This window comes from Anas platyrhynchos, chromosome 3 (genome assembly GCF_047663525.1).
Source record: "Anas platyrhynchos isolate ZD024472 breed Pekin duck chromosome 3, IASCAAS_PekinDuck_T2T, whole genome shotgun sequence".
NCBI classification, from domain to species: domain Eukaryota; kingdom Metazoa; phylum Chordata; class Aves; order Anseriformes; family Anatidae; genus Anas; species Anas platyrhynchos.
Genome location: NC_092589.1, coordinates 105,528,984 through 105,589,931, shown reverse-complemented (window position 1 = coordinate 105,589,931; position 60,948 = coordinate 105,528,984). Strand labels below are relative to the sequence as shown.

The 60,948-nt window shown below is 38.1% G+C and overlaps 1 protein-coding gene across 1 annotated transcript; it reads left to right on the top strand.

Annotated features, from left to right (window-relative positions):
• Positions 1-430: 430 nt before the first annotated feature.
• Positions 431-49,042, top strand: NOL10 (nucleolar protein 10). Its single transcript, XM_005014113.6, has 21 exons — positions 431-598; positions 1,057-1,102; positions 2,419-2,517; positions 3,373-3,450; positions 5,192-5,229; positions 6,956-7,092; positions 7,748-7,813; positions 9,273-9,333; positions 9,847-9,932; positions 10,284-10,362; positions 11,365-11,514; positions 13,821-13,887; positions 18,766-18,818; positions 35,082-35,208; positions 36,713-36,792; positions 36,921-37,019; positions 37,427-37,516; positions 39,718-39,891; positions 40,270-40,517; positions 45,631-45,733; positions 48,260-49,042. Exons 1-21 carry the CDS (start codon positions 533-535, stop codon positions 48,377-48,379), a joined length of 2,067 nt encoding a protein of 688 aa, XP_005014170.3. The 5' UTR covers positions 431-532; the 3' UTR covers positions 48,380-49,042.
• The last annotated feature ends 11,906 nt before the right edge of the window (positions 49,043-60,948 follow it).

Sequence of the window (60,948 nt, the reverse complement as noted above, 5' to 3'; positions counted from 1 at the left end):
ATAGGAATGGTGTTACTTTTGCATGCCCAGTCTTGTTTTAGATGGTGATGGTACAAAGCACTAACAACCTTTTTTTTTTTTTTATGTTTGCTGGCAAGATGCTGCTCAACCAAATTCTGATTGATAATGATTGATTTTCATCGATAGTGGGCAGGGTTCGCTGTAGGGCAAGAAAATCAATCTCCTCAGCCGCGTCTGCACAGGCAGCTCCTACCTCTGCCATTTGGCTGTGAGGAATGGCAACACTTCGGGCAGACAGCAGCCGCTAAGCGTTAAGGTTATAAAATGAGATTTTGCCTAACACCTCCCTCACCCAGTGACAACTTATCTACTCCTCGGGGCGGGCTGTGAACGTCCCCAATCCCCCCCTACGAGCTGCGGCGCAGCACAGCCGCCACGCCACACCACCCCCGTCCCCTCAGTACCGCCCGCCTCACGGCGCACTGCTGCCGGGTTAAAGCGGCAGCCCGGAAAGCCAGCCGCTTTCCGCTTCCCCTCCAGCCGGGAGGAAGAGGCGTGCGAGGCCGTCGCCATGCAGGTCTCCAGCCTCAACGAGGTGAAGATCTACAGCCTGAGCGCCGGCAGGAGCCTCCCGGAGGTGAGCGAGGGGCCGCTCCCCAGGGGCCGCCGCCCGCCGTGAGGGGGCCGAGGCCCGCTGTGACCCCTCGAGCTTCTGGCCCCCGTGCTGCGAGAATATTTGGGGTGATGTTTCGTCCTAAAGCAGCTAGCAAGCCTGGCCTGACCCTCTTGTGTGGAACGGGGAGGATGTTTATCTGAAAAACGGTTTTAAATGTTTCATGTGTTAAAGTACAGTTTGAACACGTGTGGCTCTTGCTTTAGGTGTGCTATTCCACAGACTCCTACACACTAGGTTTTCGGTGTCTTTAATAATGATTAAACTTACTGCTAGAATTTTTAATATAATTAAAAAAAACAAAGCCTAATGTTCCAGACAGATCCTAAACTTCCTACTTTTTCCAATGTGATAGGCTTTAACAGTTCTCTGTGCCCATTACATGTGATAAACTTAACAGTGATTTACGTGTTCCTGTACAGTGGCTCTCGGACAGGAAGAAAAGAGCGTTACAGAAGAAAGATGTGGGTGAGTTTCTCCATCACTTGGTCCTCAGCAGTACGAGGTGGCACATAAATGCCATGCAAGGCCAGAAGCAGGCAGTTAACAAATACAGGATGTTCACGCATAGCTCGTTTTAATCAGTGCAAATATAAAGCTATAGGTAATGTTAGAAGGCCATACTTCAGTATCCTACGTAGTGCTGTGTGAATAGAGCATTACTACTCTCATTTTAAATTTCTGGCATTAAATATTGAGAGACTGTAGATCATACTGGAATGTGATGGATGCATTCCATGTATAGTTCATGATAACCTCCGACTATATGCTCCTTTATGCATTTTATTAGAGTGCAGGAACTTCGTCGTTTTAGGCTAAACTTGTTACATGGAATATTGTTATGTCATTATCTGGAATACTGTGTCCAGTTCTGGGCCCCTCAACTCAAGAAGGAGAGGGAACTGCTTGAGAGAGTCCAGCCCAGAGGCATGAGGATGATTAAGGGAGTGGAGCATCTCCCTTACGAGGAAAGGCTGAGGGAGCTGGGTCTCTTTAGCTTGGAGAAGACAGAGGGGTGACATTATTTATGTTTATAAATACGTAAAGAGTAAGCATCAGGGGGATGGAGCCAGGCTCTTCTCACTGACATCTGATGATAAGATGAGGGGCAGTGGGTGCAAGCTGGTACACAGGAGGTTTCGCTTAAATGTGAGACAAAACTTTTTTATGGTGAGGGTGACAACACTGGAACAGGCTGCCCAGGGGGATTGTCTCCTTCTATGGAGACATTCAAAACTTGCCTGGACCTGTTCCAGTGTGACCTGATATAGGTATTCCTGCTCTGGCAAGGGGATTGGACTAGGTGGCCTTTCAAGGTCCCTTCCAAGCCCTAACATTCTGTGATATGAAGTAAAATATGGCTATTTACATACTGTAAGAAGCATGGTATAGAACAACTAAAAAACCGCATAGGTTTAACATGATGATGGAATATATTATACAATATCTTTGTTTTGTAAAATAAAACGTGTAAAACGCATTCACTAATACTTTATATAATTTGTAACCTAATTACCATCTCAGAATAGACATCTCAGGATGTCTAATAGACACTATGTTTTGCATGGTGATAGCCTGCTTCTGAGTGTTAGCAAACTTTATTTTTCTCCTTATAGCGGGTGGTAAAGGTGAATATTTAAGTATCATTTAAAAGATCTTGAAAGATATTCCCTGTGTTCAATGAACTCAATGTGCTTCTAAAAAATCATTGCAGTTTTTGGGACTGATACAATAGTACTAGCTTTTGAAATAATTTTATGTTTTGGTATTTCTTTTCTTTGTAGATATCCGTAGAAGAATTGAACTTATTCAAGACTTTGAAATGCCCACAGTTTGCACAAAGATTAAGGTATCAAGAGATGGACAGTATATTATGGCAGTTGGTGAGTTAACTAAGGGTCCCTCTGTAGCAGAGGCCAAAAGTACTAGAAACTTTTTAATGCAGAATGATTTTAATATTTCAGGTAAAATTGATGGAATTCACTGCTTTAAATGGAGCTGTGAACGGATTTTGGAAGCCTATTTTTAAGATGTAATATAATGAATGTCTTAATAGTGATGTTGTGAAAGGCTTATTTTTAGAATACAGATGCCCTTCTGTTTATAATACAGTTGAACACTAAGTTCCTTATTATTTAGGGTATATCCTAACTTACATATCCAAACTAACATATCCTAACTCACTGATATGGTTCAGTGGAGGACTTGTTAGTGTTAGGTCAGAGGTTGGACTATGTGATCTTCGTGGTCTCTTCCAACCTAGATGATTCTGTGATTTTTATTGTGTGTTAATAAACTTGCTTAAATAACTTCTAAACGTTGTTGTTTGAGTATTTTTTTTAAAGGATGGAAGGTTATGCTAAATTTTCTAACTGTCAGATCAGGATCCTAACATGAGTAATTTAGTTGGATTTAATAGCAGAAGGAGAGTTGATCTTGCAGATTTACTGGAAGATACTAAGTACTGTGTGACGTATTCAGTAGAAGAACGTACATAGAGGGTACTTCCAGACACCAAAGCCAAAACCAAAAACAAACAGGCTTTTTGGTAATATAACCTTAGGGATTGTTTTTCCAGTTGCCGAGGCCTTGTTAAGATGTGAATATTCATAGTTGAGGTGCATTAAAGACTGTATGCATAAGTGTTTTGTTTATTTGGTGTTTTTTTGTTTTTGATATATACTTTAATGTTATCTTTTTGTTTAAGTGTTTTACTAAAGATCAATTTGTTCTTTCAGGAACTTACAAGCCAAGGATCCGCTGTTATGATACCTATCAGTTATCCCAGAAATTTGAAAGGTGTTTAGATGCTGAAGGTTAGTATAAGCTATGGCTGTTAGTGCATGATGTATTTCATATATAATTCAAGTTGGACTTCGATATAAATTTCTCTCCCTGTGCTGAGGGGACAGATTATATTTTGGAGAAACACAAGAGTTTAGAGTAAAATCCCATCTAGTCTTTATCTCTGTATTTTTCCTTCTTTTTCTATAAAGTTCTTTCCTCTCTTGGAGCTGTATGAAAGGAGTAAGATCTACCCTGAGCCAGTAAGTGTAAGGGCTCGGAGACTGAATGTGGCTGAAGGCTGCTCTGTTTGGGGAGTGCTGTGTGCTTATGATGGTTGGGTAGTGTCCAGTTCTACATCTTTTTTCTTCCCTCTGTGAAGCAGTACGGTAGCAGAATGCACTGTGGTTGCACCACTGTTACTGAAATGAATTCTCATGTTTTTCTGCTGGAGGGTAGTTTTTTTTGGTTGTTTTTTGGTTGATTGGTTGGTCTTTTTTTTTTTTTTTTTTTTTTTTTTTTTTTTTGGAAACAAGGCTTAAATGGTAGCATGTGGAAGGCCCTAACTTCACCTTGTTTGGGAGTATTTTGGAGGGAGAACAACTGTGGTGGTGAAAGCGAGGAGTCATCTAGAGGATGACAAGGGAGAATCTGCTGAAACTTAGGCTAGGAGAGGAGGTAGAGCTGTTGCAGCTTTGCAGCTTGAAGTTTTAGGGTGTATAGTGTTAGAGAAGGATTTTGTTTGTTGTTAAACCAATGGCAGAAGACTAATACAGAGGAAGACCTGAATCTACACTGAGAAATGGAATTGCTCTGACTTTGATATGTGATGTAAAAAAAATAAAGTAAAAATGAAAACTGCCTTAATTAGGTCAGGAAAAGAGGAGTAGGGCATGATAGTGTTTCCTTAAATGGTGCCTCAGTACTGTAAGGAGTCTAGTACAGTAAAGAGAAGGTGCTACAGTGTAGTATGAGGGGAGACAGGAGGAGAAGCTGGGGAGAGGAAGGTGAGGTAAGAGAGACCCACTTTGAAAGAGAAGTCACTGTAGTAGTAAAGTAAATTGTTGCAGTTAATTAGAGCTTGAAGTTAATTTTTATGAACTGGCTTCTACACTGTCAAGTATGTTTAGCTTGAATTGTAGCATAGAGTCACTTCAGGTAATCTTAAATGAGTTACCTCATTTAAATGGAAACAGTTTAGATGAAGCAGCTACTCCCTAATGTTCCTGACCCACCTTATTTAAAACTAGGCAAAGTTCAATATGTTGCGGTCTTCAGCATAGACAGTAGCTATTAAATTTTGGACCCTTTAAGCTTTTTCTGTGGAAGCTGACTCCTTAGAAACGTCAGGTCTGCAGATCTGCATGTTGTACATCTGACCCCACGTTATTTTTTTTTATCATTTTTGACAGTTTACCAAAGATCCGTGGACCACATGCTCACTCAAAACCATTTCATTAAACATTCCCCGAGCCAATAAATACATGGCTGAGCATTGTGTTGAGGAACATGTCAAATGTACATGAATGACTAAAAAGATTACAAGATGCTTCATAGGTTTCTAAAGTTTTCTAAAACTACTTATTATTTTGCAAATAAAGTTATATAATTAAAGATTTTATCACAATGTCTGTATTATGCATTGACACCTGTGGGGAATACTTATATGACTAAAGGTTAGAATAAGTGTAAATATTTTCAGGATATATGCCAATGTTTGCAAATAAATTTGCTTACTTAGTTAACTTGAAATTCTCTTGCTCTCTCCTCTAGTGGTTACATTTGAGATTTTATCAGATGATTACTCAAAGGTATGTTTAATGTTTTCAATGTATAAATGAGAAAATTGTGTAATATGTACATTAAAATGTATTTTCATATATAGTAAAGGCAGTCAATCAAGAACTTTTGGAACAGATCTAAAAAAAAAAAAAAAAACAAACACAAATCAAACAGGATAAACATTTTTTGTACCTTTTAAAATGTTTTTTGTTTTCTTTACCTCTTTGTATTATAATTTGCCTTACCACTTTTCAAGTCTTTTGTCTGCAGTAGAGAAAAGCTTCGAATAATGATCTGTCCTATAACTAAACTAATGTTAAAAACATAATTAGTTTCTCTTGTCAGGATAACATTCAGTTATAATCACTTGTGACCGTAGCCCACATACTGTTTGTTTTTTTTGAAATGTGGAATAGCTACCAGTGGGTTAGATTGATTTGCTATAGAAATTATAATTATAAGCATAGGAATGAGGCAAAAACTGGAAGAAAGTAATGTCTTCTTTTATGAACTCCTGTACCAGGAAGAAACAGATGAGTTCTTAGAACTGTTAGCCTTTTTCAGGTTCGTAGTTATCAATTCAAATTTTGTTCAGGATCCAAAAATTGTGAAACATTGTACCAGATTGCCTTCTCCTCTAAACTTTGCTTTGTTGATTCGTCAAAGTGTTATGTGCCAAATGAAATACACAATTTAAGCACGTAATTTTGCTGTTTCCATTAGGACGAGACATTTTTAATTTGTACTTGTATTTTTTTTTTCTTAGAAGAGACCTTAGCATTATTGGTACAGGCTTGTCATAATGAAAATTTTCATTTAATCAGAGGCATTATCATCTAACCTTCTAACTCAGGTCTTCTCAAAGTTTTCCCCTGTGAGTTTTCCAAGAATGTGTGTGAACTCAAGTGGATGAAGAAGGTGACTGCTACAGTAGGGTAGCCTCCTGCCTGTCTGTGGGATAAAGTTTCTGGTTGTAAAGATCAAACAGTTATTTGAGAGGCTGAGAAATGTATTCTCAACGTGTTCAGCAATCTTTTTGACTTATTACTAACAGTAAGGCTTCTGTGTTTTTTGAAACTGAAATTGGTACTGTGTTGCAGACTGAAGCCTTGACAACCTTAGCTTCAATTTCATTTTCCTGAAATTTACTAAATAGCTAGAAATAAAATTAATTTCAAGTAGCTGTCTAAATTTTTTAAGCATGGTAAAAAGAGGGAATGGTACTTCATAAAAAATATAAAAAATATTTATTGGTAGGGGACATCTAGAGTTCATTTAATGCTTGAAGCAGGACTTGTGCCAGTAATCTCAAAAACTGCAAGCACTGAGGTTCCACAAATTCACTGAATAAATTGTTGTAATGAGCACTGTGTGGAGAAATGAAAACACATCCTTCCCCGTGTGCTCCCACTAACCTCCTAAGGTATCATTTTGAGGGTTGTTGGCATTTTCACAGTGAGAGCACACTTGGCTCTCATTCATGTTGATAGCCATAAGACCAGTTAACGTCTCAGTGCTTTCCTAAAATTTAGACTTGGACTAAGTCTTAGACTTAGGAGAGAGTAATATCTCTGGTAATGAAGCTTTTGCTGTGGTTGGTGAGAATGGAGAAGCACTAGTTAATTCTGTTATTTTAATGGAAATTATTTAACTGGGTTATGGCTAGCCTGTGTGAGCTTGGAAAAATCTGAGGTTGTGTTATGAGCTGCTGTCATCTGCTTTTGTATGTTTCAGTTCTTTCTATTTTATTTTCAGATTGTCTTCCTGCAGTGTGACAGATTTGTGGAGTTTCATTCACAACAAGGCCATTACTACAGGACAAGAATACCAAAATTTGGTAGAGATTTCTCTTATCATTATCCATCATGTGACCTGTATTTTGTAGGAGCAAGGTATTGATTACATAGATTGTTTTGTTTCACTTGTTAGGAATGTTTTCCATCAACATGATGAATATTAAAATACTAGAAAAGTTAAAAATGTTATTGAAAAAGCAGTATTTCTTTCCAAATAGAGACTGTATGTAAAAAAAAAAAAAAAAAAAGTGTAAGTCTAAGATTAATTTAGTTTTTAATTGTTTTAAGACTTTCATTCCTTTAATGATTTGTTAGCTGTTTTGTTAACAAAATTGCAATTCAGTTTACTGTTTTAAAAGTGTCTGACATCTAAGTAAGGAAAATGAGATATAAAACAACCAAGATAGCTTTATCTTACTGTTAGGAGTAAAACAGTGTTTCACTGTTTCAATGTTTCACGTTTCAATCACATGAAGTAATTGACAGAATTTGTGAGAAGACAGTAAAAATAAAATTTGTTTCAAACTTTGAAGATCTCATTTTGAGAAGAGCTTTTAGTAATCCAAGCTGTAATGTAAACTGTAGGAAATTTAAGGATGTTAAAAAAGGGATTAATGCATCTTTTCATGGCAAAAGAGTAATTGATAGGGTTACTGCGGAGTAGTAAATGGCACTGGTGAACGTGCATGTTATCCTTTTTTCAGTATTTGTAAGAGAAAGGAGTAATTGTGATTTCTTTTTTTCTTCGTAGTTCTGAAGTATTCAGGCTAAATCTGGAACAAGGAAGGTTTCTCAACTCCCTGCAAACTGATGCTTCGTAAGTGTCTGTAATGCACCATGTCCGTCTGTCTTCTTTCCACCAGGTGGAACCAAACTCCTAATATGCTCGCCATCTCTACTGTATCTGAATATTCCCAACTATGTTGTAGAGTTGAAAAGAAACATATGCTGAGCCTCAGCTTGACTTTATTTTATGTTCTGTAATTCTTTGTTCAAGTTTTTACATTTTAAAACATTCACAGAAGAAAACTCAATTAAAATTGCTTAATGTAGACATGTAATAGGTATTATATAACTTGATCTTAAGAGCATTTCATTAAAACTTTGCCATTACTGCTCAATTTAGTTGTCATATAGAGATCTGCCCACAGGGTATGTACTTTCCCAGACATGTCTTTGTCCTTCTGCTCTTGGAGTAGCCCAAAGATTTTATTTATATATACATAATATATATATATATATAATATCACCAACATGTGTCTGATACTTTTGAAAACCAGACAGTAGCAGCAGCTGGGTTTCTTTTGTGTGGGGAGAAGTAGATGAGAAGTAGAGACCTGAGAAGATGAAAGTGGCTAGTTGGTGAGCAGCAGCTGGTGTTCAGTGGGTAGGAGAGCTTACAGGAAGAAGAGGTATTTGGGCAGGCTCTACTGTATAAACTGAGTAGCAGCAAAAAGAAAAAGGGGTGTGTGGGATAATCCTGGAGCAGGTGAGCTAGGTCATCAAGCGTGAAATCTGAATCAGGGAGAAGAAACTTGAAGATGTGAAAAGGTTGTTAGGCAGGGGAATTGGATGAGTTATAGGTGGAGGTCTTGGAATAGGAAGGCTTGGATTTTTTTGGGGATGAGAAGTATAATCAGAAATATTTGTATTTTGAAAGAATTGTTGGAGCAATAGAGGGCTCCATGTTGAGCAATTGAGGGAGAAGAGGACGGGCTGTTCATCAGAATATGTTGGAGATGTATGCTTCTAACTTATGTCATCAGGAAGACCTTCTGATGTAATTGAGTCATTTAAGACTACAGTGAGCAGAGCAATATATAAAGGTGTGATGGTGGGTGGTGGGCATGGGCAGAGGATTGTAGAATCATTCGGGTTTGAAAGAACCTGAGTCTTAAGTCAAGACTTGGTCAACACTGAATTGAAATGAGTTTGCCCACAAGGTCTTGAAAGCTCTGAGTAGAGAAATTCCAGAGCTTCTTTTGGCAGCTTGTTCCAATAGTTATCCTCAAGGCATAAAAGATATTATCTTCACATCCAGTTGGAACCTCACCCATCTCAAGTTATCAGCACTGTCTCTGATTTTCGCTGATAGCTCAGAATTCTTGGTAAACTCCTCTTAAGTATGAGAATCTGTTATTAGGTTGCCATCCGCACATGTACTCCCTCCTCCCCCCACCGCTTTTGCTTCTCCGGGCTAAACAATATGTGATTACAGAAATCTTTCTAGTTACATTATTCTGAGGTCATTAAACTTACTTATTTTTCTGTTTTAGAGAGAATAATGTCTGTGACATAAATCCTGTACACTTCTTGTTTGCTACAGGGACAGCTGAGGTAAATGTTTGCATTCCTTTTATTAAAAGGGCAGCAGTGTTTGTATCTCTTTAATATTAGTTTGCATGAGGATAAGAAGAAATCACAACAGGAACCTACGTAATTAATTTGATCTCATTTGCTGCGTTAAGTATAGATCTGTTAAACAAGATGACTTTTTAGAGTGTGGTGAAGGTACAATTTCGGAACTGTCTTCAGAACTGAGATGCATGAGATTTTGCAGATGAGGAAAAAATAGCTTTGTCTTGCTTAAGAATATAGCTATCTGTAGAAATTGGCTAGCCTCTGTACCCAGTTAATATGGGGAAATTTAGCATTAATCATTTTCATTCAGATCACATTTGTTTAAATGCATATAAGCTCCATATATTTAATCTGTGTTTATTAGTACAACTCATGTCAAACTAGGAAATTTGATTAATTATTCATAGATGAAATAATTCATAATTTTATTTAAACACAATATCAGGTATATGTTGCATAAGCTCGAAATATATTTTCTGATCTGTTCAGGGTAAAGTGGAATGCTGGGATCCAAGAACTAGAAATCGAGTTGGGCTGCTGGATTGTGCTTTAAGCAGTGTGACAGCAGATACAGAGTGAGTAAAGGCTACCTTTCAAAGTGCGTTCTTCTAATTTTTTTTTTGTGTGTGCTTGTTGGTTGGTTTTTTAAGTTTTGCTTTTAGAAACCGTTTCCATTTTGCATCAAAATCTGTCATAGTGTGAATAGAGGGTTTTTTTAGTCACAAAGAAACTGAGCTATTGCTGCTCAGATCAATAACTAATTTTCTGTGCAAGTTGTGAATGGAAACAATTTCACTTATTGAAGTAGTATTTGAGTGGTTAGTGTAAATTAATTTACAGATACTACTTTATCTATTTTTAACATTTAAAAAAGTATTTGCATCCTTACGGATAGAATGTCTAACTGTAAGCATTGTGCTTTGCAGGATAGATTGTTTACCATCTATTTCGGCGCTGAAATTTAATGGAGCTTTGAAAATGGCTGTTGGAACGTCTACTGGGCAGGTAGACTTAACTTTTTCTGCAACAGTTCTTATAAGATCCTTTTCTTGCAGTTGCCAGTCCAGGTCTCTTGTACGTTGAGTGCACTTAATGCAATATAGATATACAATAAGATAAGTATTTCTAAGACCTTAAATTACACGTGTAGAGCAGCAATAGTCATTGGCAAAATTAATTTGCAGTTTAACAGATTATCTTGTTCTTTAGAATTACCGTAGGGTTGGCTTAAAATCATCACAACCTCCAACCTAGGTAACTTTGAATTCTGCAGTTTTCTTACAACAGTCAATTATGTGAGGAAGTTACAGATTTATTTTTTTTTTAGACTCTGCCAGTGCCATCTCAATGCAAAATATATGCTGTATCTTGATGTTGGCTGAAGAAGCAGAATTAATTGTCTTTCAACTACTCTTTTTCCCCAAAATTATTAGTATTCATACTTGGCATATGAAAGATTCGAGGTCTTTCTCAAGTTGCAGAGGAAATTTTTGAGATAAAAACACAGGTTTCTGAAAGATGGCCTGTACTCTCCATTTCTCTCAAAAGAATAATTGCATTCTGTGGTGTTTTCCTGAGTGAAAGTGATACTCACAAAATCTAGAAGGGCAGCTGAAAATTTTAATCTTGTGAGTAAGAATAACACAATAATCTAAAAGTGAAATATAAGTAATTAAAAAATACTAAGAGTCTTGAAAAGGGTCATTTTTTTTCAATTATAATTTCAATAGAAATTAAAAAGACTTTAGAAAGATGGCAAATTCTTGAGTTTGTATTTAATTTTTCTAGACTGAAGTATTTCGTAGTTAAAATATATTGTCAGAATAAGCAGGGCTCGCTTAATAAGTCATTTTAACTTGAAATGATTTCTTTTATGGAGATCCTGTCCATGTTTTTAAACAAACAAGCAAACAAATCTCAAGTTAAAACATTAGTTAAGGCCTAGTGTGTGTGATTTCCTCTTGATCTTATAATATTGTAAGTTTAATCTGTCTCTTATTCTTCAAGGTTTTATTATATGACCTCCGGTCTAATAATCCATTAATAGTCAAAGATCACCAATATGGCCTGCCTATAAAGTCAATTGAGTTTCAGCATCAGTTGGATTTAATTATCTCTGCAGATTCTCGAATCATAAAAATGTGGAACAAAGATACAGTAAGTATTTCTCTGCTGTTGCTTTCAGATTTTTTCACTTTTTTTTTTTCTTCTTCTGCAACTTGAATAATGAGGCTGAAATTGAGGGTGGGAAGCTGCGTTTTTAATATGTCCTAATTTACATAGCATTTGGCCTTGTCTGGCTAAAAAAGCTGGTATCTGGGAAGGTATTCAAGAGCCTGTCAGGTGTGAAGATACACAAACAGCTAAAAAACAAACAAACAAACAAAAAACTATATATCTGCTTAAGATGCTTCTTTCAATAGAGGGATTTAAACACAAAGTATCTTAGCCATTGCTCTAGTTTGTATGTTTCTCAGTGTGCTTAGAAACATCTGAATCTGACTTTTCATCAGAGAAAAATTGGTCATTCCAGTTCTCTGATCAAAAAGGGCAGCTTCAAAGGTAGATCAGTTTATGAACTGTTAAAACCTGGTCCTGCTTGTTTTCAGATAAATTTATTTAAATCTTGTATCTAGGCATAAAACCTGCTTCAGATAACAATGTTTATTAAGCTATATTAATGGATTATGTTGCAATAGACAGTATCTTTATCCCTGTCCTTTGCACCTATAAGTGAAGTTGCGAACTGATTAAGACTTTCTTTTCTTACCTTATGCTATTCTTGTCCCCCATCAATGCAGCTTGCACAAGATATGTTACCCTATAGATTCGTAGTAATACCACTGTAATTTGGTCTGGTCTAAGGGGCTATCATTAATCATTCTAGTCCTAAAAACTTGCTCCATTCTCTATCTGTGATTTTCTAGCTGTGTAAAGTAACAGTAACATATCAGGAGCAGTTATAGTAGTTTAGAGGCACTTATTTTCTAACTATTTCAGGCAGTCATTTCTCTATTGTTGTATTTCTTCATGAACTTTCAACAGCCTCTTTTTCTGAGATCGCAAGCAGTTTTTTTGTAAGCTTTTCTTCAGTTACTTTTTATTGTTTTAAAGGGCAAATAAATTATTGGTTATTATTTAAAACATCTGCAGTGGCCTCTCTTCATTTTCCTAGGTATAGATATTTTCCTCTCTGAGAATGAAACACTAAGGTTTGTCAGGTGGCCTCTGCAGTGGGAAAAGGGAGGGTTTCTTACTGCTGGAAGGCAAAGATAGCTTTGGACTCCTTCCTAGAGTATGTTCCAGCTGGCTCCACCTCTCCCAGATGTTGGTTCTTGACTATCTCTGGCTGGAAACCAACTGCAGAGGCAGACTGTGGGGTGGAGAGCATATGGCTTTGATACCAGAATAGCCCCATGCTGAGACGTGCCTTGGGGTGGGGAGTATGAGGCTTTTGTCTGCTAAGACTGGCGTGGGGGAGGACTCTTATTAATCATCGGGGAGAGACCAGAGGTGGGTGGGGTAACAGCATATAACTGGGAGGGAAAGGAAGGGCCCAGAAAGGTAGGTGGGATTGCTGCAGGGAAAGAGAAAAGAGGAATAGGATGAAAATTTGCTCTGTTCCTGTCCCTCATTTAGAACCGTGTAGGCATGTACTCTCATGCTTCGGATTCTGTGGCCCAGTTGTTAGACACACTTCTTTAACTGGCTGTCTTGCATCTTGGCTTATGAGAGCACCTGTATTTTGTCTGGGTTTTTCAGACTATGTTCCAATTCTTAATTTTTTTTAAATGTTTCTTGCTTATACCGTGTTCTTAAATAACCGCTAAAACTTCATTTCTGATCTAAGCTACATCCCAGTGGATGCTTACATTATTTCTATATAATTTTGTGTTAGACCTCTTTAATACTGAGTTTGTAATTTCCAAATAAAGTGCTGAGCCATATTTCATTTTAGGGCAGAGTGGAAGAACCAAGCTCCAGAATGAAACTCCACTCCCCATCCATCATTTTAGCTAATGTACTTAACAAAATGAAATTACTTAAAAGTACCGCATTCAGACTTGAACAAAACGAGGGTTACACTGGCAATGTACCACGAACTTACGGACCTCATCCTCCTTTTACATAAAATAAAATAAAATGAAGCTGAACTGACGTGAATTTTCAACACAGAAGTGTAAGCCAAGAAATCAGAGGTGCCACAGTACGTTGCTGTGTCCTTGATAAGCAGTAGACAACACTCCCTTGTAAGAGATCTGATAGGAGACAGAACACAGTACAAGGTTTCTATGTTATGATCAGATGCTTTAATAACATTTTATTGTTCTGCAAAATCTCTGCCATCTTGATACCATCATATTTCTTAGCTTCTATAATGGCTATTCATAATGTTTATATTTACTAAATTTAATTACATTGTTTGGAATTCTTTATAATCTATTATCTTCCTTCAATTACAGGGGAAGATTTTTACTTCAATGGAGCCAGAATATGACATCAATGATGTCTGTCTTTATCCAAATTCAGGTACATTAGATATATTAATGTCTTATTAAGTTCAAAAGGGAAAGCGTGTGTTAACCCAAACTGTGGCTTTTTTATTTAGGCAATGCAAATTAAGTCTACTTTTCTACTTATGACAGAGCTAAGAAAAACGGTTACATGCTATTTAGTGTCATTGGTTCCTCTTCATCTTTATTAAATCGAAGACCTTTGCAGTTGGAAGCTGTTGTGCTGTCACTTGAGTGATTGACCTCTTCTGCCCTTTCAAATATCTGAAGTCTTTCATAAGAGAAGGAATTTTGGCCTTTTGTCTAGGCTAAGCTCCAGATCAGTTAGAGCTTGCTTTCTAGAGCTAGGAAAAAACCTCTTTACAATGAGTTTACAAATTTTTACAAGTGTTTATGGCCATTTGATCTTTCCTGTTTTTTAGTTATAGTACTTACTGTGCCCTGGTTAAGCTGCAATACTTTTATTTGTAAGTGTAGAATTCTAAATGCACAGATCTGCGTGCTTTTTTTTTTGACTTCTCAAATTTGGTGTGTATTGTAATACCATGTATTGAGGTCAAAAAAGAGGTCCACTTTTAACTAGTTTCCAGATCCTACTTACTGAGGAAAAAATACTTTACACAGTGGTGGTTGTATTGTGTAAAATATTTTTGCGTGTACCGCACTAAACTTTTAGCTTTTAGTTGCTTAGTTCTTAAGGAGTATACAACACCCATTTCCTGTTTATAAAGCAGCACCAAATAAGATGAAAGAAAAATTAGGGCCTTTAAGATGTCAGAGGACAAAATTCTTGATCAGAGAATGCCTGTGTTGCACTCTGCTATTATCTTAATTTCAGAGAGGTAGCAGTGAAGACAGAGCGACTTAGACTTTGATTCATACCAGCAGCTCAATTTCAAGATTGTAGATAAGTGAGATTTCTAACGAGTTAAAACTTATCTTGTCTTTTCTGCCAACTTCAGTTAAGAATGTCTTTTTTTTTTTTTTCTTTGGTAAGATGAGAACTTAGTATTTAAGTTCTGCTGAGAAGGTAAGCCTTTTTGACTTTATGCAGCAGCAGCAACATAAGGGTCTGCAGGATCTTGGTGAAATTACCAGCCCCTTTCCATGCTGCTCAGATTTACCCCTTTGAAAAAGAATAGTCTTACATACAGTACTTAGCAATTGGACTGTTTGTTTTTGTTTTTTTTTTCCTGAGCCTTCAATAGTGTATCAATAGCAATCTAATTTGTGTTCCATATATTTGTTTTTTCCCAGATTAATGTGCCAGAAATACTTTAGGCAAAAAATTGAAGCCTGCCAAAGAGGGAGCTTATGGCATGGCGCTGAGGGTGCATCTTGTGTGCTCTGATTGTACACGAGTTCTGGGGGTGTTGGAGAGCAGCTGTAGTAACAGTGTGGGCTGTGCAACACGGGTACCCAAACCTGGTCCTCCGTCTTCCATAGAGGCCCCAGGAAGAGCACTACAGAAAAAGGTCATTGAAGTGAATTACATTTAGCATCTCATCCAGGTTTCACCTTTGAGCTTAGCAATTTGATCCAATGAGTCCTGGAGTGAATGAACATTCATGAGGCGTTAATAACGAAGGGATCATGGCATGGAGGGAAAGACAAATAAGTTATCTAGAATCTTAGCATAACTTAGAAGGGACTTCTGGGGCTTGTACGTTCTCTGCTCAATGCAAGGCCAATTTTGAAGTTAGATCCTACTTCAAAGTCTGGTCAGGTTGCTCAGGTCATAACCAGCCAAGTTTAAATATCTATAAGGATGGATGTTACACAGCTGTGGATGTTCTACAGTCTCTGTGGTATGTAGATTTTCCTCAAGTGCTGATTTGGGCTTAAATGATTTTTGTGTGACTGCAGGAAGAATCTCATAACATAAAGAATTAAATGCACCTGTCTATTTAAAGTTGCTTATGGGACATTGGTTTTCTGTGTGTCTGATCCCAGTCATGTGGACTGTGCATTCCAGTTCTGTATTCCTTTATAAGTCAGTTTTGATTTTTGTTCTTTCTTCTTTGACTATGTCTAAAAGGAGAGCAGTTTTGAGGGCTTCTGTTAAGAGCTGCTGTGGGATGAAAATTAGGTTGTATTCTATAACCCTGTGAAGGCAGAGGGGGAAAAACTTGAGGGTGTTTCAGTGAAAACAAAGAGATTTAACATGAGAGGTGGTGCACTTCATGTTTATGATAAATACTGTTTCTACAAAATTTAAGATGCCTCATCCACATTTAGAATGTAAAGAATAATTACATCTGAACATCAGAAAATACTTCCAGTAATACCAATGTTGCAGCTGAGGAAAGCAGGAAAGGCAATAACGTTTAATTGATAGCATGGGTGTAGGTCAGTGTTGTCACTGGGATCTCAGCACTCAGGGCACCCTGGGATGTTCAGAAGCTGGCGTGGCACAGCAAATCCCAAGACCTTTGCCCAGTCTATGCTCAGACTTCATGTGCAACTACTGCTCAGAAAGCCTGTACCCTAATCTTTCCCTTATGCTCTTTCATTCAGTTAAAACAGTTCTGCTGTTCATCACTGCATGGAACAAAACACTTCTTCCAACTTTATTTCACTGATGTGGGTCAAAATTCAGAAGTTGATTCACGAAAATCACCCAGGTCTTGTTTCAGACTTAAGGAGAATAATGTCAGAAATGTCACGAAGCAGAAGTCATTAAGCCTACACTTAAAAAACAGTTTTCCCCTAAGGAAAAGCTATCTAGTACATGCAGATATTTTACTTTTACATCTTGTATTTATAATTTTATTCAAATAGTTGTAATATTCCAGTTTTGTTTTAAAAACCAAAGTAGCTGCTACTTCGTATTAGTTGCAGCCCTTTTTTACGTAAAAATGTCGGCTGAATGAAACAGTTTTAATTCTGTGTTGTCTCAATTATGAAAGCAATAAAAAAATGGAGAAGTGAAACCATTTTGTAACAACATTCTGAAATATGGTAAGATGTGGATCAGTATAATGTGAATTAATCTTTTTCAGTCGCTATGTTTCTGGTTTTTTTATTGCTTTATTTTTGTTTTTAGTTAAATTATTTTAGCAGCCATTTTCAGTGCTATTGCCTTCTATGGGAAGCAAACTCTTTTGCAACTTAACATTTTCAGTGTATAGAAATTTGTACATCATTTGTTTCAATTATTATAAATTACTTTTTTTTTTTTTTACAAGTAAAAGCTTTGCATTTTCTAAAACATCCTCTCCCATTTACTACCACTTCATCCCCATTTTTTTCATTTTTTCAAATGAATGATATTGTATTACTGAGCACTTTCTAGATACGGTCGTAGTAAAATGGCTTCTGTAATAGAATAGTTCTCGTTTATTTCCCTTTTAAGTGAAATTGCACTAGACTGCTGTGTAGTTTATTAGGGTGTGGTCTCTCTTCCTGTAAAAATTGGTTAGAACTAATGAGCTGAAACAATGAAGAGTGCACAGTAGACTTCTCCTTTCACAGACTTGTTCCTTTTTTTTTGGTTTCTGTATTTCCCCTTAGTATACGCCCACCCATGTACTGAAATTCTGAAGACAACTTTCCTGCCTTCAGCTATTGGTGGAAGACTCCCAAAGAGGAGGTTTTCCCTTTGCTGTCATCTTTGAAGCACCTGCAGAATTAATTTCTATCATTTTATCTCTAGTGATTCATATTCAGTCAGTGGAGAAATGCTTTGTCTCCTGTAGTAGTACCAAAAGTGCTGATAAGTTAAGGGAGCACAAAACTTATCAAAATATACTATGAATTCGTGCTTTTTCCTTAAACTGCCTGTAACCATTTCCAGGTTTGGTTTTAAGCCTCAGTTTGCTGACTAAGCTTTCACAAATTTCTTGCTTTGCCAGGAAAGCAAGCCCCCTTTTTTCTGACATTAAAAGTCCAGCTGCATTGTGTATTTTTAATAAAAAGGATTAGGTAGGAAGGATTACTCCACCCATGTTAATTGCGTTCCTCTAGTTGGGTGTAAATTATATTTCTGCCCTCTGGGTATGTGGTAACTGCCCCAATTATTCATAGTCTCAATGGCATATGTTACTTCTGGATCAGAATGTTATCTAACTTGATTGCTCTTCTCTTCTTCGTGCTTCATCTTCTTGTATTACATGGTGATCACCTATGCTGGAAAGTCAAAGCTGAAATAAAATTATAAGCCAAATGTCCTTACAAAGCTCTCATGCAGAATGAAACCGAGAGTTTCTGATTTTGTATGTATACCAAGTCTTGTGACAGTTCCAGATATTCCATGGACTTTAATATTTCTGCAATAGTTCTTTTATATCCAGAGTATTCACAGCATTCGCTAGGTATATTCACAGATATTTCATATTTTATTTGTTCCACCTGGCTAATAATCACTTGCATTTGATGCCACAACATCCTGCCTCACGTTTTGTGTTGACAATCTACTGTTGATTTCCAAGATGAAATATGAAGCAAGCAGCAAACCATATTATGATTTATGACATTGTTTAGACCATAGATGTGTGTTTAAAAACAAAGCAAAACAAATCCCCAAAACCCCCTTGTGTTAATAACACCGGTTTATGCCCAAGGTAGGTTTTAAGTAGTACTACCTGGATTTGTTCTAAACAGTTTTATGGGATGAACTATTTAAATTTGTTATGAAAATTGGCAGTCTGCAGGTGTTAGAACTTTGTTGTTTAAGTTGTGCTGAGCATTTTTTAAGATAGAGAACAAAAGGCACAAATATATAAGAAATTAAGCTTTATTAATTGCAGCGCTATCAGGCTTTTCTTTCCTAGTCCTGTGTACAAACCTACTACATGTGAATTAAATACTTTGTGTGTTTGTGTGTATACATATTTATATTAAGTAATATTATCTTCTCATGACCGACATTTTTTAATGTGGAAATCTCTTCTAGGAATGCTAATGACTGCAAATGAAGCCCCTAAAATGAATATCTATTACATGCCAGTAAGTAATACAAATTGTTGCTGATACTGCTCTTTTAAAACTGTCAGTAAGTTGGTGCCAGTCAGGTTTTCATGTTGGAAAATGATTTCTGCAAATTCCTGTCTACATTCTCTGACTTTTTATGATAAAGTTAAGCTAGCCATAACTTATTTATATTATATACTAAATTACTATTAAAAAAGAAAATGCTTTCAATTTGTCTTTTCCTACCAGTTCCAAAACTGGTTAGTGGCAGTAGGAAGTTCAGGTAGAGTTTTGATGGGGAAAAATTGCTTTAGATAGCTAATGGGAAAAGAATTCCTAAAAGGAGACTGTATAGCTTGCTTTTGAGGTAATAGTTTTGCTTTGTTGAAAAATATTTCATTAGTGTCTTTAATGCCACTGTATACCATGGACTAAATATTTTTCTCTGTCCTGATGAAGAAATATGGTGTGGTTTTGTGTGTGGTTCTTAGGAGTAGCTTCTGCTCAGTGCCCTACTTGAATTGGAGCTTTTCACTTGAGAAGCTTTTCACTCAAAAGGCTTAACAGTTAAGTGTGTGTTTTCTTCCTGTGGGTTGGTTTTAGGGAGACTTAACAGCATGCCTTCTGGTGTTAGGGAGCTGCACAGAAAACTACACCTGTATTTCACTCTAGCTATGTTTTTGGTTCTACACTACACTCACTAGAGTTTGTTATGGCCTGAAAGGAGATGAATACTAGGGAATATAAGCAAATATTCCAGGCAGAAGAGCAGACTGAACTTAAAAATTATGTGCAACTCTCCATAAGTCACTTTATTCACGTTCTGGAAAAACTGCAAAATTCGTTAAATTTGAAAAATATTTTAAACTATACAAGTAGCTGACGCAGAGATCAGTTTTTGCATTCCAAGAAATGTACATTTTTATACACCAAGTTTTTGTGTTTCATTTATATCCAGTTGTTTTTCAGATGGAAACTGTCAATTTCTTGAACCTGTTTCTAACCACTTTGTTTACTGAAGCTGTTCCATGCTTGAGATAACGGGAATAGGGACAACAAATATTTCTGTATTTAAGACCATGTATTAGCTGTAGTTAGAAGCTGAACACACAGTGTTTCTATTTATCTTGTTCATTGTAAAGTTTAAGGAGAGCTCTCCGAGCCTTTATCTATCTCCCTTTTAATTAGGGGATTGGAGAAGACAAACTCCCTTATTTTCAAAGTCTGTTCATTTTTTAAAAACTTGAATAGACTAGTTACTGAATTTAAGTAATTCAGATGGAAGAAAAAAAAAAACAAAACACCTGCATTCCTCCTGTCACTAAGCCTATAGTTCAGCTTCTCTCTGGAAATTGAGCATTGAGATTTTTTTGTGCAAGTATGCATGATATATGAACCTGACTGGTATAGCACATCAGAGGTACACATCCAGCATTGCCACTGAGCCAAAAAAATATTTCAGACTTGATTTGTCACCAGCAGTGGGTGTTGTCAGAACTTGTTCTAGCAAGTATTATTTTGAATATTCTTGCACATACTATAAATCAAAATGGAAAATACTTCTTTTTTGCTCTCTTCAAGCCTCACTTTTGTAGAAGGCTCTGTGAGTATTGAATGTTTTTTAGCTAAGAAGTATAAATATTATTTTAGATCTCAAATTGCACTTAACAGACATTAACTACAAGCTGAAATATTGCCTGACATTGTCTATTATTTTTGTGGAGTACAGGCTATTCCCATGAAAATCAACATTATGTTATATTCCTTTGTTAGTGTTCTTTGATGACCTGAGTCCACCTGAACTTCTCTCAATCATACCTTTTTATGGGTTTTAGGGTCACAGTGACACATGAGCATAAAAATGGACCCATGATTGATTCCCAAATGATGAATGCTAAAGCATAAACATATGCAACAGTTCTCTCCTTTTTTTTTTTTTTTTTTTTTTTTAATGCTGTTGTGTATAAAGAGAACTTAAAAGTTGATTTTTAAATGTACTACCCAGGCAAAACTGGCATTTGAATAAGCTGAACTTCTGCAGTTCCTGTCAGTGGCTTTACATCTGAAGGCTGCTGAAGCCATGTTAAGTATCAGCATGATTTTTTTAATTAAATATTTTTGAATTGAATATTTTCAGATAGTGTAAAGACATGGAATATTAATTTTAGAGAATAGAAAAGCTAAAGGTAGAAGACATTTTTGAAACAGAAATTTCACACTCTGCTAACTTGTTGGTTTACCCTGTTTGCCTTTTTCATTCTGCCCTGCAAGAATGAAAGGTCTGGCACAAATACTATCACATAATTGAAGGGTTACTTACTGCATTTCCTAAAAATCAAGTATGTAGCTCTCTAAATCTGTTTTTGTTGGCTTTTTTTAATCTCCTTTTTAAATGAAGAAAATGTAAAATGGAGAAGTCGTGTCAGCCTTAAGCTGCTCCGGGGCATTTGTTATTAAGAAAAACTCAATGTTATTAATGTGTTCCTTTTAACGCTTCTATTCCTTGATCTTTTGGGCTAGTTATTTGAGCTCAGATGCACACCTGTCCTTTGGTTTGTATGTCAGTAGATTATTAAGACACATTTTCTTCCTGTACTTGGAACTCTGAGTAATTTCCTTTGTACAGACAAAGATGAGTTTAGTTGTGTGCAGTTTTGGAGCAAAACTAAAGAGCTAATGATTTGCTGCTTTGCCTGATCTCTTTTCACAGAAAAGTTTTCTGGCTTCTCATAAGAACTAGGATTTACCATTTTTCCAAAGAACTGCCTAATTTTCTATTTGTTTGTTTACTTTGAAATAGACATGAATAACGCTTAAGAGGTGTCCTTGCTTTTTGAGATGTTGACAGGAACTAAATTACAGTTCTTCTATTCCACAACAGAATAAATGCCTGAGGGAAAAGCTTCAGCTATGGAGGACAGTTGTGTTTCAGAGCTGTTGGAAGTGCTTTTGGGTAAACAGAATTCATCTGATGGCCCCAGCACTTACTGCCCTGTAGTGCTAATAATGGTTGCTTCTTTTTTTTTTTTTTTTTTTTAAGTCTTCTTTTTAAAGCAGTATCATGGTGATGGTTGAGGTAGATGCTTAAATTCAAGAATGTATGATGCTGGACTCTAGCCCTCCTAGTTTGAAATGCTTTTTTTTTTTTTCCATATGTTGTAGAAGAGGTGCACAGAAGTCTTACAGCACAGGAGTGCATCCCCATGGATGGGTGCAGACAGACCCAGAATCCTCTGTCCTCGATTCAAGTTGGCCAGACAGCGTAGGACTGTGCCCAGCCTAATATACCCGGCCTCTCAGCAGGTTTTATTAGTGTGGGCACAGTGCTGTGCTAACACAGCTCTATGACTTCTGAACTGGAGCTGGCTTGTGTCTGGCTAGCTTGGAGTATGCTCTGACTGAGCTCATGTCTGAATGAATTATCTGTCTACATGTGCCCGTTCTCTCCATTGTTCATGCCAAAGCTAAATTTCCATTGCAAGCCTAAAAAATGACTGTCTCTTGAACTTCAAGATTATGAAGGAGTTGACAACAGCTATCATAATATTGTCTGTAAATGGCATGCTTCAGCTTTCACGGCAGGATTTTCAGCAAGATAGGTATGACATTCGAGACTAGGAATGTCTGAGAGAACTATGCTTTTCTTAAAAAAAAAAAAAAAAAAATCACAGCAGTTGTTCCTTTTGCGTGCAAACTGTTAGAGGGAAAAGAAGGTGGTTTTTGGTTTGCTAGAAATGACAAGCAGATTTGGTTTTAAATAGCAAAAAAAATTGCCATGTGCAGGTACACAACGCAAAGGGTGAGTAAAAGGCCAATTTATTGTTAAAATGACTGCTAAAATGAAATGTTTGTTTTACACAGGTAACATCTTGAGTGGCTTAGCTTAGAGACTTTGTTTTTGTTTTATTTTGTTGGGCTTTAATGAGGGCAAGTGCCTCTGCCTAGAATTGGGCTCTTTGCCAATAGTTTAATAGTTAACTTGCAGTTTATGCAAACATTTGGAGCCTGCCTCTTGCCAGCTGGCTTCCTGGTACCTCACTTTGAAGTGTGTCTCGGGAAGGTTGAAATGAAAGTTGTGTGTGCCTTGGGATACTTCTCAGACTACTGACTCAGAAACGTCAGTTGAGTCAATAGTGCACCCAGCTTCTGCCTGAAGAAATGAGGAGAGGAAGAAGCTCCACTGACACAAGGTGGTTCAGTGGACTGGGATCTAAAATGAGCCAGATTCTCCTAAATTTAAGCTAAGCTGTCAGCTTCCATGACTTGTAAGGTTCACTTTGAAGGCTGTACAGAGAAAAGCCTACATCTTACCTCCTGGATCCTTTGGGAAGAAAGCAAGGGGCATATGCGTTATTTATTCGGAGTGTTTACTACTGGTTACGGGAACATGTCTGATCTTAGCACAGACGTTTCAAACCAGTCTTGTCTCCTTTATTGGACTTGAAACTTTGGGCTACATATACATACTGAAACTGAAACTTGCTCTATTCATTAGGCTGTTAAAAGAAGAGAGCAATTAAGACTGTAATTAATTGAGTGTAATATTCTGTGTTCTGGATGGTTTTTTTATTTTCCTGCAGTCTTGGCAGAAAACTCCCTGTTGAGGCTAGAAGCAATGTACTTTTGGTGTAGGGAAGATATTAAGCTCTTTAAGAAAAAATAAATCCTGGAGCGTCTCTGGCTTCTTTTCAGGTGGTTTTGGAAAATCATTTGATACCCTGGTGCTCTCCTAGTTCAGGGCTATTGGAGTTATAACGTGGAAATGTTTCAAGGGCAAGTACTTCTTGCCTGCTCAATGATTCAGTTTCTCCAAGAATATCTTTATAGTTAGGGTCTGGTTTCTAATCCAATACCCTCTTTGGATGTGTCAATCTTTTTATTGCTAGAAATGTTCATGACCTTTGGCCTCATCAAATTGGGTGGCTTTCCAGCTAAACCAGCCATTACTGGGGGTACTTTCCCTTCGTACATGCTGTTTTAAATTATTTTTTATTCTTTTTTTAGGTCCTCTACTTGCCTACATGAATGATGCTTTATCACCATCTTTTATATTGAATAGCCCTCAATAATTAACATTCCTTAAAAAAAAGAAACAAAACTTAGTTTTAGAGAAAAAACAACAATTTTTAAGAACTGTAGGCAAACCTGTAGGTACCCTTAGTAGTTACCTGAGATAACATAATCACAGATCCACATCAAGGCACCAAATTCTACTGGCTCGTATGTTTTTATTTTTTAATTAAATGCTTTAAATTTAATGCACTTCATATTAGATGAAACAAATCAGTAGATGGAATTTGTACTGAGGCAAATGCAAATTAAGGCAGTTCTGTTTTAAACCTTAATTCATTCATTTCTCTTTTGATACTAGTTTGGGACCATCCCGGATTGTAAATTAAAGATGAACATGGCTTGGTTGGATAGGAGGTTTACAGATTAGCTGCTATGTGTGACTGAATTGACTGAAGAGATTTTGTCAGTCTGGTGACAGTGCTACCAACTGGTGCTGTACAAGGGGTTGTAACCATTCGATATCTATCCTTACATTCTGTTGTTTTTCACTTAAAAGGTCTGAGGTTTCTCATGTGAGGCATGTTCCACACTTACCTCTATGGTCATGGCCTTTCACAACAGTTTTAGCAATCTAAGACTTCCTTGCTCATCATTTCATTATTTTGGGATCTTAGAATCACAGAATCATCTAGGTTGGAAGAGACCTCCAAGATCACCTAGTCCAACCTCTGACCTAACACTAACAGTCCTCCACTAAACCATATCCTTAAGCTCTACATCGAAACGTCGTTTAAAGACCTCCAGGGATGGTGACTCAACCACTTCCTTGGGCAGCCCATTCCAATGCCTAAAACTAACTATCTGCTAACGCTCGTCCTTTCTTGGCTGGCATTTTGACAGTAATGGAACAGGCTAGTGTTAGCCTGTGAGATTTTGATTTCTTTTAGGATATTTTCATGTCATATTGGCAGCACTAGGTCATTGTGAATTAATGCTGCCTCAACTGTCTTCTTGAAGGTTGTATGATGAGGGTGAACTTTTTAGAGTTATTCATCTACTTCAGTGTAACAATTACCTCAGAAGTTTTATGCAAGATGGAAAACAACCATGAAACTGAATTGTGATAAGAGATTTTTTCTATCCCAAAACTGCGTTTAATTCCCTGGGGGTAAAAATTTAAAAATAATAACGATTATAAAAAAGGTAAAATATAAATGTAACAGTTATGGCATACAATGGGAAATGTTGGTCTTAACCATAGTTTGTTTGCTTGTTTGTTTTTTTTTTTTTTAAGAAAACTGCAAAATGACTAGAAAACAGAGATGTTGCAGCATCGCATATTACAGTTGCGCTTTGGGACTGTGAAGGACAGTGGTGTTGAAAGAAAAAATTTTCCATTAACAAAAAGACAGTTCAGTGAGTCTTTGGCCTTTAAGCTATTTCAGAGTCTCAGTGTATCATCCTTCTAGAGCTTGGTTTTCCATTCAGGACATTCTAATCCTTTATACGTAAAATCATGCAAACAGTATAAAACAGAAGAAGGCTGTCTACTGAATGATACATCACTTATCTCACAGTACTAACAAGCTTAGGAAAAAAATTGTTTATCTTGACAAACAGAAATGTGAGCTTCCTCCTTTTAACCTAAACACTTTCAAACTGAAAAATAACACACTGGGCTTATTCCCAACAAAGGATATCCTTCGTTTCCCATGCGCTGGCTGAGAGAAACGACCACTTTTTGCACATAGGCAGAAGAAAAACACCAACGTGTGATAATTGGAAAACAATTTCTGATCTTCCTGTAACATTTGCCAGAGATGTTTTTGGTGCTGCTGGTGTAGTAGTTCAACAACGTGAATAGATTATGAAGGAGTATGGGCTCTGCTTACTGCTCTTATGGGTGATAATATGATAGACAGCACTTGTCCAGTTTTCTTTAATAGGCAGCACCATATCACAAGTAATGTAAAAAAATAAATATAAAAAATTGCTGAGAAGGAAGTTTATACTATGCTATGGTCTGCAAGCATGTCATAGGAATTTGTGGGGTTTTAATGTGTTTTCTTTAATCTTTTTTAAAAGATTAAAAGAAAATGTTCAGAAAAGACAAAATATGAGAATTTTCTCTGAGATACTTTCAAAAAATATTTAGTTGAAATTAGAGTATTGTGGTTTATTTTTGTCATGTGCTGGTTGCACTCATTAATGAATCAAAGTGTGTGTGTGTGTGTTAAAACTTTTTTTATACAAAAATAGTTTAAAAGCTGTGAGGATTTGTGATTTCTATCACACAAAGCTGATAGATAAATAAAGCCAATCAGATGTATGAAAGCTAGCATTTTGAAATAATTTCCTTTGAGTAGAACAGAACTTCAGAAATGCTTTAATAGATAAATATAACTTTGTGCTGAAATAGGGCTCTGGAAAGAGTGGACTGATTTGTGCTGAAGGTATCTTCATTCTCTGTCTGGAGGAGCTGCATGTTCCCAGCAGGTAGCTGCTGTCCTGTTCCTGGAGGTTGTCTGAGTAAACACCCAGAGCAGCCTTGCTCCCAGCTCCGCAAAGAACAGCTGAACTGCCACGAGAGGCAATTTCCTTACATACTCCTGGACTTCCAGTAGCTTGTCTGTTACATAAGGTAGAAGTACAGCTGGACTCACCATTGCTTTTTTTTTTTCTGTAGCATCCCTCAAATTTCCTTAACACGTCATTTTCTTAACCCCAGTACAGTCAGTTTTGTTTTCATGCATTTAAAGATATTTATGCTATAAAAATACTTGTTATGTGGCTTGTATTACAAGAGCCCAGCTGTTTGTAGTGATGTAAAAGAGAGGCAAGTGACCACACAGGGTAACAACCGGGAAGTTTCCTGTGCCATCAGAAAGGTGGACAAGATAGCTTGCCAGGATTCTGCATTTCTAGCTTATTCTTAATTCTTCTAGTTTGTTAATTTAGATTGCAATCCGTGGCTATTACATGCTAAAATCAAGGTACGTGTCCCTCATCCCTGTTAGTTTTGGGAGTGCTGTCCATTGCATGCCTGTGTCCTCAGTGTTGCAAGAGATGCTCTTGTATTTTGGGATGCAGGTTTCTGACCTCATTGTAACAGGCAGGACCTTCTTGGAAGCTCTTTCTTGTTGAAATATAATAATAAATAAATAAATAATAATAATAAAGAATTTCAGGGCAGCTGTGAAGTCTCCCACCTGCTCTGTCTCCCCCCATCACAGCTTCAAATTGAGGGGGAGGGCTCTGTGATGGATGTATTATTTGAAGAATATTGTGCTAGGTTTTTTATTGTTGTTAGACTTCATATAAAATGTGGAGGGCACTCCTATTTGTCATTCTTCTGTGAATTTGGAAGTAATACTAATTACTGCAGTCCTTAAGTATTTTGGTTAGTGAAGCTTGAACATTTCACAGACTGTGGAACATTTCTCAAAATCCTGGAATCCAGGAGGAATTCTTGTGGGAGAAGAGGGCAATAACGGGTTTAAAAAGGGATGATTGTAACATGCTGTCAGATTTTAAGCTTTAGGAATATTTAAGCTCACTTTCTCTCCCCTGTTAAGAAAACACTCAGTGGTGCCGTGCCAGCGAGGTGTCGGGATTCAGTCTGCCAGGAGTGCTCGGCTGGTGGTCGGAGGCTTCCTTCTGCTCTGGGCGGTGGCTCGGTTCCTGCTGGTGGTCGTGGAGTTTGTTCGAGCTTTGCTTGCTGATCCAGCTCTCTGACCAGGCAGGGTTCAGGGGTGGTGGTGTGTCTGGGGAATTTGGGGGAACTTCTGATGCGTTTTCAGCTGATATTTATGGGATAATGTTTAAAGCAGATCATGCTTTGTAAAGAGTGCTTTGAGAAGCCACTCGTAGCTTCGTTAGATTAGGTGACTTAAAATGAAAGTAGTGGGTTCTTGCACTTCAAGTTTTATTTATTATTCTTCTGACATCAAACCTTCTCAGCTCTAATTGTCTCGAGAGCTTAAAAAAAGCCCACGGAGTTTGAGAAATAGAGAGATCCATAGCAAGAGTGACTAGTGTTTATCTTTTATGTGTGTCAGCATGTCAGAACACGACAGGGATATTGATGAAAGCGTTAGGCTGCTTAACTTTTAATGCCACTGCTGGTAACTGACTTGAGAAGCATCCCTTTTTCTTCCTGTCTAGTGAGAAAGAGAGATATTATTGATTTCATTTACAGTTTTAAGGAGCAATTGTCCGTCTGTGCTGAAAATTTATTTGCTATTCCTATCCTGGAGGGTGCTTTTGTCCCTCAACATTACAAGCAACAGGATTATTGCCTTCTTCACAAGGTGTGGTGGCTTCACTGGGAAGACAGTGGTAGTGAGAACAGGCCTGTGGCTGGTTAAGTGACTAATATCTGTCAGATCAGACAACATGAGATTAAACAAGTACACCAAAAACACCTATGAAGCTAGACTGTTTAGGATTAGAAAATGAAATACTCACTATCTGATAACTACCAGGGCAGAAAGATTTAGTATCTCATTCCTAGAAGATGTGTGCAAGTTCCTGCAGCAGTTTTTGTTTAACACTGGAAAGATCTTAAAAGCAACACTTCCTTTAACATGCTCTCTAAGGAGTAAAACCTCCAAGTGGTTGATTTGGCAGCTGCCATAGCACGGTGAAAGGTAGGAAAACCAACCTCTCTCAGATTAGTGAATCTGCCAAAAATGTCTGGATGTGCTGGAGTTGGGATGAGGGAAGGAGCCAATTCGTTGTATAGTTCAGTGAAATTTATGAGTGCGTGGGCTTAAAACCAAATGCAACGCTGTTGTTAGTAACAAACTGGAAAGGAAAAAAGTGCTATTCTGTCTCTTGGTCATAGCTGTACTCCAGTGAGAAGTTCAGTTACTGTAAAAGCATCAAATCCACAGGGTGAATGAAAGCATGAAATTAAGAAAAATGAAAGTATATGGGAGATTTGTTTGGAGTATATTCCCCAAACCCATTTAATTTAGAAAATGAAAGAATTTTACTTTCTAAATTAAATGGGATTACTCATGAGATGAACAGGGCACAATTGGAGTTGATTGTAGAGTGTTCATAGGGGAAAAAGAATAGAAAGGAATGTCAGAAGAATACTGAAAATCACGAATTGTTCGGAGCACACTGGTTGCTAATGGAAATGTACTGTATGTGGAAACGTAGGAGACAGGAACATAACAAGGTAACGGCATCCCAAGGCTCTTTTCTAGCACAAGCTAGTCTCATACTCATGGCTTCCCTGAAGTTGTTGGCCTGGATGTACCTGAAGCCCATAAAGCCCAGAAACAAGAAAGGAGATGCAGTTCTTCATATTTGCAAGCTGGAAATAATACATCAGGGTTTTGAGAGCTATGGGTTGCCATTGATGTAACCTTGACTTGTACAAAGGTGTAAGGAGGTATTCTTTCTCCTCTTCCCTTTTCGATGCATGTGATGGAAACTTTTCAAAATTTTTACATATTGAGATCTGTCTAATTCTTAAAATTAGAGAACAAAACATTAAAAACAGTACTCTTAAAATGAATAGTAATTAATTACTCATGTAATTGCATTAATTAAACCTGGCTGTGCAATTAGGGAGCTAATTATGTTGAAAACGCAATTGCACATTTCAATCACTGCCCACACCCTGGGGATCACCCAGTTTCTTCTCCTCCCTCATTAGACTTTCTGTAATCTCCCTCTCCTGTTACATGGCATAATTGAAGCTGAGAATATGTACACACAGATGGGCATTTGCTTTCTCCAGCAAATGTCTGGCTAAAAATGTAAAACGATTGTGTGCCATTTTATTTTAAATATTTTCCTTTTGTCTGTCTCCTACAGGTAGATATATATGTGAGAGCACTGAGTCAAATGTATAAAATACATACCATTTCTAGAAATTATTATCTAGCAAAGATTTTTTCTTTGTTAAACTGATTTAAGGCTTTTTTTTAATGGTAACAGAGGAATGGAGGAGCTTTGTTGGTCATGGAGTCCCAGCCTATCACATCACAGGCAATCAGATTGCATAATCTTTTCCATGAATATGTCAGATTTCATCTTAAAATTAGTCATTTGGTTTTTACTCAATATTTCATTAAAAGACTGACATTCACATCCACCTGACGTTCAGCTACCCCTGCAGCGTAACTGTTTTAATTTTGCAAGTACATAACCTTGTGTGAGCATTATTGCTTCGCGTATCATCCCAGTAGCTTTTCAGTGTGCTTATTAAACTTTGCATTCATGGATCCTGAACATGATTGCCTGGAGTTCTACAAGGTACCTCCCCTGACTCATTAGCAGTATCCTATACTATTACAGTGGCTTGAAAACAATTTTATTGTCTTGTGATCAGATAGCATCACTTTTTTCCTTTTCTGTTGTCTACACCAGGTAGTAATTGGCTATAAATTTAATCTGATTTGCAGCTTTTTTAGTTTTCAAGGTAGCTTTTTTTTTTTCCACTTAGAGATTTTGACCCTTCTTTTCTGCCAATTTGTAATCAGTACATTTCACAGGCATCTTCCCGCTATATGTGGCAGTTGTTAGTGAAAATGTTTAATATGATAGTCCTTGAGTTTCACTTATAACCTCCTTTCTATGTAGTAATTCACTTTTCAGCATAAACTATTTCTCATTAGGTAGTTCCTATCATACCATATGGTTATTAAAATTATCGTCTGACTAGTAACTTCCCACAATAACTGTGACCAGAGCTCTATTGAGGACCTTAAATACATGCCATTTTTGTTGTAATCAACATTATTCAGAAAGAATGGCAGTGAATGATTTAACTGTAATAGTCCCTTTTTACTACCTGGTAAAGATCATACAGCCTAACTTAAAATCCATAGAAGATACCACAATGAACACTTGCAAGATTTTTCAAAGAAGGCTGTGAAGTTTTGTTATGAAAGAGCAGTGATACAACATATTCTCATATTTATTTGCTGGTAACTGTATTCCTGTAGGTATGGAGCAATACAACTTTACACTGCTAATTTCTGTGAAACTGCGTGTTGCTGTTTTATAGAGCTAAGGAAACCAGTGTTTCTGCTTTACAAAACCTTTCTGGAAGCTCTAAGTGTTCTCCTGAATGATGTCCACATACATGAAGTTAGTCTTCCAGAGGGAATTTAGGCAATCTAAACTTGGCAAATTTAATTGAGTTATTTCAAATCTGATTTGGGCAGCATATATAGCATTTTTGCATGTTTTTAATTGCTAAAGTACATCAATAAAAGTTGGGAGGAGTTTCTGCTGTTTGACTCTTAAAACATTTTTGACATTTTTATTTGCAACTTAGGAGCTAATCACTGCCTTGGATGAAGTCTTCCAGGGGCTTAGTCATAAATGTCTTGGAAAACTTGGATTTTGGACCCTGCTCTGACTCTCAGAGAAGACCAACTGTTTGGTTCACTTCTGTCAAATTTGTCCCTTAAGAGATGCTTAACAATACTCATTTGTGTGTGAATTCAGAATTGTTTCATTTAAATCTCGTGGCATCTGGCTGTAGAAGCTGCTAAGCATCCTGGTCTGCTTTTAAGTTGGGTGGGTTGCATGCTTAATGGTAGTCAGGATTAGACCCAGTCTTTTGGTGGCTCTGCAGAGCTGGCTGACAAATTGTTGAGTGGCAAGTTAAAAGTGGACAAGTGCTGTCTGGTCTTCCAGACTGAAGGTAAGGAACGTCTGTTGTGGGTTGGTAATAATACCCAGTTAGTCCTAGCATTCATTAATTTCAGGGGAAATACAGAATGATGACGGAAGATTTTCTACAGAAGTGCTCAGGAATTAGGCACAATTGGTGATTCACAGAGCAAGATATGTGGTGCTATAAGACTTTTAAAGTAAAAGTCTTGTAAAACAGAAAACAGCGGTGTTCTTTGAAGTTATTTTGCACTATTTTCAAAATATTTGTCAGCTTTTTCCTCCTTTTCCTGAACAGTTCGGCCTTGCCATATTAGCAGCTTGTAAACTCAGATAAGTCGTGTGCTTAGTTACTCATCGTACATCTTCTGCATCTATGGTAAATAAATAAAGACATTCTAATACTGTGCTAACAAAAGTTTGGCAGTTGATGGCGTGATACTGATAACAGTAATTAAGAAATCTGCATCTGTTCTTCCTATGGTTTGGTGTAACACGTGAAAGGCAAGGGCAAGGTATCTGCATCGCCTGTGCTGAGGAGGGGCTGCAGCAGGCCGGCCCTCGTGCTCCATGTCTTGTGCTTGGGCCTGTCCCACCACCCTTGCCTCCCAACGTGGTGCCAGGATACCTGGCCCTGTGGTGGAGGATCCTTGTCCCTTAGTCCTGGCACAGTTGATAGCTCCAGATCCTTCAGGAGGAAGAAGGAGAAGGGAGGGCAGGAAGGATCCCACCCGGCCTGCTGCCAGCTGGCTCCAGCCTCCAGGCCAGGCACTTCTAGTGATAGACAAAAATATTTTTGAAGACGTTCGTCTTGCCATTCACTGGAAATTGTCGGAGATTGTTTCACGAAGTCGTAATTCGGCTGAAAAGGGAATCATAAGGAAAATAGTGAAAATATTGTTTTGATCACTGGTGATGATGTCTGGTTTCTTAGCTGAAGAAATATTTGAGTGTGAGCCAAGTTTAGATGTGCGCTCATTTAGTAATGATTTTCCTACTAGCTATACGTAACTTCTCTAAAACTTGCAGAGAAACCTATTTGTTATATTATAAATACTGCAAATGTGAGACCTGTCAGCTGAGTTGCATGTGATTGCCTACATTTAATCATAGAATCATCAAGGTTGGAAGAGACCGCCAAGATCACCTGGTCCAACCACCCCCCTACCACCAATGTCACCACTAAGCCATGTCCCTAAGCACCACGTCCAACCTTTCCTTGAACACCCCCTGGGACCATGACGCCACCACTTCCCTGGGCAATTTGTCCCAGTGTCTGACAGCTCTTTCTGAGCAGAAATGTCTCCTCATTTCCAACCTGAACCTTCCCTGGCACAACTTGAGGCCATTCCCTAAAACTTATACCCCTACAAAATGCTATACTGCATGCTGTGACCATACCAGTGTCAGCTGGCAGTGTTCCCAGTGCCTGCTGCATACCTGATGGCCTGGTACAGACAAATCCCCGGAGCTGTGGAGCTTGTACCTGGGTGCAGAGACAGCAGAGCCTCGCGTTTCATGAGGGCTGGGTATGCTGGTAGTGGATCACTCTGCAATTGAAACGCAGTGGCATTTTAAGCCCGTGAAGAATTTACAGTTACATTGGAAAGAAATTTCTCGTTGATATTTTTGGCACTGTGTCTGGTATCGCTTGCTTTTTTTATTTTTAATTTTTGTCCTAAGCTTTAAAAGATGTTCCCTTTTAACATACCAAGCAAAATCCTAGAGGTTTCCTAGAGGTGTCCTGGAATAGGTAGGCAAGCAGTTTTAGTAGGGTGAGAGAGAGGGAAACGAGGCAGTAAAACTTACACAAACATCTCTGTAGGGTTTTCATTTCTGTCAGTTTACATGCAAAATTTGAATAATGGCAGAACTCTATATTTTTTCCTGATATTCTGCCACTGCTTTTTTCCATTAATTATCTCACTTTCCCCCCTTGTTTTCTACGATGTGGTCCTGCAATTTTCTTCGTACATCATAGAGAAAATTCAAGTTGTGTAGCTTTTAGGTGTTTCATCACTGACTGACATTTTGCCATAGAAGTTTTAATCTTAGTATCGGGTTTTGAGTACAGGAATGCATGAACAGTGAGTGGGGTTACAGCTGAAAGATGGAGAAATGGTTTTCCCTTATTTCTGAGACTTCTGCTTTAAGTATTTTTTATTTTTTTTAAAAGATTTACACCAGTCAAGATCACATCTGGGGATTACCCTAATTGGTTACAGTTGTTTGAATTCTAATGAGTAATGTGCACTGTGCAAGGCTTGAACAGATAGTGCCACAGAAATGGAAGTGATGAAAAAAGTTTATTGAAGTGATAGAGATCTTTACATAATGCGTCAGCAAGATGGAATGAAGGGGAACTTTTTATTTAATTGGAATGGAAGTGAGTCAAGGATTCTCTAATCTCATTTCTAATAATCTGCAGCAGACAAATTTATACTTACATTTGATTACAGGAAAAATTTTGATAGTTAATAAGCGACTTTTATTGTTGTTGTTGTTGTTTTTTACAAGGACAAACAGTCGTCCAAAATGCAAAAATGGGTTAACTTTAAAGATGATTCCCTTAATACATTCATGTTTTGGTGATCTGGTAATGAAGCACCAATTACTGGTTTCTTCAATGGCATGAAAAACAATAGCACATTTAATATTTCTAGACAGCTTTGTTATTAATATGAAAGTGTGGCACTTAGATTTGAGTTGCAACCATTGCTATTTGTATTGTTGTTTTGTGATTTGAGTTTTTCACGTGAATTTTTAGCGAACAAAATGGAAGCCTCAATAGAAGTCCCACTCCAGGAGTTAACTGGCCACTTTGCATTCTAGAACTTCAGCTGATTTGCTCTGGAGAGAAAAATGTAGTGTTGGATTTTTCCGTTCAGCTAGTTCACTTACTAAAATAATAATACTGGAACAGTTGAGTATGTCAGTGCGCATCAGGATGGGGAGGAATTTCAATCAGAACAGCAGGAGGGAAAAGTTAAGGGAGATAATTATTGACTTGGGAAGTTGGAGGAAGCATATATGGAAAAGAAAGTTGATAGTGCAATGTAATATTGTTCAAATAAATCCTTTGCCTCATGGTGGAAATATGCGATCTTTTTTTAATATTTCCCATTAATTGTCCATACAGTCTGGATTTTTTCCTTGAACAAAAGTACATGAAATATACCTGTAATGTTCTGTATAAAATCCTATTCTGCCCTACTTATTTTAATTAATGTGATCGTTTAGTAAACTAATGAGATCATGGTCCAGCTGTGCTGTACAGATTAGTTGATATCTAGTGCCATTAGTTACGTTGTTAATTATATCTATAATGTTTAGCTCTGAGCTTTTAATAAATTAATTGGTCCGACTAGGATCACTTGAAACAGTTGAATATAAACCTTTAAACTGTTGGTCTCAAATAAATTACCTGCGTTAAAAGAACACTTAAATAATCGATAGTACTTCTTATTGGTAATGTAAGCAGTAGATTTAATTGCGTTCTCTAACTGCTGTTGTTCTTAAGGTGTATTTGATTTCAGGGAGATTTAATTTATTCTTCCAGCACAGGAGCTGAGAGCCTAACATTAGGTGTTGTGTTTTTTCTTCTGAATCTATATACAATTTTGTACCTTTCTGTAATATCCCCAGGTTTTAGGACCTGCCCCCAGATGGTGTTCCTTCTTGGACAACTTGACTGAAGAACTGGAAGAGAATCCAGAGAGCACAGTTTACGATGACTACAAATTTGTGACCAGAAAAGACCTTGAAAATTTAGGTAAAATTTCTTTAGCTGACTTGGTTATTCTGATTGTTTTTTTATCACACATCTAAGTTTATTAGTTCAGATGTGACTTATCAGTAAGAAATGCAGAGAACTGATTGAAATTCGTTGGCAGTAGTTTCTTCCAGTTGTCTTGGTTATTAGTATACCAGACTGATGACTTTCTGTTCCTTGGTTCCCAACAAGTACAACATTAGATGTTTGTGTTGAAAAATGATTCACCTGCCAAAGGATACCCCAATTGAGGGTAGTATTTTCCAGAAAATAAAACTTCATTCTAGGGTTAATGGAAAAATGGTTTCGTGGAACTAGAATACTGAAAATGACATAGCAGAGAGAGTAAGCATGTGTGACTCAAGGCAGTTGATTCTTTTTCGTTCCATTATGTATTTTGATTGTAGTATTTTACTCCAGTCTAATTCATTTACCTTTGAATATGGCGGGAGAAGGAGGAGGTCTTCCAAAACACCTGCCTGATCTTCTGAAGGAGGTGGTCTGAATGTAGCCTGTAGATCCCTATTCAAAACTTAAGGGAATTAGGCAGTGTAGCATTATCAACACAGAGACTTGACTGGAAATAGTCCTTCTGCTTTAAATTCACAATTACGTAGTAAAATTCACTTCCCCCTAAGTGCAGGCTTTCAAATGAAGAACCATCTTGGGATATATTTTGCATTTCATACATCAGTTTTCTTTGTATAGTACCTGTTATCTGAAGTACTCTTATTTTGGAGTATGCAGGAGGATTGTTTCCTGGAAACAGTTTAAAATAACATAAATAAGAACTTTGCTTTCTGAGATACACGGAACTTTGTCTCTCTCTCTCTCCTTTTTTTTTTTTTCCCCTTTAGTTCTAGAATAAGAATTAAACTTAATTTCTAAAGATTTGGGGATCTGTAGAGGATGTTTTGCTATAAAAGGATTCTCTTTTTCTCAGTTTTGGAATTTTGTGAAGATACAAGGAAGGACAATTTGACAACTGTTCAGTATTTTCATTCTTACAGTCGGTTAGGGCATAGGGTGACAGTTTTATAACCTGATGTGGTACTGTATTTCTTTCAGCACATTGATTCTTCAAAGATAGGGACCCAAGACAAAATTCTTTCATTCATGATTTTGGCATACCACACGATAAAAGTGCTTGTCAAACATGTACAGGCTTTCCAAAAACAAACAAACAAACAAAAAAAAAAACTTTGTAGACTTCCTATGGTGCGCAGAACATGTAGACATCTATAAAAGTGCACAGTAACATGTACTATGACAACAAAAATCAATTTTGTTGCTCCAAAGTAGCTAGGATTTCTTGCTGGCCTAACTTGATTTTTTTGCGGTTTTACTTAGTCTTGATGTGCTGGATGTGACTATCAGAGAGATTAATGTGTTGCATTGGCAGTGCTTGTTTGTCTTGAACTGAGTAAGTGAAGTGGCTAGCTTGGAATAGGAGTTCTTTATCTGTGAAAGCTCTTTGAAATCCTCTGTAATTTTTTTTTCCCAGGCCTTGCTCATCTCATTGGATCAACACTGCTCAGAGCATATATGCATGGCTTTTTCATGGATATAAGGCTTTATCATAAGGTAAAAAATGATGCTTGTAAACTGCCGCTCTTAACAGTAAAATGTGTTGTTTTGTTTTTTTTTTTTCCCACATAGAGGACTGTATCCTGTATTAATGATACATATTTTTTCCTTCTGCTTGTTCAAAGGCAAAAATGATGGCTAACCCCTTTGCCTATGAAGAATACAGAAGAGAGAAAATAAGACAGAAGATAGAAGAAACACGTGCACAGAGGGTACAGCTGAAGGTAAATCCTGTGAACAATGAATATGCTCTGGAAGAACTGTTCATAAAAAACATAAAAAATAGCATATTCTTAAGTGTATCTCAGAAAGGTAATTGCTTAGGATTTGATTCTGTTTATCGTTAGAGACAAACAGTAAAGTTGGCATTAATTTATAGAACTTTCTGAATGGAAACATAATATTCTCATGCATATGAATCCCACAGATGAGAAAGTCTGATATCAAACTGTAAAAGAGCAGCTCTCATCACATTTGCTGCTTGAGCAGATAACCCAGAGGTAAAACTTCCAGTCTCTGCTTGCCATTAAACTAAACGACTCAGGCCATTGAAATGCAATACTCTGGAAAGAAATATATAAAAATAACATTGTGTTTATACACGTATTCTCTTTATATCTATATTCTTTAGAAACTTCCAAAAGTCAATAAAGAGCTTGCACTCAAACTGATTGAAGAAGAAGGAGAAGAACAACAGCTTACCAGAAAAAGGAAGCAAAAGGTAAGTTTTTGTTTTAAAGTCTTCTCTAACTAGGAGCACAGAAATAATAATGCTTATAGTTACTGATTTATTGTTACCTGGCCAAACAGATTCAGAATTCTGTTTCTTGTCTCATAAATATCTTACTCCACTAGGTGACTGTAAAGTGGACTTGTGTAGCTGGAGTACCAAAAAGGCCATGTAATAACCTTGTCATCTATATTAAAAGTTTTAAATGCTGAAATATGCCCTGTTGAAGATGATGGTGGGCCTTGTAGGAGTCCAGAAGCTAGTTAAGTGCAGAATTGATATCAAAGCTGTTCAGAGAAAAAAAAACTTTTTTCATTTGTTAGCATTTTAGTGCAAGGTGCTGCACCTGGGTCTGGGCAATCCCAGACAGGAGTACAGACTGGGAGAAGTACTCATTGAGAGCAGCCCTGCACAGAAAGACTTGAGGGTTCTGGTGGACAAAAGGCTCGATGTGAGCCGTGAGTGTGCACTTGCAGCCTAGAAGGCCAGCTGCATGCTGGGTTTCATCCACAGAGGAGTGACCAGCAGGTGGAAGGAGATGATTGTCCCCCTCTGCTCTGCCCTTGTGAGGCCCCGCCTGGAGTACTGCATCAACATCTGGGGCCCCCAGGACAAGAAGGATGTGGGGCTGTTAGTGTGGGTCCAGAGGGGGGCCACAAAGATGATCAGAGGGCTGGAGCATCTCTTCTGTGATGGAAGGCTGAGAGAGCTGGGGGCTGTTCACCCTGGAGAAGTCTCCGGGGAGACTTAATTTGTGGTCTTTCAGTACATAAAGAGCGCTTCTATGGAGAGCAACTTTTTACATGGGCAGATAGTGGTAAGACAAGAGGTTTTAAACTCAAAATTGGAGATTTAGATTAGATGTTAGGAGGAAATTCTTCGCTCAGAGGGTGGTGAGGCACTGGAACAGGTTGCCCAGAGAAGCTGTGGAAGCCCCATCCCTGGAGGTGTTGAGGACCAGGTTGGATGGAGCTTTGGGCAACCTGGTTTGGTGGGAGGTGTCCCTGCCCATGGCAGGAGGATTGGAACTAGATGGTATTTAACGTCCTTTCCAACCCAAACCATTCTATTACTCATGAAAGGCAGCTATTAGCTTCATGTGGCATCCAATGAAAGGTTGAGATGGTTAGGAACCAAGAACTACTGAAAAAGAAGGTGGTGGTAAAACCTTAAATGCAGGATTTCTAAGCCAGTGTTGGAGTGGAAATGAGTTCAATAAATGGAGAGTGATTTTTGTAGGTATACAGATAGATGGCATCTCAAAGTACACTAAAAAGAGTACATTAAAATGTGTGATCTGATTATTTTCCTGAAATGGCTCTAGGAGTCTTGTGAAGAGCCATTTATTTTTGGCTTTGAGATTGAGCTTCTAGCTTCCAAATGAGATTGCAAGTCACACATTTGCAACAGCTTCTGCACTTGAAATTTCAACTTGTTTCCTCTATCTTTTTTCCTACTTTGTAGGTAACAATGAACATACAATGCTGGGGTGTGTTCAGTCTGCTGGTAGAAGTTTGGAAATGTTAAATTATAAGATCAGCTTTTACTGCAAAAAGCTATTTATTCAATTGTCTGAAACAAGAAGTATTCATATGAACATTAGTTGTAGTTTGAACTGTTCTTAACTCAACAATAGCATAATTTACATTGGGTTCTTTTAATTTCCAGCATGAATGAAACTGCCTTTTCCATTCTGTATGTGAGGGCAGTGAAGAAATTGTAATAAGATGTACAGAAATACTTACGTATTTACAGTAAAACAATAGTAGTATTTTATGAAGACATGTTTACTCCGATAATTTGTTTTACGTGCTGTAGTCATCCTCATCAGGCAGGGTATTTGCCTCAGAGGTACTGCTGGTTAGTCAATGGATATCAACATGTCTCCAGACTAGCTGGCTGTGAATGTATGAGATATATTAACTCAGAAATAGTAGTAATTGTGTATTTATGGTGTCTGTACTATGCTTGTCTTGCTTACAGGTAGCTTAGAATGATATTTATTTGATCTTTGTGAAAGTAATAAAGTATAATAACCATAAATCTTGATTTATGTGACCTGGAAGGATAAAGCAACTGATACTTTGCATTCGGTTTTTGAGTTTTGTTTAATTAAAGCGGTGTTAGGTATTTTTACCAATGTCTGTTTTGATATTTTTTTATAACTAACTCATGCTTCGATTCTTTTCCAGAATATGCCTAGCCTTCTCAAAGATGATCGTTTTAAAGTCATGTTTGAGAATCCAGATTTCCAGGTAGATGAGCAGAGTGAAGAATTCAGGCTACTTAACCCACTTGTTTCTAAAACAAGTGAGAAAAGAAAGAAGAAACTAAAGCTGTTACTGGAACAGGAGGCAAAAGAACAGGTAAAATATTTTCCTTTTGGTGTATGAAAAAGACATATTTTTACCTTTATGTCATTTGTTTAGCTTTTTTTACCCTAGAAAGAAGGAAAGAAGAAGGCAATGCAAGAATGTCTTACCAGCTAAATTAGTTGGATAATATTATAAATTATATCTAAGTTTTCAGGTGTATGTCTTCATGAATATAGGTTTGAAAAACATATAATATGTAGGTGGAGGTAATTTTATAATATTTCTGCTTCATTTGCTGTTAGTGCTTTTGTTCAGGTTTTAGATCTCTTCAAGTGCATCTAAGTAAAAGCTGACGTACTCTCATTGCAGAAATGGTTTGAAAAGAAAATTAGTTGATGATTTCTCATTTTAATCTATTTTTGTCTTCAGGAAGAGGAGGAAGAACCAGAAGGAAAACCAAGTGATGCAGAAAGTTCTGAGAGTTCAGATGATGAAAAAGGTTGGGTTGAAGAGGTCAGGAAACAGCGCAAGCTTCTACGCCAAGAGGAAAAAGTAAAGCGGCAGGAAAGGTTCAAGGAGGATCAGCAAACATTACTAAAACCTCAGTTTTTCGAGATTAAAGAAGGAGAGGAATTCAGAAGCTTCAAAGACTCTGCCAAAAAACAAAAATTAATGAAGTAAGACTAAAATTCCTATTTTAACATCTGGGGGTGGAAGATTCTCAAGTGTTTCTCTAGAGTGCAGGCCAACGGCATTTTGGTTAGTTAGCATGATAGTCTTGGAAGCACTTACTAATAAAGCCACATCTGGTGATTCAGGGATATGGCTTAGAGGGACATAATTGTTGAAAGGTTTTAGTTATTGCCAAACAAATATAACATTTTAAGTATGCCAGAGACACAATGCTAATGAGATGAGTAAGAGATTCGTATTCTGAGCCTGATCTGGGCATCCGTTTTTTGTTTTTTTTTTCAGGATCAGTGCTGCTTGCACAAATAACAGCACTGATGTCTCTGAGACTGGTTGTATTTCTCCACCAATGTCAATATGAGGTTGACATTCTGGATGTTTTTGAGCTGACCCTCTACAAGGCTGTCTAGTACTGTATGATCAGCCACTGTTTGAGGGCAGGTTCCGGGTAGTAAAAGAAAAAATCATTTGGTCTGGGTATTTTTATGGCATCCAGAAATTTTCATAAAATATGCTGCCCTTTTGTTGTCAGGTCTAACTGTTTTTATTTTTGCAATGCAAAAGAAAAAAAATGGACTCGGTTTTCTAATTTGGATTTCTTTAAATTGTTAATCAACTGAAATAATTGGGTACTGCATAAAGGGCATGCTTAACCTTTAGGCTTGCAAACTAAAGAACTTGGCTTTGAGGTGCTTAATGCCTGTAAATCTCATTGACATTTTTTTTTTCCAGAGGTGAGTTTAGGCCTTCAGAAGATGAGATTTAATAGCTTTTATTATTTAGAGAGTAGGCACTAACATTAAAACCTTGAGGGACAATAGGTTCAAAGTTCTTGCAGCACATCGGAGGCAGAGCAGAATTTTGACTAATGTTGGAAACAACTTGCTGTGTTAGATGGATCCCGTAATAGCCTTTCATTTTTTTACTTAGAATAAAATGGTACATTCAAGGTGAATAGCATATATAATGGGGCTGCTTTTTATTTGAGTAGGAACTGATAATGCAGCCTAGATGTTTCATGATGGACTTTTCCTAGAGATAGGTAGAGAAACACATGATAAAATTCAGCCTTTCTCTTAAATGTACAAGCCTTTAACTAGAGTTACCATTTTATATGGTCTCTGAGCATTACTGGTACATTGCTCCTACAGTAGTCTATGATTTTTGTGTTGTACCAGTAAAATCTCTTTAAATACAAATAGGATAGTTCTAGTTTTCTAGTAGTTCTGCAAGTGATATTTATGTTAACTGTTATCAGCAAATGTTTACACACACAGGGTTTTCTGATGTTCCCTAGAGTAAATATACCCATTCATTCTGGACTCTAGCTTGCTGAGATTTCTCTAGCGTTCTTCTGATTATTTTTCTGTCTATGTTATAGACGATGATGCAGCTTTTTCCTTTTGTCAGTCCTTCTGCTTTGTCAGAAGGAAAATAGCCACTGTGGACGCTGTCCTAGGAAATGTCCTAGGATAAAGATATTTCTCACATTAAATTCATAGTCATGTTAGAAAGTGGCTTGAAAGGAGCATGAAAGAGTGGTGAAATGGCACAGTGTTCTCACAGACATTGAAATGCTTCCCTTTAAAGCAGTATGGCTGCAGCCTGTTTGCTCTCTTCTTTCATCAAATTGAGCTACTGACCTCTAAACAAAATTCTCAAGGACTCTTTGTTTGAAATATTAAGATTTCATTTTGTTAAAAACACGTGCAAGGATACTGTAAGTTAGATAAATAAGCCAACACAGCTATAAAGAAGAGAAGCATTTAGAAAAAAAATAATAGTGACACAGAATGAAGTTAAATCTTTCATCTGGTGTTCAGTGGGAGAAAGATCATTGCTTCAGCTAGGAAAAAATGAAATCAAATACCACAGTGGATGGAAGAATATCAGTGATGACATAAACCATGGAAAGATCTTTTAAAAGATTCCTTTTAGGGAAGAGAGCATCTGTCTTAAGATTCACGGCTCTGTGCAGAATATTTTGCAAGATGTGATGTGTAATTAGGGCTGCCTAGGTCAGGTATCCTCTGTGCAGTAGTAGCACAGTTGGGATGTGATGTAAAATATTTAAAAACTGGGGGAGGGGGGAGAGATTTAAGATAGAACAGCATGACAAAAATGTGACAGCACTCCTGCCTTTGATTTTCTTTGAGTTGCTGTCACTGAATTGTCTTTCCCCCTTTTTTCTTTTGCTCTGGCAGTAATTTCCGTACTCACTGATGCCATTTGGGCTCATCCAAGCATTGTTCTGACTACGTATGCTCCTCAGATTCTGGGAGCAAACTCAGAATTAACAGCAGGTGTCCATTTGTCGTACCGCACAGCTGATACGATTACAGAATCATGACTTAGTCTCTGTTGAGACCTAACCTGCTCTGTTAAGTATTTTTACACAGTAGAATTTTTTGATAAAAAAAAAAAACAAAAACTAAATAATGTTTTCTGCTGGCCTTATTCAGTGATAAATAGTCAGCATAAAAAATAATTAATTCACCTAATGTACTGAAAATTGGGAAGACTGTAGTGGCATGTACAATCTGGTGAGGCTGGCATGTTTGTCTTTGATTTGATTTATTCAAGCAATGGAATGATGGTCTGTGACCAATGTAATTAAGTACCTTAATACCTTCACTATGCACTTAATGGCTAGGTGTTCTTTTTTTCTCTAATCGTATAATGTTCTACCTGAGGAAACAGTTTATGACTTACATAAAACTGGGTGTTGCTTTTGACATGTTCCTGACTCAGCACGGCTCCAAGCCCAACTTCTAAAGCAGGGGTGCATACTATAAATTTCTTAGCAGACCAGCAGTCTACACGTTTCTTTGCGCAGGAAAGCTGCAAAACTTAAACTAAAGCATAACAAACGCCTTGTCTCAAAGCTGTCCACCTTTCTCTTCCCCCTTTTGTGTTCTTATGCTTACACGTGAAAACCTGCTGAATGTACCAGTACAGACACAAGACTTTTATTTGTTTACTTTCTGTACGATTTCCTTGCTTAACAGCTTAAAAGGAATACATAAAAGGTGAGGGCTTTTATCAGTGTGCTAAGAGCTCTTTAGATTTTCTTGATTTCCCTTTAAAATGTTTAAGTGAAGTTAAAGCATTTCAAAACTAAAAGCTGCAGCAACCCTACTTTGTGAAGTATAAATCAGTGCTTACATCTTCTGAGATGGGCAAGAAAGTCAACAAAAGCCAACAAAAACGTAGCAATATCTAGGAAAGTCAGCTAAAGTATCATGGCAGGAAAGGAAAAGTCCTGGAAAACTCTTCTCTTTTGCTTTATAAGGAGGAAGAAATAAGTGCATGATTTTTTAAAGTTTTTGGTTTTGTACTGAAGGGTAGGGGAAGTTGATTTGAGTAACACTCTTAAGGAATCCATTGGATCAATTTGTTGAGGATGATGTAGGAAAAAAAGACCCTAGCTATTGTAAGTTTGAGTGCAATTCACTGTGATTTGGGTCTGCACATCTTCAGATAAGCACAGCAATACCTGCTTTTATTCTGTAAAATTGCAAACCAAAAGCATTTTCTTGATATCTTCTTGTTTTAGTTTTTCTCCTGACTGAAGCAGTATCTAGGCAGTCATGCTCAATAATTGCTGGGTAGCAGCCATATTTCTCCGATGCACTTTCAAAGGGGAGAAAAAATGGAACTCCACTTGCTTGTAGAAATCCCACCACAATGTCAGTGACTGATCTTCTGCCATAGTTAGCTCTAAGGCTTAGCTTGTCTTCCCGATTCACACAGATGGAACAAGTTTTTACATGTACTGAATGAAAAATATACTACAGAAAAAATACAATCAAAGTACCTAGTCATGAGAAATAAAGTAATTCTTGACAGTAATTTTTCATTGTTAATCTGAAGAGTCTTTGTTACATAAATGGCTCATTAACCAAAATTCTGCAGGCTTCAGAGGCTTCATACATGGGGCACAATCTGTGAGCCTTTCATCATTAGAAACTCCATTGACTTTGGGTGGCTGCTAATCATGTGTATTTTTATGATGATTTATTTTCCACCATTCCCTTAAAGTAAAAAGTTGCAGAAATGTATATGCTAGCATTCTGCTAATGCATGCACTTCAAAACTTGTCCAAAAAAAGTGTTTCTTACTTCTCTTCAGGAAGATCTAACTAATAGCAGTATCTCAATTTTCAATATCTAAATTCGTTTACAGTTAGGTGAATGCTTTCTGTGTGTCACAGAGTAAGTTTGGTCCTCCCGGCGATGTCATGTTCTCACATAGCCTTGCCTGCTTGTAGGCACCAAATTACAAAGGATTTGCTGCAGTAGGAACCACAAATAGCATTTAGCAAGACTGGATCAACCAAGTCCTGTCTCTGTCTGCCTCACCCCTGCGCTGGAGGTCCTTCGAGGTCTTCAGTCCTCGGCTGCTCCAATTTACACCACCCTTACTGAAGTCACATTTGGTGCCTGAGACCAAATAACTCAGATAAACTGACTGATGAGCACTGTGGGGTCAGGTTCTCTTTTTTTTTTTTTATCAGTCTCGCTTTGTTTGCATTGTTCTTTTATTTAGAAAACTTTGTATCACACAGTTACGGGACGCAGTGTCTGAATAATCATTTTTAATTGGGCTATGTAGTTTCTGTCGGTGAAGTGATGATTCATTCTGTGATGAATTAATTTTAATGTATAGCCAAGACTATCTCCTTCCCTCAAATGTGTTTCTCAAATCAGAAATTATAAGTTATTAAGCAAACTGGATAGATCATGCTTTAAAGGTTTTTTTGTTTATATCTGTTAGTGCAGCTGAATACCTGACTTTTTCTAAAATGTCATAGAAAACTATAGCAATAGTAGGGTGTGGTTTCTTTTTCAGCTAGAGGCCTGATGCTTTTTTAGAAGACAATGAACTTTTCAGTAGAAACATTTTTTAAATTTATGTAAACAGTATCTGGAGGGAATGATTTGAGCTTGTGTTTCTTTTCTGTTTACTGAGGGCTTATTTTTTCGACATATGGCATTTCGGGGTTTCAGAGAAACTGAGATTAGTTTTGACTGCATTATCAGCATTTATTGTAGCGAAGAGATGGCAAGAACAGGGACTAACATTAATTATTCTCCGCAGGAAAACTCTTGGAGATCGTTTAAAGCTTGAAGAAAAACTTGGCACGTTAAATGTCTCTGATACCACAGTAGGCAGCAAGCAGGCAACATTCAGATTAAAGAAGGTGAGCTATATATATATACGTAACTTTTTATTATTTTATTATTTTTCTTTTAAGATAATACACAAGTAACTTTAGTTTTTGCATGAAGGAACAGGAACTTTAAAACCGTCAAACAAATGTCCCTCTTCGTTTCTTTATATGCTGCCAACTCTGCTGCTTCATGCCAAGAGAATGAAAGCCTCCGGTAGCACTTGGTGTGTTTATACCCTTATAACTCAGGCAGCACTCATAAAATCTTATGTTCTGGTGGAAAATACTGGCTTCCATCTTTTAATAGTTCATTCGCAGACATATCATCAGAAGCTTGTGACCTTACCTGACATCAGTGCCAGGACTGATGAGATCTTGGTTTGCAGGTCCAAACACAATCGGGATGCTGTAGGTGACAGTCTTTCTCTTGTTTGATGGAGCTGTTAGGTGTCAGCATGATAAAGACAGAGCTCCTAACCACTTTTGTCACTGAACTTTGTAATGCAGATCACAAGAATGAGCTCTGGTCCTGTTGTACTTGCCAAATTCCACTGGAAATGTGTAGTTGACTGCTGCCTGTCTACCCTTCCCAAAGGGTTTTTATTTCCTGTCCTAAGGTATTTTGTAGATCATTGACAGCTGATCACCCTGTGGTGCAGGAATGGTGAATTCCATGTGTGCATCTGCTATTGTTGTAGAACACTTAGGGAATTTTTGCTAAAAAAAAAAAAAAAAAAAAAAAAAAAAAGTTATAGAATTGGACCAAGGACATGTTACAGAAGCTGAAGGTCCCTATTAATTGATACTTCAGTTGACAAAACGTACTTGTTTTTCCTTGAGTAAGCTTTTTATGCACTGTAATACATTTCTACTTACCAGTGGCCAAATTTTCTTCCCATCTGTAAAACTGATAATACAAGAAAATAGTTAAGCGATCAGTTTAGGTATACCTGAATAAAATGTTTAAATATCCATATTTATTGGAATAGTTCTACAACACTTGCTTGACTTGATTATTGGCTTTTTCATCCGGGCTTGATTCCTGTATTTCTGGAATTTAAAGTGTCTTGACTGTTAAATAAATTATAGGTTCCTCTGCAGTGCTCTGGAGGATAACCGTTCTGGGGATTTTACCAACTGCTGAAACTGATATGTTAGTGTCTTGCAGCTAAGTAAATAGGCTTTGGGGGACTTTTAAAGCAGTCTCTTTTATAGCAGCTTTAAATGGGGAAGTGCTGAGCCACAAGATTTCTTGCAGTCAGTGGTGAACAATGAACTATCATCTTTCGCTAACAGTTTTGTGAAGATTTGGGTGGGAGTAAGGAGGAAGAAAGTGGATGTAGCAGTTGTTCAGAATGCCAATTTTGCATGACTCCGTCAGATATGCTACAGCTTTGAGTATTTTAATTCATTGCTGATAATGTATATGGACAGATCTTGCAATGGATTTTTGTCATTGATATTTTGCAGTTTAGTTTTCAGAGGATTTTAAATATATATATATATATATAAAAGTTTTATAGACTGCCCAAGTACTTACAGTACAGAGGAATAGTGCTTTATGTGCAAATATTATTTCAGCATACTATCTGGATCAGGAAACATTAAGTAAGATTTGTCATGACTGTTTCAGATGACAACTAGGGACAGAGAGAAACCACTTACATTTTCACATAGAGGGTTTCTTTATCCCTACTTGCAGGGGAAACAGGAGTCAATAAAAGTCTGCAGACCACTAGCTTTTATTACCATAATATGGGCTTAGGTTTATTGCTACCTACAGTGGAAATCACTCTAATTGATGGAGTATTTTATAGCGTGGACACTTGTCTGAGAGTGGATAGTTCAGGTCTACTAGTTCCAGTTTATGCTTAGTTTGAAAACAAGCCTTAGTCTTCCCAAGAAAAGAGACGTTTATGGCTGTAGGAGCCTTTTTATCTGAGTAGTATGTAAATTAAACCCTTTCAGTGCATTTTTGAAGAGAAAAAACATTAATAGAGCATGTACCACTGGAGCAGAGATTTTCAATTATTTTCATGTGAAAAGTGTTTCTAGAATTGTATACGGTATATCAAGTACTTCCAAGAAATGCTAAGAACACAGGGAACCTGTATGCTTCAGCAAAAATAACTAATTGTCCTGTCTGTCACTTTAAAATACTCCTGTGCAAATATTAAAGGTGGTGATACCAGTTAACCAGAGTAGGTACTAAATAGCCTGAAATTCTGGTCTAACTTCTTAAGGGCATTAAAACCTAAATTCTGGATTGTAATTTTAGTGTATTGTTAGACATTGTTTTTCATCTGAAATATGTGATTTTATTCAGTGCTTTTCAGTATCTTTGTCTTAAACATTTACTCTGACTTACTTTGAATGATAATGTCAGGGGACAGCCAGACCAGTAGGTACAGTATAAGACAAGGTAACATGGGACCGTTTATAGTAACATTTCCATATTTCCTGCAAGAATTTCTGACTTGATATAAAAGTACTTGATCAATGAGTTGATATGTATGTTTGCAAGAACCTTAGTCTATTTTTCTTTCAATATTCCAGTCAGAGCAGCAAAAGAAGCAGCAGGAAGCTGAGAAACAGCATCGTCAAGAGAGGAAAGCTCTTAGGCGTTCTGCTGGTCACCTCAAGAGTATACGTGGAAGAAGACAACGGTTTCATTGATTTATGTTATTTTTTAATGAACTTTTTTTTCTCACTTTTCATTTGAAAAAGGGACTTTGCAATAGCAATGTAACTGTATTTTCTTACACTGATGAACGGAAAACAGAACTTGGTAAATGATGTCTTGGAAAATGATTGAGAAGCTTATCAAAGTATAAGCATTGTCCAAGGGACACTATGACTATGGTATATTATAAACTCTAGAGTGAACTGTATTTGTGCAAAAATCAACAGCAACTGGTTATTGTATAACCCTGAATGTTTTTGATATACGAATTTATGTAGACAGTGAAGCTGCCTGTCTTTTAACTTAAGAGATACGGGGTTTTGCTTTCTGAAATCTTTATTTGTAACTTCTTAGATACAAGGTCAAGGGTGAGTTATTTTGTCTTAAAACTTACCTTTACAAGGGCACAACAAATTTTTCTTCTGTACTTCTTGAAGGATGACATACAACCTTGTTTTTTAAAAAATGACTTTGTCTTTTGTGTTCTTGGGTTGCCTAGAACATATGTTAAGAAAATAATAGTTTTCATGTCTTCTTGATTACCAACAGAATGCTTGTTGCTAAAAAGAACTTTTTTAATCTCGCAAACCCTTCATCTACATGAGTTGTTCACTACTTGAGCAAATAAATTAATTTTTACCTTTGACCTTAAAAGAGCTTCGTGTATTGTTTTTTCAAAGGCTTTATAAATTGTCTTTTTGCTAAATCCAAGAAACTGAACTTTGGACCCAGAAAAAATCAATGAATCTACCCATCACAGTAAATCACCTTGAGGCTTGGAGGTTCTTAAATGTTTTGCTTTATAACCCAGAGAGACTATTAATTTTGGTCAGGTCTCTTGGACAGTATTTACCATAGAATGTAGGTAAAAACGTAACAATTATGTGGTTACAATTGAACCTAACTGGTTAGGGGGAAACCTTGCATTCTCATAGCCTGATGTTTTTTTTCTGAATCAAGGTTGATTGTCTATTAGACATAGAGTAATTGGTCACAGTTGAATTTATTTCCTTCCCTCTGATTTAATTCTTTCCTTAATTCTTCCTTTAATACTTTCCTTCTGGTTGTAATTGCATTTTTGAATTTTACAATGTCTTTTGCCTATGGTATTTGCTTCTTTAAAATACGCGTTGCAGTTGTCACCTCTGTCTTTTCACTCAGCTAAAGGAACAGACTCTCGATACCTAGTTTTTTCTCCAGATCTCAAATTTCTTCATTGTCCGTATGCTTCTTGTGGTTTCTGTTTAACACAGACCTATCTATTAGTCCAGTGTCTGTCTCAGCTATGCTGTATATCAAGAAATACCCTTATTACTTTTACTTTAATTTAGCCACTGAGAAAATTCAATGCAGTTGTGGGTATATCCCTCTTCTCAGTCGTCTTTTGGTGACATTCAAACCTTTGAAATCCAAGTGAAGTGACAAAGTTTTTAGTAGTGCAACATTTAGTTCCATTTTCCTAAAGGAGTGAGGTTGTCAATCATCCTTCAGTTCCCATAAGAGATGTTTGGGATACACATGAAATGGTGTTTAAGTGTACTAGGCATAACCAGTGAAATGCCTGGAAAGATATGAGGATAATGTGATTAGAATATTTTAGGAAGCAAATATGGAAGTATGCAAGGCTAACTTGAGATAGAAGTGCGAGGATTGGATTCCAGCCATTCCTGGGAGTAATCCTAGAAGACTGGAGATCGCAGATGGTATTTGTGATTGAAAACGTTAGAGTTGGCTCAAGAATTGGAATATTCAGGAATAGCATACGTAAACTCACCACTTGTGATGTGCTCTCTTGTACTGGGTTGTAAATTCTTCTGCTTGTCTCTGCCCAGGAGCATCTGCCTTTCGAATGGTTCTTCATGCAGCAGTTTCTTCATTTGTTCGCTTGATTGCTCAGGGCTTGCATGAGATCATGGTGGAATAGTGCAACTGTGTGAGATGCAGTCTCTATGCAATCTGTATCTTAGCTTTCACTGAATTCGTGCTCTGCTAGATGACCAGTGGCTGATGTAGATTTTGGAAGATCAGAGAGAATTAACCAGAAACAGGTTTGTAGTACCGAAGGTCCATAGGTAAAAGGTCTTTGTGCCAAAAGTGGTTTCCTGCTGCAGCTATATTCCTGAAGGAAGGGCACTTTGTTCTGATTGAGGTATATGGATAACCAGCATGTCTCTAAAACAGAAAAAAAGAAAAAAAAAGAAAAAAAAATAATTGAATGAATTAAAAAAATTTTTCCCATGAACCAGCAGCTCATTAGTCAGTGATACCCAGAGAAGTGGATTTCCTAGCTTTAATTCATGAAATGTTTGGAAAATGGCAGTGTTCTTCATGCACACTTCAGTCAGAAGTGTTAGATGCTTGCATTTTGCTAAGAGTTGGGCATGGTTCTTCAGTGTGTCCAGCACTTGAACTCTGGAAAACTATTGGTAGCCTGTGCCCAGCTGCCTGACGTGCATGCAAGTCCAGGAGCTTTTCAGTGAAATAGGGATGATCAAATATTGCAGTGACCATGAGCAGCAGGGCACACGAGCTGGCAGTCATGAGGTCCAGCCAGCAGACCAGTACTAATCCTGTATTGCCGTTCCTAGAAGCTCAGCAGCTGCTGAGATCCTTTCTGACATTTAAGGTTCCTGCTCTAAGATAAGATCTGTAGCATTGTGGGGACACTGATTTTTTCATATGTACTGGAATTTTTGGTGATGATCAGGTTTAGAAAAGCTCACTCTTAAGTAAATTTCTGGCTAGTGGTTAAACTTGAGTGAAGTACTAGCAAGAGATCTGAATCTGAAGTGTCACCTATACTGCAGTACTTTCTTATTCCACAAGTAGCATAATTTATTTCAGATAGGCTATTAGTCATTGAACAGACAGAAACAAAATTACTTGTGTAATTTTCTGTCCTAAATGCTATTAACAAACCAAGAAGCATGCTGTGTTCTGGCAGCTGGTATTTTCTGAAATGGAGAGCATCCACCGATTTACACACACCTCTTTAAGTATCTGAACAAAATAGTGTAATATGATGTCAAATATTCCCCTGCATAATTGCACATGTGTGTAAAATGTATTTACACATTTTTATACTCACATTGTTTGCTTATGTATGGACATCGAAGTAGGTATGACTTGAAATTGCCAACTTCAAGAGCTGTGAGGGAGGGTGTAACAGGTTTCAAAGTATTCCTCCTTCATTTACATCAGCCTTTTATATTTTTGTTCTTTATGTTTGCCCTAGATGGGAAAAAAGAGTCATAGACTTGAATTCAAGGAAGAAAGACTCAAAGGGCAGGCTTTCAAACGTGTCTGCAAGGAGCAGAACAGCTTGCCTGGGGAGGTTGTGTGATGTCCCCTGAAAGATCTGCGATGTCAGATTAAACAGCCGCAGGGTCCGCAGAGGTACAGCGGTGTCTGCCTGAGGAGGAGGAAGGGATGAACTTGAGAGGACCTCCCGAGCCTGGTGATCCTGCTGCTGGTTGTGGGGTGTACGAGGAACAGGCATGCAGCGTTAACTGACTGGCGTCATTTTTCCCCTTTGTCCCATCCTTCAACTGCATCACTCACTGGCTGTTTTATCTTTTTATCTCTTTCATAAAGATTAAATACTTTTTTTGGCTTGTGTCCATAGCTAATATATTTTGTCTGATCTTGGGAAGTATGGGCTTTATAAGCTGAATGAAAGCACATAAATCTATTAATAAACGTTGGCTCTTGATCATTATCTCCGTGTTTCAAAGCCCAGATTGCTCAACAACTGACTCTCTGTGATGAGCCTGAAGAAGCAGTCCTGTCGTATCACCAAACAGAACAATTTATAATACAGCCTGCAGAAAATAGATTTAGCAAAGCTTGTAGTTTACACAACCGGAGCAGAAGGAATGCCCACATTTTAGAGACTTTGCAGATGGATAAATGTGAACCTTGCTACGCTGTTCTGAAGTCATTCTGTCTATAAAACTGGGTATTGCTGATTTCCACACCCATTCCCCAACCTATAATTTAGGCTCTCTCTGCCCCTTTCCTCCCTTTGATGACTGTGCTCCTGTTAACAGCCCTTTAGTATAGCTTCCTTCCTCTTTTGTTCTTGAATCTGGCCCAGATCCACAATTTACGTGGGACCTGTTGGCAAATTTCTATCGATAAAGCAGCACATGTTATCCCGTGTTTGTACCAAAAGTGGCATTTCTCTACGAAATACTTGTGAGCACCCTATGGTACAGACTAGTCTATCATTCCCACATTGCAGAACTAAGTAAATTCAGTCGAAGTTTTCATTCACTTGTACAAGAATGAACCATACTGCTTGTGGTGTAAAAACCCAGAATTGTGCCTATCTGCTGCTGACCTTGTTTTTCAGGATCTCAACTTCTATTCTCTGTTTGCTTAGTGCTTCCAGTGTGTTTGCAGGGAGTGAAGATTGACCCCAAACACAGCTGCTCTTCAGAAAAGAGTCATTTTTCTCTCACCATTTGGAAGAAGCAGAGAGAAGTGCTGCGTTTTCTGTGACATTCAGTTAAAGTCTAAGTCACTTTACAGCAAGACCAGGATTGAGTTTAAAACACCGCTGCTCCTAGCGTGGGCATGCTTTACGAGTGACATTTGGGTCAGCTTACGGATGAAGGCAAGTCCTTGTTCCCACTTAATCACTCATGGAGTGGGGCAAAAGTGAAAATCCCATTTCCTCATTAAAGAAAAAACTAGGCAGTTGAAGTGGGAAATACCAGCCCAGCCCTAATCAAAATTTATACTCCCAATTCCTGGAACCACCCTTCCCTTCCCTACAGCGGTTTCTGCCAAAGCTGTTCTGTCTCTCCTACTTATTATCTCTAGTTTTAACATCTGGCTATTTCTTGGGGGGTGCCTGTATCTACGCTACAGTTTTTCTGTTATTATCAGGAGCTTTAGTAAAAATTTGTACAGATACAGGACAGCTTTGGGAATGCATGGCAAAAATGGCAGTAGTGGATGTGTTGTGCATAGGCACTTGGTGGACAGAATGGATTTGTGTGAACTCAGATCTAGAGTGCTGGGACATCAAAGTGTATGGCGAGGGTTCAGACAGCTGGCGTACGCTCTTGTCCAAGTCTTTTGGGATAGGCAGGGGGAATGCCATTTGAACCCCCCCCAAAATTCCACTATCTCTGCTTAGTGTGCTTCTGTACCACTACTTTAACCTACTTTAGCAAGGGTCTGGCTGTTCTGGGTGGGGTTGTTTGCGTGTTATAATTTTTCAAGAACTTTGCATTAGTAGAAGTGGGCCAAGGTCTTGGAGCATTATCTACAATTACATACGTGTACAATTACATTACATTATGTACAATTACTCGGAAAGTTCAACACTCAGAAGAGCAATTATACAACATCTTATTTCAGTAATGAATGTTATATCCATACCGTTTACTTAGGTTTCTCCCGTAAATTTATTTTCTTATGTATTTTAACCTTTGAAACGTTGCAGCTTTATACCTCATGTGAAGAGCATGCAGTGGGGGTCATAATACACCACTTGCTTACGTATAAGTATTTTGTCTTCTTATGCAAATGACAACGTAGTGAAAAGTAATTATCTTGTCTGTAGTACGTGGATCGGGGGGAAGTTTGTGATACTCTTGTCATAGCTACTCTGTTTTCCTCCTTTCCCAGATACACGTGGGAGGTTTCCCAACACGACTATGACACGGTTGCACCGAGAATATGAGGCAATATTTTCAAACAGATCTCCACGGCAAATAAATATCCTCTATCCGAGATGTTTTAGACGTGTTACAACAAATCTCTTTTGCACGATGCCATGGTAACTGCGCTGCTGCAGCTGAAACACCCGTGGAAGCAGAGAGCAGAGGGTTGTGCTCCGGCGCTAGGCCCGGGCCTGGCGCGCTGTGCGAGTACGGACGGGGCCAAGGAACATCGCGGCCAACGGGTGTCACCAAATTAACTGTAGGTTAGCCAGCCAAGGGGGGAAATTAGGAGTACCGATAAGTTTAGGGAAAGGTATTTTAGGAGGAGTCAAAGGAGGCAATTCTTTATTTCCCTGTGCAGTGTCCCAAACTGTGAGAGGCCCCAGTCAAAACTGGACGGAGGCAGAAGCTGCTCCAGAGCAGAGATGAGACACGAGGCTATTTTAGGCGTCCAGCAAGCACTTGACCTTCCTGGAGTGGTGGGAATGAAAACTGACCTCAACGGTGGCATTTTGGATGCGGGGGTGAGACGTGGGGGCTATTTAATGTGGCCAAACAAGGGGGATTTTAAGTTCCAGTGGAGCGCTGCACCTCGGTGTAACCAAGGGTGAAATAACCAAGCAGGCTTGGTTATTGCTTGCTCCAGTGTATTTCCAGAGCAGCTTTCTTAGCCTCCCTTGTTGTGTGAAGTGTTTGTGATGTCTACTGAAGGGATTTCTAGAGAGGCACATCCAGCAGTGGGTAGATGTCTGGCCCTCTACTGAGATTTACATTTCATCCTGGTCACGAAGAAGCCATAGACCCATCACGTCAGTTAAGATTTATTATTGCTCCTTGCCTCTGAAGATCTTGGTAAGCAGAGCAAAGAAGTCACCAATCCCCGTGAAATTAAAGGAATTTCTCATAGAAAGAGATAATTGGGAAAAAAAAAGAGAAAGAAAGAAAGAAAGAAAGAAAGAAAGAAAGAAAGAAAGAAAGAAAGAAAGAAAGAAAGAAAGAAAGAAAGAAAGAAAGAAAGAAAGAAAGAAAGAAAGAAAGAAAGAAAGAAAGAAAGAAAGAAAGAAAGAAAGAAAGAAAGAAAGAAAGAAAGAAAGAAAGAAAGAAAGAAAGAAAGAAAGAAAGAAAGAAAGAAAGAAAGAAAGAAAGAAAGAAAGAAAGAAAGAAAGAAAGAAAGAAAGAAAGAAAGAAAGAAAGAAAGAAAGAAAGAAAGAAAGAAAGAAAGAAAGAAAGAAAGAAAGAAAGAAAGAAAGAAAGAAAGAAAGAAAGAAAGAAGGAAGGAAGGAAGGAAGGAAGGAAAGAAGGAAAGAAGGAAAGAAGGACTAGCATAAATAGAGCAGCCGGGAATGAAGTGAACTAGAAAATCATTTGGGGCCTGGCCAAATCTTTCTCTTAACTCACTCTCCAACAGAAAAGAGCTTATCAATGCAACTGTCAAAGCTTCAAGGGCTGAAACGAACCTGCTCTGTTTTTTGGTTTTCAGTGAAGACTTTCTAGCTTTTAATTTTACCACCATTTTCTCCTAGAGGGTAGAATCTTGTCCTGACCTGCTCTGTTCTTGTTTTTGTTTTCTATTTTTTTCTTTTTTTTTTTTCTTTCTTTTTTTTTTTCTTTGTGTGTGTGTCTTGGTTTGTTTTCTGTTTCCTTTTTTGTTGTTGTTGTTTCCTTTTTTGTTGTTGTTTTCAGGAGAGTTGTTTTTTGTTTTGTTGTTTTCTGGCATTTTTTCTGCTCTCTTTTTTGTTTTCTTGGTTGTTTTTCATGCTTTTCTGCTTTTCTTGTTTTCTTTCTTGTTTGGTTGTTTTCTGGGATTTTCTGTGTGTTTTTGTGTGTGTGTGTGTGTTTTGGATTTTTTTTGTTTTGTTTTGCTTTTTGCATTGGTGTCCTTTAAAAAAGCAAAACCCAGCAAAACCCACCGAATTCCTCCAACCAAAACGACAAGGTTGTTGGAGTTGGTCAGATCGAAATGGTAATGCAACTTCTTTCAAACCTTTTTCTTATGTTTTGTTTTTGGTTTGTTTGTTTGTTTGTTCCCCCCTCGCCTCCCCTTGAGCTGTGGAGTTTCTGGGGATTAGATAATTGGGCACTATCTAATCACCAGTCAGTGAGTGCTGCATGGAGCAGCAGGCTGAAGTGCCTCCAGCCTGTGACCATGGAAGTGCTGAGCTGTTCGAGCCCTTTCTATCTTCCCTTTCTTCTGGGTGGGCATAGTTTGGCACTGACAGCATCAAGAAAGTGACCAACAGCAGCTGTCAGCAACAGGTTTCCCAGACTTCTTTCAGCTGGCCAAAAATGGCTTTAGTGAATACTATTCCGAGGGCAAAATAGCAAGTTTGATAGATAACCTCTTAATTTCTTTAAGATGCTGCTAGCTACCGAGTCCTAACAGCAAACCAGTTTCTCAACAGTGCTGATGGTTTATTTTGTTTGTTTGTTTTGTCCCTCAGTGCAGCTAGGATTTGTTGAGAACTGACAGGAGCTAACTGGAAATAATGTCTTGACTACAGGAAGTTTTGGAGCTTCTGACTTTGAGTCAACCCTAACTCTTACTTTCCATGCATTCCTTCAGGTTCACGCTGACTAATGCGTTTGGGACATCCAACCAAATAACAGCAAGATCTAAATCAGGCTGGAGAAGCAGATGGGCTTAAGAGTCTGCCAGTGGGTAAGGTACACCTACAGCCAACAGATTTCTACTGTATTAGGTTGCAGTCCCTTAGGTCACAACTTCTGCCTCCTGGCTAAGGCATTTCTCCAGATCTTGGACTGGCCTCTGGGCTTGCTCAGAGTTCAAAAGTGTTTGAACCTAAAAGCATGCACTTATCCCTGCTTTGACCACAGCTCTGAAGTCTTCAGAGCAAGGCTGTCTGAAGAGCTTGGCAAGGCCAGTGCTTCTGGCCTTCCTACAGTGCATTCTCTGAGCAGTCCTCTTCCTTCTTGAAAGCCTTCAAAACCTCTGTGTATTTTGAGACCAATGTGTCTAGAAATATCTTCAGTGTTTCAGAAAGGTACCACCCACTCCCTGAAGCAATATTGCTGATCGCCGCTCTGAGAAGCATTAAACCGAACCTGTCCATAGCTGATGTTATTTTCCTCACATAAATATTGTGGGCACTCAAAGTAGGGAAAAAAATGACCACTGGGCTCAGGGAAAGGAGGGATAAGCCCGAAGCTGGAAGGACAGAAATAAACAAGGGTGAGCAACGATGCTGAGGTATTTCAGTGTCAGTCTCTCAATGCAGTGATGCACGCCTCAAAATGAAGGAAGGAATTTGAGAGCTCTTCAATTGCAAAGCTGTCTTTAGACACACCTTTTCAATGTGGATTTCAGAGCATTGAAAGAGGGAAAATCTGTTATTTTGAAGGGATTGCGTGTGTTTTAACCAGGGAGGCGAGATACCGTGAGAGCTAGCTACAGTGACCGTGCTCACGAAGAAACACTCGCTTTTCTCTCAGTTAAAACTTTTAACTTGGGCACAAAACTAAAGCTGCCCAAAGGCAGAGAATTAATTTGAGCGACCAGTACTTAATTTGTATTGGCTCTCGTGGATGCTGCTTACATTAATTACAGGGATCCCATTGCACAGGATGAACTATTACTGAATCATTTCTTAGATTCATTAAACTTAAGTCGGCTTTCATCCCACATGCAGGGCTTTGAACTGTTCCTGAATAATTTCTCAATTAATTTTCTTCAGGCTTTGATTGCGACTGCAGGTCTTGTCTTTTCCACCTACACAGCCCCCAGACATCGGGATCGATCCTGCTGCTTTGACACAGGCCACGCTGTCACCGAAGGCATTGTCACCAAGCCATCGAGATGGTGTTGGCTGCATGTTTACTCTGACAACTGCAAGTCACTGCCTGCCTTACTGATTGTGCATAGGTCTGGGTGATCACAGACCACGGTATATCACAGTGGGACAAGGGAAAATGTCTCTCTAGGTGTGGTGAGCTCCAATGGCAGCTGCCTGTCCCCAAACAGCCTGTGATTCCCACTCTGGGACAGAGGCTGGAGGTGGGGTCATGCTCAAGTGTGTTGTGTGCTTTGCACAGACCCGGTTCCTGGTTGCAGATCATGTCCTGAAGTGGAAGGAGGATGCAGGACCACACTGGAGGCTCCGTATGACTTTTGCTGTTCCCTCTCTTCACACCCATTCTCAACGTAGGTGCTACACTGGGTCTCAAAATGGGAGATGAGATGAGGACTGCATCCCAGAAGAGGAAGGTAAAATTCTCTGAATCCATGGGGCAGTTCTGTTCAGAGCCCTGTCTGGGCACTGGAAAGAGATTAAATTTCCATCCGTCCCCATGGATGAGACTTTTAGCATCTTTGCTCTGATTTCCTGACAGGCCGGCATATCATACACCTAACCTAGGTCAGGAGAGGAGGGAAGAGGGTGAAGTATAGCACTGAAATCTTTATTAACAAATAATAGGGGCTAAGAGGAAATGCACCCTCATGCACAAGTCCCCCTTGCCATAACAGCATGGGTATATGCTGGTATTGCTGTCCAGATTGTGGTTGCTCCCAGCCACGATCAGGCCTGGCACAAGGAGATTGTTTCCTACATGGCCACCATGGCAGCCCTCTGAACGTGTTGTGGGGATTATTGCTAATGCAGCAAAGACATGTTTTGGCCCTGAGTCATTGCTCATGCTATTCAGCCGAAATTTTCATGAGAGTTATTTACTAGCAGTTAAATGCAAATGCGTTCTGCCTTACACGGAAGGCAGAAGAAGGTACATTCCCTGCTCTCTGAAATTTGTGATCTAATTAAGGACGGTATTTGTCAAAACATCTCTGTGCCCCAGTTGCTGTTACTAGGGATTTAAACCAAAGATACCTCTTTCTCTGAGAAGATACAATACCAAGGAAGGTACATACTGAGAATCTTTAAAAGAATCTTTAAAAGATTCTTTCAAAGAATCTTTAAAAATATTTTTAAATAAATAAAACAATTTACTTTTTTTTTTTTTTCCTTCTGTTTGAACTTCTCATGAGCTGAGGGAGATCAGCAGAGTCTATTTTTTGTGGCTTGTGCCCTTGAAATTGTATGGAACCTACTCACCGAGATGTCTGCTGCCACACTCAGTAACAGATTGGGTCTGAAATGCCATTGTTGTGTGGGTTTTATATGCAGAATGCCTTGAATTTTCCCCTGGGAAACAGGCTCAGTACCTGTAGGTGATCTCATAAGATCACCTACGTTGTTATAGGATTAGACAAGGGCAATGGGACTGCAAACAGTCAGAGTGCTTGGGGAGAGAGGAAAACCCTATGAACACTTGCAGATTCGGATGGGTCGGGGCTTCAGGCTTACAGTGACTTTTTAAAGAACTATTGCAACACTTTGAGCTGTGTACTGTTATGGTGTGGTTCATATCTGCTAAAGGTTGTGACACTTCTTTCTTTATACAGCAGCAGTTTCTGACTCATAGTCACCTAGCTGTCGGCAGTATTTCTCTTGGGGACAAATTTATCTGGGTATGGGTTTTGTGCCCTTGTGCCTTCACTCCTGTGCACTCAGTCAGACTGGAGGAAATAGCAAGATAGCTGTTTCACTGACGTCCTCTTTGTGACAACATTCTTGTTTTGTTTTTCATATTTTTTTTATTTTTTTAGGCTTCTTTCATAACCGTTTAAGTCATCTCCTTTCCGGACTGGAGTTGTAAACCATTCGGTGACTCCCGGTGCAGAAGTTGCCCAATATCTGGCATTTCTGTAAACATGCAAGTCGTGCACTGCAGTTGGTTTGCTGAAAAGTTATTAATGAAGCATTTTCCCTTTTGCTTGGAAACTAGGCTTGGTTTCTCTCAGCCATTATGGGGTGTAAGAGGAAAGATCCTCCTGGGGGTTAGTAAGTTGTTATAGATAAGAGGAAAGAAAGGGTGACAGTAAATGGGCAATTTCCCTGCCAGAAGGAGAGGAGCAGTGGGGTTTCCCAGGGGTCTGTGTGGAGCCCTGTGCTCTTCCTTGTGTTTATAAGTGCTTTGGGAAGATAAATTATCACCCAGGAAAGTTAAAAGCAAAGAAGACCACAAAGAGCTGTAAGGGAATTCAGCACACGTGGGGAGGAAGCAAGGTGACAGCTGTCACTGCGGCATGCTGTGACATGAGAGTGGCGTGTCAGCTCTGAGGAGTTATATAGACGGGCAGGAAAATGCCTCATAGCAGAGACACAGCAGTGAGATATACACTGGTTATTGGTACCCAGCAAAGATACTGTGACTGGAGCAAGTTCTCTGAAGTCATTGATTTCAGCAATAGACAAGAGTTAGTGGAAATTAAAGGAGAGGAAGAGAATAAAAAAAATATTGTGCCATATAAAAAAATACCCAGTGCTACTGTACCTTGGGTGTTATGTTTAGTTCTGGTCACCTAACTTTAAGAAGGGGTATGGTACAAGTGAAGAAAAACAAGGATTTAATAAGAGGCATTAAGAGCTTCCTTGCAAGTACAGATTACAGAGTGTGGGACTAATTAGCTTGGAAACGAAGACAGCCGAGCAGAGGTGTGATAGAAGTCTATAAAATGGTTTGAATGTTTTGTAGAAGATGAATGCAAAACTATTGTTAAATGTTCTTCATAAGGTAATGTCTGGGTGCCATCAAATGAAATTACCTGGTAGCAAGTTTAAGACAAATGCATGGAGACCTTGTGTGTCTGATGTATAGGCACACTGTGGAGCTGGTTGTTTTAGGCTGCTGTGAGGCCAGATGTATTTAGCAGTCCTAGAAGGGGTGAGATATGCTCACCAGGGATAAATGCTTTGGATGCTTACTCTGTCTGAGACCTGGATGCCACCTCCAGCTGACAAAACCAGTGACTGCCTGAAGCTGGGAGCACGTCTGAGAAAAAGATCACTCTGTCCTTGTCCTGTTTCTTAGAT

Excerpts from the sequence above, each read along its gene's own strand:
- NOL10 (XM_005014113.6), top strand. The coding sequence starts at position 533 with ATGCAGGTCTCCAGCCTCAACGAGGTGAAGATCTACAGCCTGAGCGCC. Across the intron at positions 13,888-18,765 it reads CTGTCTTTATCCAAATTCAG|GAATGCTAATGACTGCAAAT; the intron begins GTACATTAGATA and ends AATCTCTTCTAG. Across the intron at positions 40,518-45,630 it reads AAAAAACAAAAATTAATGAA|GAAAACTCTTGGAGATCGTT; the intron begins GTAAGACTAAAA and ends TATTCTCCGCAG.